Raw genomic sequence first — 72,089 nt, 5'->3', positions numbered from 1 at the left:
ATCCTGTTTACACACGACCATTACATAATGGTTTACAATACAAATATGTTACATCGAAATCAGTTTCTTGAATGCAGTTTTTACACAATATCATACAAACATGGACTCCAAATCTTGTCCTTATTTTAGTATGCAACAGCGGAAGCTCTTAGTATTCACCTGAGAATAAACATGCTTTAAACGTCAACAAAAATGTTGGTGAGTTATAGGTTTAACCTATATATATCAAATCGTAACAATAGATCACAAGATTTCATATTTCAATACACATCCCATACATAGAGATAAAAATCATTCATATGGTGAACACCTGGTAACCGACATTAACAAGATGCATATATAAGAATATCCCCATCATTCCGGGACACCCTTCGGACATGATATAAATTTCGAAGTACTAAAGTATCCGGTACTTTGGATGGGGTTTGTTAGGCCCAATAGATCTATCTTTAGGATTCGCGTCAATTAGGGTGTCTGTTCCCTAATTCTTAGATTACCAGACTTAATAAAAAGGGGCATATTCGATTTTGATAATTCAACCATAGAATGTAGTTTCACGTACTTGTGTCTATTTTGTAAATCATTTATAAAACCTGCATGTATTCTCATCCCAAAAATATTAGATTTTAAAAGTGGGACTATAACTCACTTTCACAGATTTTTACTTCGTCGGGAAGTAAGACTTGGCCACTGGTTGATTCACGAACCTATAACAATATATACATATATATCAAAGTATGTTCAAAATATATTTACAACACTTTTAATATATTTTGATGTTTTAAGTTTATTAAGTCAGCTGTCCTCGTTAGTAACCTACAACTAGTTGTCCACAGTTAGATGTACAGAAATAAATCGATAAATATTATCTTGAATCAATCCACGACCCAGTGTATACGTACCTCAGTATTGATCACAACTCAAACTATATATATTTTGGAATCAACCTCAACCCTGTATAGCTAACTCCAACATTCACATATAGAGTGTCTATGGTTGTTCCGAAATATATATAGATGTGTCGACATGATAGATCGAAACATTGTATACGTGTCTATGGTATCTCAAGATTACATAATATACAATACAAGTTGATTAAGTTATGGTTGGAATAGATTTGTTACCAATTTTCACGTAGCTAAAATGAGAAAAATTATCAAATCTTGTTTTACCCATAACTTCTTAATTTTAAATCTGTTTTGAGTGAATCAAATTGCTATAGTTTCATATTGAACTCTATTTTATGAATCTAAACAGAAAAAGTATAGGTTTATAGTCTGAAAAATAAGTTACAAGTCATTTTTGCAAAGGTAGTCATTTCAGTCGAAAGAACGACGTCTAGATGACCATTTTAGAAAACATACTTCCACTTTGAGTTTAACCATAATTTTTGAATATAGTTTCATGTTCATAATAAAAATCATTTTCTCAGAATAACAACTTTTAAATCAAAGTTTATCATAGTTTTTAATTAACTAACCCAAAACAGCCCGCGGTGTTACTACGACGGTACGGTGTTTTTCGTATTTCCAGGTTTTAAATCATTAAGTTAGCATATCATATAGATATAGAACATGTGTTTAGTTGATTTTAAAAGTCAAGTTTGAAGGATTCACTTTTATTTGCGAACAAGTTTAGAATTAACTAAACTATGTTCTAGTGATTACAATTTTAAACCTTCGAATAAGATAGCTTTATATGTATGAATCGAATGATGTTATGAACATCATTACTACCTCAAGTTCCTTGGATAAACCTACTGGAAATGAGAAAAATAGATCTAGCTTCAAAGGATCCTTGGATGGCTTGAAAGTTCTTGAAGCAGAATCATGACACGAAAACAATTTCAAGTAAGATTTCCACTCGAAATAAGATTGTTATAGTTATAGAAATTGAATTAAAGTTTAAATATGATTATTACCTTGTATTAGAAAGATAACCTACTGTAAGTAACAAAGGTTTCTTGATATTGGATGATTACTCGGAATGGATTTAGAAAACTTGGAAGTAAACTTGCAATCTTGGAAGTATTCTTGATTTTATGAAACTAGAACTTTTGGAATTTATGAAGAACACTTAGAACTTGAAGATAGAACTTGAGAGAGATCAATTAGATGAAGAAAATTGAAGAATGAAAGTGTTTGTAGGTGTTTTTGGTCGTTGGTGTATGGATTAGATATAAAGGATATGTAATTTTGTTTTCATGTAAATAAGTCATGAATGATTACTCATATTTTTGTAATTTTATGAGATATTTCATGCTAGTTGCCAAATGATGGTTCCCATATGTGTTAGGTGACTCACATGGGCTGCTAAGAGCTGATCATTGGAGTGTATATACCAATAGTACATACATCTAAAAGCTGTGTATTGTACGAGTACGAATACGGTGCATACGAGTAGAATTGTTGATGAAACTGAACGAGGATGTAATTGTAAGCATTTTTGTTAAGTAGAAGTATTTTGATAAGTTTCTTGAAGTCTTTCAAAAGTGTATGAATACATATTAAAACACTACATGTATATACATTTTAACTGAGTCATTAAGTCATCGTTAGTCGTTACATGTAAATGTTGTTTTGAAACCTTTAGGTTAACGATCTTGTTGAATGTTGTTAACCCATTATTTATTATAACAAATGAGATGTTAAATTGTTATATTATCATGATATTATGATATATAATATATCTTAGTATGATGTATATACAGTTAAATGTCGTTACAACGATAATCGTTACATATATGTCTCGTTTCGAAATCATTAAGTTAGTAGTCTTATTTTTACATATGTATTTCATTGTTAATACACTTAATAACATATTTACTTATCATTTAACATAATTAACCAAATGTTTCAATATCTTAATATGATTCATATGTACCTAGTAAGACGTTGTTATAACGATAATCGTTATATATATCGTTTTAGAGTTTCTTAAATTAATAGTCTCATTTTTATGTATATAACTCATTGTTAAAATACCTAATGAGATACATACTTATAATAAAATCATGTTAACTATATATATAACCATATATATGTCATCGTATAGTTTTTACAAGTTTTAACGTTCGTGAATCACCGGTCAACTTGGGTGGTCAATTGTCTATATGAAACCTATTTCAATTAATCAAGTCTTAAAAAGTTTGATTGCTTAACATGTTGGAAACACTTAATCATGTAAATAACAATTTCATTTAATATATATATAAACATGGAAAAGTTCGGGTCACTACAAAATGGCCTGTCCATACGGCCTGCCAGCCGTATGCAGGCAATTTTCAAGTCTATTTAAAGGGCTTTTGTCATCCATTTTTACACACACTTCAATTCACTTCTCTCTCTCTCTCTCTCTCTCTCTCTCTCTCTCTTTCTACAATATTAGTCGTACTTTCAAGGTCTTCGACTCCGTGCGAAAAACCTAGTACCCGGAGAAGAACGCCGAAGATTGTATTAGGAGTGCTCTTGAGTTTGAAGTTGTCACTTTTGTATTCAGAACTCGTTTAATCTACTGGTACTTCTATCATTTGTCTTTATATAATGTCTTTCATTATTATGCTTTGTGATATTGTTGCCATGATTAGCGAGTAGTTATCTTTAGTGTATGCTATGATGTAGTCAGTTATAATGCCAAAATAATATTATGGTTTGTGTATGTATTTGATGTGCTTTTCGATTATGCTTTAAACTTGATCGCTTTTCAACTAATAGAACGTAGTTAGCAACTCTGTTATTGGGAAGTCGCAAACCATGATTCGGAGTACACTATCTGTGTCACCCCTTGGTAAGAGAAATCTATTGGATACAACGTAAGTTTGACTGAGGCACACCGGTTGTAGTAAGTCCACCGAGCCTTGGATTCTGACTAGAGACTCTTTTGTAGTGAAACATCTAACTAGACCCATACTACATTGTTGGTCCTAGACCATGCTAGTGTAGTCACCAAGCATATAAAATTCGTACGTGCACGTTGAAGCACAACGGTTATTGTAAATTGTACCTATGCTAAGTAAGGCCATGGAACCCGGTCAGTGCTGATTAGTACACTTTACCATAATGCGGTCTCAAGCATTGCACCCCGCTTGAGGGATTCTTAGTTAATTAAGGAACTGTTTGTTTAAACGCATAAAGGATTGGATCGTTGGGATAACCGAACGTGTTCATGGAAGTCAAACCTGACTTGGCCATGGTGTTCTTTATGGTTGAACTCTTTTTAAGGGCCTAACTATCTTTTTAAACTCAACCATTAACGAATGCATCAAAACATATCACGTCTCTCGGATACGGCATACCCTGTATTCTATTATGCTTAAGAAAGTTTAGACCTTTGTGGTATGTTAATACGTCACCCAACTGAGTCGCTCAATTGGATGAGTTGTCTAAACGTGTATGAATGTAGTCAGACTGCACGGGCGTCTGGAGTAAGGGACGTTGCTGTCTATTCAGAATCTTCAAGCCTAACGTATTACCCAGTGACATGTCTTATGACAGGGGCGTTTAGGACTAGTGTAATGAATACAAGGTCACTACCTATTCATGAGCCAGCATACCATAATCTCGACAAAGTAATTGACGAAACCATAGTATGTACTTGTTTTAACCTTATCTGAATTACGAATTTTATCGCATTTACTGTACTTTATCTTATAAACTATAAAACCCAAAATTAGGTAATAAACCACTACTCCTTCACTTTAGGATTATCTTAAGCTTTAACTATAGGTTCGATTCTACTGACATCTTAAAAACACGACCCTAGGACATACTTCCCTTACTCACCATAATAAGGAGTAGTACGATTTATGCCGCTAAATATAAATTTAAAACTATTACCTCCTCTCCCGATAGCTGATTCAGATGCCTTGCGGCCTAACGACACCGTACAAAAAAACCATCTGTTTCGGTCATATCATTCACACAAATCCATGACCTCGATTTGACAAAAAGACTCAACATTTGACAAATTTGGTTTCTTATCAACTTCACGCACATAAAAATTAAGTCTTTCATCTTTCACCCCGATACTCAATTTATTTTGTTGCACGTAAACATTTGTATCGGTGGTATTTAGAAAAGACCATCCCAAAATTATTGGGACATGTTCATCTTCGTTCATTTCGAGGATCACGAAATCGGCCGAAAAAGTTAAATTACCAACTTTGACCACAAGGACTTCGGCTATGCCGATTGGTGTATCAAACGTTTGGTTCCCCATTTTTAATACCATCCGGATCGATTTTAGTTCCCCAAGGTTTAACTTTTTATAAATTGAATAGGGCATAAGATTTACACTAGCCCCCAAGTCGACAAGCGCATCATACACTTCTGACCCGCCCATGTTACATGGGATTACAAAATGACCTGGATCACCCAATTTGGGAGGCATCTTTTGCTTTTGAAAAATGGTTGAACATTCCTCGACGAGAAATGTGGTCAATACCTCCTCATATTTGCCCTTTAAAGATAAAATATTTTTAATAAACTTCCCATAATTAAGCATGCCCTTAAGGAGGTGGATGAGCGGCATGTTGACATGAACTTGTTTCATCATTTTCATGAAGTCCCTTCGTTGAGTTTCAACTTTTTCCTTCCTTAAAGCTTGCAGATATGGAATCGGTTCCTTGAACTTCCTCAAAGATGCCCATTCATTCTTTTTACCCTTATCCTTCGGTGGTTCACTCCTTTCAGCCCTTACTTCTTGTGTATCCCCATTGATACTTGATTCATTCTCAACGGTTTTTAAAGTAGGTGTTATAGGGTTTGGTGTTTGGGTTGTGGGTGTTGGATTTGTGGTTCTTCATAAGTTAAACCGCTTCTTGTTGAAATGGCATTGACAATCTCAATTTGGTTTACGTTTTCAATAGGGATGGTTCTTGTGCTATTGATGTTTTGATTATGGTTTTATTTGTTTTGGTTTTGTTGTAATTGTTGTTCAGGTTAACTTGTGTGTTTGAAGGTAAAGTGCCTTGAGGTCTTTCGGCAACTTGGCTTGAAAGTCTTCCAACAGTGCTCTCAAGGTTTTGGAATGAGGCTTGTTGGTGCTTTAATTGATGACTCAAAAACCCATTCTCCTTTAACAAAAATGCCTTGGTAGTTTCCGCCTTCTTTATGTGATTTTGCATGATTTCTTCTAGATTCTTTGAAGGTTGGGATTGTTGAGTGTTTTGTTGAGGTTGTTGATTGTAACCTTGGTTATTTTGTGGTTGACTATACCCTTGGTTTTGATAGCTTTGATTTCCTTGGTTGGTATAAGGTTGGTTATTGTATGGTTGTTGGTTTTGTGATTGGAAGTTGTTGTTTCGGTTTGGTTATAGTTTGGGCTATAACCTTGGTTTCGGTTTTGATTGGTAAATCCGAGTGGTGGATTGGTTTGAGTATTGAAGGAGACTTTTCTTTAGTTGGGATTGAAGTAGCCTTGGTTTGATGAATAAGAGTTGTTGCCTTGGTTTGATGATCCACCCTTTTGATAATTTTGATTACTCACATAGTTTACATGAGCATCCTAATTCATGGGAATATCGTTCAAATCAATATGGTTGCATTGGTTGATTTGAGGACAATTCTTTGTGAGATGTGGGCCATCACATCTTTCACAACCTACTTTCATAGCGACTACTGATTGTTGCAACTTCTTCAACTCCTCCCCGTATGATTGAAATTGATTGTTTATGCTTGCAAGAGTGATTTAACCGTTGTCACTCTCCACTTGAGCTACACTTTTTTCTTGGCAAATCTCGAGGTGAAGGGGCTCATTCGTAAGTATTAACCAATATGTCTTCTAACAAAGTTTCGGCCGCATTCGGTGATTTATACATAAACACTCCTCCCGTGGAGGAATCAAGATTTTGTCTCGTCAATAGATTAGTACCCCGGTAGAATGTGTTGATGTACTCTTTCTTTGTCAAACCGTGTGGTGGGCAAGCTCTTAGCATCTTCTTGAAACGTATCCATGCATCATACAAAGACTCATCACTCCGTAGAGTGAATGCATTAATCTCCATTCTAAGTCGTTCTGCCTTTGATGGTGGAAAGAAGTGATTGATAAAAGCATCGCTTAAATCTTGAAAAGTCCTAATAGAATCAGAAGGTAAATTCCTTAACAAACTTTTGCATTACCTTGAAGAGTAAAGGGGAATGCCCTTAACTTGTAAGCATCATCGGTAACATCTTTGTGTTTATAGAGATCACAAATATCATTAAATTATTGAAGGTGTTCGAAAGGATTCTCTTCTATTAACCCATGAAATATTACATCTTTGATCATTGTGAAGAACTTTCCCTCCATATTCCAAGATTAGGCCCCAATGTGCGGTTTTGTAATAGCCGGAGGCACCACCGTAGGTGCAACCAACCTAGCGTTCCACATCGGCATGTCATTTGGATCAACTTATTGTTCTTGATTAACCGGCGGTGGGTTGTTGGGAATACCATGACCGAATGGATTCTCCTCATTGTGAAGTGGTTGACTGTTACCATCCATCTTTTCTAAACAAAATGGCAAAACCTCGAAATTTCTCTCTAATACCCTTTCTTCTCTACACTTGTAAACTCTGTGAACGTGTTTCTCTGGATCAGAAAATGGATGTGAAAACTCTTGATCCTTTTGGGATCTCCTTTTCATACACCAAAGTACCTAACCTTCTATCACAACACAAACACAAACGATTTTTCAAACACAAATAATATATAAAAACAAGAAAATTAACTTTTGCAAGGATAAATCATTACAAAATGATCGAACAATTAAAAGCTTAAAACAAATATTCAACTAGCTAACCGCTCCCCGGCAGCGGCGCCAAGAAAGTGTGATGCGTGTTGCACAATACATCAATGACCCTCAAATTTATACAAGATTCCAACACTACAAATAAGCACACACAACTAACGAGCACTTAAAACCCAGGTATTATAGCACTTTTTATGTAAGTATTCGTTTCAAGATCGTCCCAAGAGAGTGGTGTAAGTCGAATAATTGAAACTATTAATTGTTCTAGGATTTGTTTGATTTGGGGGGGGGGGGGGGGGGGTGTTTGGTTGACTTTAACTATAAACTAAAACTTACACAAATAAACAAGACTTAAACTAACAATTATAACTACTAACAAGTAGCAAGTAACTAAATATTGAGATCTAAATCAGTTAACTAAGTAGTGTTCACTTACCTAATCCTCTCTATGTTTGGATTGCCCCGTTTACCCAATTTGCTATCGCGTTGTTGAACTATTAAACGTTTGGCATCACTACCAAATCTTAATCGAATCACACTTTGCAAACTCACATAAGCATTGTATTCTAAGATCAAGTTAATTATGAAAAGTCATTGAGATTATGCTTGGGTTGAAATCACTTAGAACCCTTCAACTATCAAAATCACTTAAGATAATCAAACACCACTATGTTGACTAAAGGCCAATTGAAAACCAACCTAAACTAAGAACACAATCACTTGAAATTCCTAATTTAGTTGTCTAAATCACTTAGAGTGTTGAAGCACAAATTGTTTCACTACTCAAATCACTTAGAGAGCTACGCAATCCATGTAATCAAAGTAAAGTCTAAAACAAATGCATAGCAATGGATCTATAGCTAACACAATAACACAATCAAATTAGCCAAACATGGCTAAGTTTACACTAATCAAAAGCATTGAATAATAAATAAACATCATATTAAGCTATTACAAGTTTTCAATTCAAAACTAGAGAAATAAATGTGGAGATTACAACCCAATTGATAAAACTAGATAGATCTAATGATAAGATTGCTTGAGCTTTTGCTTGATCTTCCAAATTAGCCTTAATCTTCACTTGGATGATGAAATTAGGGTTTTGGGATAAAAAATCTTTACAAAAACTGCAGCTCTCCGTTTGAAATCCTATCTTGTGCCTTTTATACTTTGAAAAATTCTGCACCTAAAAACAGCGAGGTGCGTCGCACCTTATAACGTGAAGGCTAGGTGCGCCGCACCATAAGGCGGGTGCGCCGCACCTTATAACTGCAAAATTATTCTTCAAGTTCTAAATTTGAAATTTGGCTTTTTCGTGTTAAGGTGCGCCGCCTTTTGGATCTGGTGCGCCGCACCACTTTACTGCACTTCCAAAATCTTCATTTTTCACTTGGAATTGCCCATTTTGCAAACTCTTTTCACTTTGGATCATGCCCTGCACTTTGGTTCACTAAATAGGCTAGATTTTAGTCAATTTTACACCAATTTGAGCTTTAAGCCTTGAACCGACACTTTTGCGCAAATATACAACTTTCGGGCTCAATGATCCTCAAAACCGAGTGTAATGAGGTAGATATTGCGAGGTAAAACGTGTATAATTCAAGCAATATCAAGAGGTCCCAATGGTTTCGTCTTAGTCCTCCAGGACTAGACGCCACATCAGTGCTACATCAGTACTTCTTTTCCAGGACTAAACTCATGACTAAATACTCCCAACAGTTACACCTTTCTTCCATATCTTTTAATTACTTTTTATTTTTTTCTAAACAATTAAATAATTAAAATTAAACATAAAAGCTATTAATATAAAACTAAAATTTCATTAAAAATAAAAAAATAAAGTTACAATAATTTAAATAAAATGCGACATAAATAAAAATAAAATACTAAAAATAAACTACTCTTCGTCGTCCTCCGACAAGCCAATTCCTTAGCATATTTTTTCTTAAGCCTCGCTCGATAATTCATCATCATTTCATATTCGTCGGGAGGCAAGTCTCGTGATAGCGGTTTGGAAAGAAGCTTCAAACTTTTCAACATTGTTCTCGTCTCGCTTTCTTCACAAAGCTTTTACATGGTTTTAGTCGCCACTAGTTGAGAAGCTTCAGCTGATTGAGCTATCTTTATCCGAACTTCGTCAGATGACATACGATTCACAGCATCGGATGAGTACAAATCCTTTTGACTTTTAGCTCGACTTGGAAGACGTCGGATTGGGTCGTGATCTTTAAATAAATTTTCAAATTGGGTTGGGTCGGGGTTCGTGCTTATTTTCGGGTTCGAACTAGCCTCGGTTGGAATTGGTATTTCATCGGCTTGTTTTCTTTTGTTGGTAGCCGATATACCTTTACTTTCCATTAACTTCGGGAAATCCTTTAAAACTCGCCACGCATCCTCAAAAGCGAATTTTCGCTTGGTGTGTTTGAATTGTTTTCGGTCCGCATTCATCACGTCCTCCCCCGAACAACTACTTTGCCATATTTTCTCAAGTTTCGAATATATAGCAATAAAAATCTTAACATCTCTTTAAATTTTAGCCCATTTACCACTTATTTGATTCGCACGCCTTTGCTCCGAAACTAATGAATTGTATTGTCTTCGAATTTCACCCCAAAATGAATTATAAGTTTGGTCGTTTTTCGCATCCGAATGTTCGGAAACATACACATAAAGCTCGGCTAAAATTTTTGTTTCCAAGTCGGTCCAAGGAACTTTCAGACGCCTCACTTTTTTCCCTCGAACATCGGCCACGAGTTCATCTTCGAGTTCGACATCGGCTTCGACATGACGTGGAGTTTCGGGAACTTCTTCATCATCCGATTCGTCACGAAGTCTTGGATAATATGGTGTTTGTTGGGAGTGTTGTTGAGATTGTTGGTTTGTGAAAATGGGAAATGGTTGAGATTATTGGTTCATATTGTAGGGATATTGTTGTTGATATTGTTGGTTAGTGTAGTATTGTTGTTGTTGAGTTTGTTGTGTGTGAACGTTTGGAAACATACCCACAAATGCATTAGAAGGATTAGCATTTGCAAAGCGAGAAAAATCGGTATTTTGTTGCGATTGTTCAAGCAACGTTTGCATCATGTCGCGACCCAACACGTTCGGATCTTGAACTTGAGGGCGTTTGGATTTGCCGTTGTTTGGGGTTTTTTTGGAACTCATTGTTTGGTATAAAAAATGAGATTGTATAAAATGTAGAAATGAATGAAATTGAGTAAAAAAGAGAGAAATGGAGTGTATTTGAGTTGTGTAAAATGATAAAATGGAGTGTAGTTTATGTAGAATTTAGAAAAGAAAAAAATAAAAAGAAAATAGCCGTTAGATGTAGCCGTTACCTTTTTTTATTTTTTTTCCCAACGGTCAATTTTTTCCTTCTTCATCCGTCCACAAAAATTTTATGAAAACACAATCAGAAGTACGGTATGCTGGGCGACCACCTGGGCGGCTCGCTGCCATCGGCGCCCAGGAGGGCTGATTGCTGGGCGGCACCCAGGGTGTAACCGATCAGAGCTCTAATATATGGAGTGTAATTTACAAAAATATGTAGGTAGTTAATACATATGTGAGTGGGGAGAAATTGGGGAATGGAAAAGTACTCAAACCTTTTTATAAATCAATCATTATCAATTACACTTCACATTTCCTAATACTTCCAATCAAGTAGACCCTTAATTTGTTTCAAATGTGAACACTACCTTAATTATTTTTAGTATTTATCTCTTTAATCTATTGAACCTTGTTCAAAATATACAATATCGCCCCAACAAATGCTGAATTTTTCAATATTATCTATTCTGTTATAAAATATCTAGATTGGATGTTAATTTTATTATTATTATATTTCTTGCATAGTAATATTTTATACTATAAATAGACATGTATGGTAACCATTTAAGGTGCACCATTTCTCTTGAAATATCAATATCAATATTTCTTCTCTCCTTCTTCTCTCTTTTTCTCTCTTTGTTCTTATAACCATTAAAGGTAGTTATAAGCCTACTGAATTATAACACGTTATCAGCACGAAAAGCTTAGTGTAATTAAAAGATATCTCAAACGATCACGAATCACTAATCAAGGTATGAAATTATTAATAATTTTCAGACTCGAATATATCAAATTTTGGACTACTAACATTTATATTTATGTTATTTAAGTTATATATGGTCGGTTATACCACCTGAATTATATTTCTGTAATCTAACTTTTACTAACTTCACTAACATTTATATTTATGTTATTTAAGTTCTATATGGTCGGTTATACCACCTGAATTATATTTCTGTAATCTAACTTTTACTAACTTCACTAACATTTATATTTATGTTATTTAAGTTATATATGGTCGGTTATACCACCTGAATTATATTTTCTGTAATCTAACTCTTATTAACTTCACTAACATTTATATTTATGTTAATAAGACCTCATGATTGTACGCAACACGTCATTTGACAACACGGTACTTTATGTACGCAACACGTCATTTGACAACACGGTACCATGGGTCGAGATTAATTCCGATCAATACGAATACGACGGGGTCTTTATATATTATCTAACATTTATGATTACTTATGCAATTAATCATTATTTATTTCATGCATACTAATGTTTATTCTTAAATTTATAATTTTAAAAGTTAAAATAAAAAAATAGTTTGTATTTTTATTAAAAGTAAATCTTAAAAGTTAAAATAAGAAAAAGTAGTTTGTACTTTTATTAAAAGTAAATCTTAAAAGTTAAAATACAAAAAGTAGTTTGTATTTTTATTAAAAGTAAATCTTAAAAGTTAAAATAAGAAAAAGTAGTTTGTATTTTTATTAAAAGTATATCTTAAAAGTTAAAGTAAGAAAAAAAAAGGGATGGTAAAATGGAATAGTTTTTGTCAAAAATGAAGTATTGAAAATGAAGTGGTCTCCTTCTATAACTAAAAAAATATATATATACTTTTATCAAATGAATTTTTTTGTGGCCGACAATTTCAAACACGAGTCCGTGTTTAGTTTATCAAGAATATCTCTTGCTTTGGTGAAAGGTCACGATCACGATATCAGGTGTTGTGAAAGAATTTAAAAATTGGTCAAGTGGCCTTTTAAAAACTAGAAAAAAAATTTAAACAAAAATTTTTTTTTATATATTTATAATTTACGGGTAACGTAAAAAAAGGAAGTTTTTTTTAAAAAAAAAAAACAAAGAAAGTGTTTAAATGAGTTTTACAGAAAGGGGGAAAGCAAAATAAAAAAAAAAAAACTTTTTTCCAAACAAAGGTAAATGAAAGTAGGACTTAATACAAGAAAAAAGTAAACATCTCCTAGACGTGATAAAATCTATCAATGATAAGTATTAGACTTGATGAGCTAAATGTGACAAAAATGTTTCAACATGTCTTATGTTAATTTTCTAAAATAAGTTATTATTATTCCGAGTTTAACACATATACATATGTTAATTAAAAACAACCTTTTTGTTCTTATGTAGTGTTGGGTTGCAATTTTGGTTGTATGTCATAATTCCATCCAGTAGAGTGACAATAGAAAACTTTTGATGATAATCAATAAAAAACTTTTTTCCAAACTTGTCAAATGTTTTGTTAAAAACGTGACCGTTGAAAAAAGGAGGTTGAATAATAAAACTTAAAAAACAAATTATTTTTTTAAGAGTGTGCATCAAAATGGCCCGTTTAATAATGAGGAGTAAAAATATAGTCAAATTGTTTCAACGAACAAGGGTTCAATTGGATGTCTCTTAAAAAAAATCCGCGGGTACGGGTGATGGATCCAATGGATCCGCATCCACGACCCGCGGGTGCTATCCCTAATTGTGACAAGTACAAATCAACTAAAAGTCTAAAAAATAAATGCTCTTATAGGGACCAAATGTTCACAATAATTGCCTAAGCTAGATATGAAACAAATAGTTCATAAAAAAAAAAAAAAAAAAGGTCGTTGTGCGTTTTCGGGATGATAGCCGAAATACACTTACAAAAGTAGGTCAGCCGTCAATTCTTTATGGCCATATCAACGTAGATCAATAAAATCATTTATGGTTTTGATAAAAGATTAATTAAAAATTAATTGTTTTTTTGGTCTTGGATTCTCGGTAACAAAAGCAAAGGTTATTTTTGGTTGCCACAACAAACAAGACAGAGGTTGTTGACTTTTGTTGTTAAACATGGCACAAGTGAACAATAACAATAGATTATTGTTTTTGAAAAGAATAATGATGCGTTAATTTTATTGTATAAAATAAAATTAAAGAAAATGGTTTTCATTGATGACTATGAACAAACGCAAACAAAGTGTTTGTGGTATTTGGTGATTAAAAAAAAGTGCATCTAAAGCTTCTACTGAAAATAATATGCATCTAAAGCTTCTACTGAAAATTAATGTGCAAGGTACAACGTATAACTATATGGTCAAATTCATTTGAGCCTTCGGAGTCACAAGTATATGATGTATATATATATTACTCAATTAACAAAATAGTAAATCTAAATTAATTCATATGAATAGTAAAACGAAATTAATTAATTTACTATTCACATAAAAAAGCGCATATGATAAAAAGCGCGTCGCATATGATTAAAAGCGCATATGGTGAAAAACACAGCGCATATGATTAAAAGCGTATATGGTGAAAAGGATATATGATAAAAAAAAAAACACATATGGTGATTTATAAAAAAAAAAAAAAAAAAACACATATGGTGATTAATGGAAAGCACATATGGTGATTAATGAAAAGTATATTGTGAAAAAGAATCACAAATGTTTCTTGAAAGAATTCAAGGTAAGATATATGAACCAATTCATCCATCATGTGAACCATTCTGATATTTCATGGTTCTAATAGACGCATCTAGCGGATGGTCTCATATTTGTATGTTATCAAGCCGTAATATGGCATTTGCAAAGTTTCTTGCACAAATTATTAAATTGAGAACACATTATTCTGATTACACCATTAAAAGGATGAGACTTGATAATGCTGGTGAGTTAACATCTCAAGCATTTAATGATCATTATATATCTACAGGGATTTTTGTTGAACATCCAGTTGCTCATGTGCATACACAAAATTGGTTTAGCTGAATCAATAGATAAACGCTTACAGCTAATAACTAGACAATTGATAATGAGTACAAATCTCTCAATATTTATATGTGGACATGTAAATTTACATGCTGCGACATTAATTCGCATTATACCATGTGGAAGTCGTAAATATTTTCACTTAATACTTGATTTTGGCCAAGAGCCAAATATTTTCTACCTTAAAACATTGGTTGTGCAGTGTATGTTCCAATTGTATCACCACAACACAATAAAATGGTTCTTCAAAGAAAGATGATAATATATTTTGGATATAAAACATCTTCAATCATAAGATATATTGAACCCATGATGGGTGATGTTTTTACAGCACGTTTTGCTGATTGTCATTTTAATAAAACATTGTTCCCTAGATTAGGGGGAGAAATAAAAATAAAAAATAAAATGATGCTTCATGATGTGAACATCAATTAAGGTATATTGAACTCGCACAAAAGAATGTGAAACGAAAGTTCAAAAATAATGCATATGCAAGAACTTGCAAATTAATTACTTTATGCATTTACAGATATAAAAAAGTGACTAAATCATATATACCAGCGATAAATGCTCCAGCTCGAACTGAAATTCCAAAAGCTGGCAATAATGTCACTGTTGAGTCTTTGCCACGCATCAAACGTGGAAGATCAATTGGTTCCGAAGATAAAAATCCTCGAAAAAGAAAATCAGCTGATAATGAGGTAAGAGAAAGTGTTCAAGAAGAACCACAAATCAATATTCCTTCTGCAGAGGATATTGATAAATGTAAATACTAAAATTGCGATAAATTATGCAATATTATGGAACCGAAATGAAACTAAAATCTCTATGAGATATTTTCATATAATGTTACAATGACATCATGAATAAAGATGATGATCTGGAACTAAAATTTGTCATTGAATATACAAAATGGACATGATTGAGCTCAATGGAAAGGAGCAATAAGAGCTGAATTAGAATCGCTCGATAAAAGAAAAGTTTTCGGATCAATCGTTATCACTTTTAAAGATGTGAAACGTATGGGATACAAATGAATTTTTATCCGAAAAGAAATGTGCAAATGAAGTTACAAGGCAAAACTAGACTTGTAACTCAATATTTCCCACAAAGACCAGAAATGAATTAGGAGGAAAAATTATCCTCCTGTAATGGATACAATTACTTATTAGATACTTAATCAACCTGGTAGTTATTTAAATGCATCTCATGAATGTTGTTACTACTTATCTGTATGGATCACTTAATAGTGATATATATGAATATACCTAAAGGGTTAAGGAATCATAAGCATCTAATGTAAAACCCAAGGGAATATATTCCATTAAATCACAAAGATTTCTAAGTGGGTTTATACAAACGGGACGTATGTGGTATAACCGATTAAATGACTACTTGATAAAAAAAAGGGTATAAATATAAACTTATTTTGCACGTATGTTTTATAAAAACAATGTTCGAATATGAGATCGTAGTTGTTTATGTCAATGTTCTTAACATCATATGAACAAATAAAGAGATCTATGAAATCATTCAACTTCTAAAGAATTATTTTGAAATGAAAGATCTTGAAAAAACCAAGTATTACCTTGGATTGCAAATTGAGCATATGCCTAATGGTTTACTTGTACATCAAACAACTTATGCCGAAAAGATTTTAAAACATTTTTTTTTAAAGACAAACTCATTGTTGTTAGATCACTCAATATTGACACTGATCTATTTCATCCCTGCGAAGATCATGAAAATTTTAACAGATCGGAAGTTCTATATTTTAGTGCAATTGAGGTTCTTATGTATCTTATAGATTATACAAGATCTGACATTTCTTTTGCAGTTAATTTGTTGACAAGGTTCAGCTCAGCCCCTACCAAAAGACATTGGAATGGGATCAAACAAATAGTTTGATACCTTCGGGGAACTACTGATTTATAATTATTTTATTCTAACAACTCGAAACAAGATTTGTTTGGTTATACAGATGCAGATTATTTATCCGATCTACATAAAGCTAAATCTCAAACTGGATATGTATTCCTAAATGGAGGCACCGCAATATCATGACGTTCTCAAAACAAACACTTGTTGCAACATCATCAAATCATGCCGAAGTGATTGCATTACATGAAGCTACTCGGGAATGATTTTAGTTAAGATCAATGATACAAATCATTATTGATTCTTGTGGACTAGAACGCTATAAAAGCGTAACAACTATCTATGAAGATAATACAGCTTACATAATACAAATGAAAGAAGAGTATCAAAAATGACAGAACAAAACATAAATGCTGACGAGGCGCTAAAGCTATAAACGGTCTTAACGGTCATAAGTTTGATGGAAAAGAATGGTATATTGGTAAGGCTCAGAAAAAGACTGAAAGGGAATAGGAACTGAAACAACGGTTTGAACAAACCATGAAGGAGACTGTAGACAAATCACGAGGGCCAAACTTGTACATAAAAGATTTAGATGATACAGTTTCAGATGAAAACCTCAGATTTTTCTCATATACTCAAGATATCGTAAAAGACAACCAGATTAAAATGAGATACGTTCAATCAACAACTCTGCTGATCTTTATACCAAAGCACTGCTAACTGCTATTTTCAGAACACACGTTCATAATATTGGCATGAGGCATGTTCAGAAGATGTAACAACTCAGGCGTTGCCTACTTGAGGGGGAGTCAACTTTATGCTGCACTCTTTTTCCCTTAGCTAAAGTTTTATCCCAATGAGTTTTCTTTAGCAAGGTTTTTAACGAGGCAGTACTAGTTATTCTCTAATAAAATTGTCATCCAAGGGGGAGTGTTATAAAATATCTAGATTGTGTTATAAAATATCTAGATTGGATGTTAATTTTATTATTATTATATTTCTTGCATAGTAATATTTTATACTATAAATAGACATGTATGGTAACCATTTAAGGTGCACCATTTCTCTTGAAATATCAATATCAATATTTCTTCTCTCCTTCTTCTCTCTTTTTCTCTCTTTGTTCTTATAACCATTAAAGGTAGTTATAAGCCTACTGAATTATAACATATTCAAATTTTTTGAAATAAACGATAGTTTATGTTTTGCGGTTATAAACTCGTTTCCATAAGGCCTCCATATTATTTATTATCTCATTGAAAGTAGTAAAAGGTGAATTCAATACAAGGATAGGATCCTTCGTACACGACTCCTCAAGCAAAAGTTTCTTACCGAGAGACTTTTCATATTTTGAAGCAATGGAAACAAACTTGTCTGGGGTTTGATATCGTCAAAATTATACGTATTTTATTACCCTTTTTAGACGATATCATTCACTTTCATCCAAAAAAGTGACATTTCTCCTTTCTTAATGGGGAAATAAGCAAGGCTAATAATCGTATGAAAAAGTATTTTTTGATCTAATCTAAACATGTATTAAATTAAGAGAATTAACAGCCAAAAGTTAAAAGTTATCAAAAGATAAAGAAATCCATAAACGAAGTTCCAGCCACCGGTACAGTTACTCTAGCCGCCAGGTGGCCATGGTCTAAACTAGTTCAAATAAACGTCAATACGTAGCAATAATCCCGTCCGAATTACGCTCCTGCCTTTGGCAAAAGATCATTCAGACACCCGTTAGACATTTGAAAACGGACTGGAGTTTTAAAGCTTTTTTTTTTTTTTTTTTGAAAGGCGGAGTTTTAAAGCTTTAATGAAGATCCCGGATTTCCCGCCTCTATCCAGCGGCCTAAAATTCACAGCCGCTGGCTGATATGCTGCATTAAACGAGTCAAATTTCAAGGGACATAATCAACCGCCGACCATCCATGTTCCGCTGCAGGCTAGCATGGTAACTGAAGACCCCAACCATCGACTGAGAAACGATTATAAAAAGAGAGCTCTGGTTTCATTTGGAGTGTACAATGTTTAATGCATTTTTACTTGGTTACTATGCAATTTTACTTTTTGTAATTGATCATTTCAAGTTTCGTTTAAGTTGTAATTTCAAATTCAATCATTCAAAGTTTTGCAAATTGTAGCCTTGATTTTAAAGATTAGTAAAGTTATTATTTCATTTTCAATTACATCCTTTTCATTTGCAAGGCATAAATAATATCTTTTCTTCTTTATTGTTTAAATTTAATAGCGTATGTGTTATTTGTCTAATTATAGTTTCACTTCTACTATGGGCTAAAACACCAGTGTTGGTTTGAGTACAAAGCGATTAAAATTTGAATTCGAATAAAATGTGTACAAGTCCATCCGGTGGTTGGGTTACCCTAATCGGCGACTGAAAGCCCTAAAAACCTGAATTTGTTCGAATATTGTCTATGATTTTTTAGATAATTCTCTCTGTTTTAACTCGCAAGTCGGCGGCTGTCTATGGCCAGGTGGAGCTTGTATATGGACAGTTGGCGGCTGAGCCAGAAACAGAAGAGTTTAATAAATAGTATGGAAAAAAGCATTGTCAGTCGGCGGCTGTACATGAACCAAATACTGAAACTTGATTTTCGAATGTTTTTCGTGAAATATGCTTTCTGGCTTGATTAAATTGACCCACGGTTCTCTGTTCTAACTCATGTTTATAGGCTTAGTTGATTGTATTGTGTTATTACATTGATTACCGATACAATTAATTTCACTAGTTGTAATATGTAGTTCTAGATGGATTAACTAGATGTCGTTGCCTATGAGGACTTAGTTAAGCTTGTATGTCAATCATGAATTGAAAAGAACTTAACTTGTGATATTATTTTGTGCATCCACTTTGTAATATGATCTGATTAATCACATCAGATCACAATTAGGCCCCGTTAATTCGTTTATGTAATTGAACCCTAGTTTTGAATTGTTTGCTTTAATGATCAGTTGTTAAACATTATTGATTACTTGACCTTACTTTGGTGTAATGATTAATCACATCATTATACATGTATGATCACTAAAATTCAAACGAAAATTTTTCTTAATCCAAACGTCCGAATGTAGGAATAATTCATGACTAAATCAACATTCTTCCTTTAGTATAGTTTATCTCATAAACATCACTCCTTATTGCTCCTGCAATATAAAAACTCTCAACCAATAAAACCGTTATTTCTTTCATAAGAAATAAGTTTCTAAAGTTCACCAACCTTTGACTCTCAAACCTCTCTTGAGACGATCCTATACTTACCAATACTCTACTATACTAATTGGGAATGTTGCCCATAAGTGTGTGAAGTGGTAGTGTAGGTTTATATATTTTAAGATTGTAGTGGTAGCCATCTCCTACCATGATGATGTCATTTTTGAGAGAAAAATATTTGGTGTGATTGAGCTTAGTTTGTTTGAACGGAGGGAAATATTTGGTCAGGAACTTGGTAGCCATCTCCTGCTATAATGTGATTGATTCGTTCTCCAATCCTTCAAACTACGTCTGTGCATGATAGTGAGAGAGTAGGGAAATAGATATAGTCGGACTATATCTTGTCCTACTCCGTACTGCTTATAGGAGTTTAGAGATAAAATTATCGATGTGAGAGTTGAGGTCGTCATTCGGTAATCGATAAAATTTACAGCCATTTTGGATAAGCTGAACAATATGATGTTTTAGCTCGAATGACTGTCCTGGTATCTCGGGAAATCGAATCGGTCCTCCTCGACCTTCAAACGAGGGTTTAGTATTTTCAGCGAGAGTAACTCGTAGTGCTATCGGGTTATTGAGAGCTTTGAGCTTGGCTTCCTTTCATTCTTTTGATAATATTGACTCCGGATCAGGAACAAATAAGAGAGCTCCTATACTGGATCGGGTTTGGGTCATACACTAGGTATGCCTATTTTTTTTTTTTTTAGTTTTTCGGATAAGGGAAACCTAGGGGTTTCTAAAGTGTACTAAGGATAAACTAAGGCGAATATTTTAGTTCTTACTGCTGATTCCCTGGTACTTCGGTAACAAAGTTTGTCACAAAACTGTCTTACAAACCCAAGTGGCTAGATCGACTACGGAGAGGTAGGATCCTTTTGGTTCCAATAAATTGGAGACCGTTCGAAAAATCCAACAACCAAGCCCGTGTATAATTGTCTTTCTTAGACACCACTGTAAGTATGTTCAACAAGCTTGATTAAAACATTATGCCTAATACCAGTCCCCTGTAAGCGGCACCAAAAAGTCCCTTCTCCTACTGATGTGCACAAAACGGAGATTTAATTTATGCGGTGTCGTTAGGTCGCTAAACGTCTATTAAGTGATCAACAGAGGTGAGTGGTTTTAAATTTATAATTGCAGGGCCTAAATCTACTACTCCTTCTTATGGGTGAGAAAGGGAAGTATGACCTAGGTTCGTTCGTTTAAGAAGTCAACATAATCGAACCTTTCGTTATAGTGTAATCCTAGTATTATTCAAATGCATAGTTGGAATATGTTTTGGGTTTTTCTAAATCCAAATAAGTACATAGATAGATAAATAAATAAACAAAGCAATAAAGGATAAAATTTGTATTTCAGATATTCTTTTGTTAGTACGATGCTGGATATGTGTAATGTTGGCTCATAGGTACGTTATAACCAATTACCTGCTATACTATGCTAAACGGCCCTGTCAAATACATGTCACTGGGTAATACTGATAGGCTTGAAGATTCTGAAATAGACAACAACACCACATACCCCCGACGCCAGAGCAACACGACTACGTGAATAAACTAGACGACTCATCAATAGGAGCGACCCGGTAAGGTGGCGTATTAACGATCCTTAAGGTCCAAACTTTCTTAAGCAAAGCTAGAATAAAAGGCATATCGTAACCGAGAGACGTGATATGTTCTGATACTTTCGCTAATGATTGGTAAACGATCAGTTAGGTTCTTATTTAAAAGAAAGTCAACCATGACGAACACTGTCATAACCCGACCTTAACCATAAGGACGAATACAATAACATATGATTTCATCGCGAGGTATTGACCTCTATGTGCGACATTTTCAAAAACTGCATTCGTTTTTACAATACAAACCATAGCTTTTATTACAAATACAAGGTTTAAACAACTTAATAATGATTATCGTTTAGCGATAATCTTAGACTTACAAACTTTACATGTGATAATAAAATACGACTTCCAACATATTTTACATTACAAATCCTCCGATATGCAGTTTTATTTTTGACACAAATATGCATACTCAAGATCTTGCTTAAATTCAACATGTTGCAGCGGAAGCTTTTAGTTATCACCTGAGAATAAACATGCTTAAAACGTCAACATAAAGTTGGTGAGATATAGGTTTAATGCCGGCAGCATTATAAATATAGACCACAAGATTTCATATATAAACGTTTTAATAAAAATATTCTAAGTTGTTGAGCACTTGATAACCATACTTAACATTTAATCAACGTCGCATATTCCCTTTATTATGAAATCTTACTACACCGTACCAAGTGTAGTCACTGAAACGAAGTACTGTGCAACCGTTGAATACTGATCGTCGAGTCCGGTTGGGGTTGTCAGGCCCGATAGATCTATCAACAGGATTCGCGTTTACAATACCTCATGTAAATAATAGTTACCAAGTTACAGGGAAGTATGCCAGTGGTACAACTCAACGTAGAATATATATTTTTAATCACTTGTGTCCATAACGTAAATCATAAAATGCATGTATTCTCATCCCGAAATATTTAGAGTTTAAAAGTGGGACTATATACTCAATTTTGCCTTGAAGGTATTTATCACGACTTGGTCTCCGATAGAAATCACGAACCTAACCATATATATAATATATCAACATATTTACTTTTTAAGTAATCGTTATATATATATATATATATATATATATATATATATATATATATATATATACTTTTAATACTTTTAATATTTTCTTAGTCCGTAGTTAGCAGTCCGATGTTAGTGGTCCACAATTAGTTGCTTAAATAAAATAAATAAAGACCACATCGTATTCGTATTGATCAGAATTAATCTTGACCCATGGTACCATGTTGTCAAATGACGTGTTGCGTACATAAAGTACCGTGTTGTCAAATGACGTGTTGCGTACAATCATGAGGTCTTATGATTAATCTTCTCGTGTTGTTTACGGGTGGTCCTGAAATATATAAAATCAAATCATAAGTAAATATATATGAAATATCATATTAATTAGAAATATATGATTAATTTAATTTTTCTCCAAATATTTTCGTAGCTAAACTAGCTTCGCATACCCGATCTTGTTTTAGTCGTAGTTTCTTCATTACAACTCCGTTTTTGTTGGTTCAACTTGCCACTTCCTTGGATCGAGTCAAATTTTAAGAATGTGAACTGAAAATACCTTAGGTTGGATTCAAAATCACAGGTTATAGGTCAAACTTTGGTGAAACTTATGAAAGTGATCATTTTCCATCATAAAAACAACATTTAATGATCATTTTTCTAAAAATACTTACACTTTGAGTTAAACCATGAAATTTTTATGTGTTAACATATTCTTAAGAAATATCATTTTTCCAGAATATGAACTTCCAATTCAAATCTTAAGATGGTTTTTAATTATCCAACCCAAAACAGCCCCCGGTTGCACTCCGACGACGTAGATTCAGTTTTTAAGGTGTTCTTTGTAAAACCAAGTTATATCTTGTTAAGTTAGCATATCATTATGATATATTACAGGTCTTGAAGTGTTTTAAAAGTCAAGTTAGAAGGATCTATTTAGTTTGCAAACAAGTTTGAAATCATTCAAACTATGTTCTTGTTGTTAAAATTTTATACCACAAAATAAGATAGCTATATGAATATGAATTGAATAAGATTATGAATAAGGTTACTACCTCAAGTTACTTGGACAAAGTTACTGTAAGAGATGAGAAAAATCCTATAATCAAAAGAGTGGTGGAGTTGGATTGAAAGGTTGGAAGTAAACTTGTTTACTTGGAAGGATTTTTGAAGTGTTCTTGAATGGATTTTCTTATGATGATTAAGGGTTGTTTTTGAAGCTAGATCTTCATGGGTTTTAGCTGAGATTGTAAAGAACACTTAAGGTTCCTAAGAGTGTGCTTTTGGTTAGAGAAAATGTGTAGTAAAAATAAAATTGGAATGGAGTATAAATGGTGGTGAAAAGATGTATAAATTTGTAATATTGTGCAAAAGTCTTGTAATATGCCAAATTGATTAATCATGCATGCTAAGATCCAAAATTGGCTGACTCATGGCTGCTAATAAAGTGATTGTGATGTATATATACTAATAGTAAATACGTATAGGAGCTGGGTATGATACGAGTACATATACTCTAGGTATACGTGTAGAAATTTTGAGGAAACGGAACGAGAATTCAAATATAGCTATCTTTTGTAAATATACTTATATTGTTTTATGTATATAAGCCCTTTAAAAGTGATTAAATACATATTTATACGATACTTGTATAAGTATTATAGGTTAAAGGTATATATGTCAAATAACGTTACGTATAGTTATCATTTTGAAAACTTAAGTTAGTAGTCTCAAAGTATACTTATAACTTATTGTTATTAGTACACAATGAGATGTTAAACCATTCTTAGATCATGTTAAATATATATAAATACATATATATACACAAACGTATAATTATCGTTTGTTATATAGTTCGTGATATCATCGGTCAAATTGGACAGTCAAGCGTTGTGTAAAACTCTTTTTAAAAACATAAATCTCAACAATTTAGATTACTTATCATGTTGGTAAGGTTTAATTTATGTAAATATTAATCTCATAGGTATAAAATGATCGGAAAAATCCGGGTCGTTACAAACACCATGGCTAGATTTACAAATGTAAACTCCATGAACACGTTCGGTTATCCTAACAGTCCAATCCTTTATGAGTTAAACAAACAGTTTCTGAATTAACTAAAGAATCCCTCAAGCGGAGTACAATGCCTGAGACCGTGTTATGGTGTAAATATACATTATCCACACTGAAACTATTTCCATGGTCATACATAGCAGAGGCATAGGGTACTACAACCGGTGTACCTCCTCATATACATGCGGTGTTTACATGCTACTGAATACAGTGGCATAGCCCAAGGCCAACCGTGTACTCCAAGATTCAATCAGAGTTTCCATTTACAAAAGATCACCTACCGAAATACGTAGTTTCGGTTGACGTACTACAACCGATGTGCCGCCGTCAAGCGCACTATGTATCCAGCAGAGTTTTCTTACCAAGGGGGTGAAAAACAGATAGTGTACTCTGAATCGGGGATCACTGTAACGACCCGACCAAAACCGTTATTGACGGCGCCGTTAACTTAGGTCCCGTTGCGTGGTCGTAGTCCCTATATGAGACTCGTTTGACCAAAATTATGTCGCATTCATTTGAAAGGTGCAAGACTTGCAAGTTTAGTTTACAAAAGTCATAAAGTATAAATGAAATAACTTGCGACATAATTTGTTTAAAAACACAGTTGCTATAAATAGAGTAAGTATGTAAACAAAAGTTTGAATCCAAAAGTGCTATCCCTAGCGTATGTATGTATGTATCTTGACTCCAAGCAAATGATCAGAGTGTATGCATGTATGCTTGACCCTAAGCAAGTATGAGTGAACGCGGAAGCATATATCAAATAGCCAAGTATGAACCTGAGAAACATATAGAAAACTGTCAACGAAAAACGTTGGTGAAATCATAGGTGTTTGTAAACGTTGTTTTTGAACCACAAGATTTAGTATTTCCATAACGTTGATTATCATAATCGTTTGCATTCCAAAAGTATTGTTCGCGAGCACCCAATTATCAAGACTTAACGTTTCCTTCCATAGAACCCCATCACAATAGTGTTAGAACATACACTGTTTCTCGAAAATATATTTCATCCGTAGACGGTAGCGAACCGTCCGTAATGAGGGTTTGTCAAACCCGTATGGCCACACAATATAAGTTCTCGCTTACACCCTGCAAGTGTAACTAATGATAATCGAATTGAGGATTTTTGTTCTAACTCGCTGTGGAATGTTTGTTTCCTTGTACTTGTGTTCAAAGTATAAAAGTATGTAGTATAAAACTGTATATGTTTCTCATCCCATAATTTAAAAGTATAAAAGTTGTTGAAAGATGGGACTATGATCTCACCTCGAGTGCACGAGTATAAAAGTACTTCACAAAGTAACGTATGCATGAAAGTTGCTTAGCCTTGACCTAAACAAGTAAGTTGTGTCAATTAACCGGTTACGACACAAGGTCGGGTGAAATGTGTTCAATTAGTCCTATGGCTCGTTACGACTCGATTAGTATAGCATGTGAATCATGTTGTCAAGTTTCATGCAAGAATCACGTATAAAAGCATGTTAGAATATTTGCATAAAAGTTTGGTTAAGTTTGACTAAAAGTCAAACTTGGTCAAAGTCAAAGTCAACGGGGTCGGGTCGGGTATCCGACAATTTTCCCCTGATGAGAAATCATATATGAACACAATAGCCGATTTTCATGTTAATCGGGGTTACGGTTAAGCGAGAAACATTTTGAGAACATTTAAAAACACAAGAGCCTGGCCTGGGGGTTTTGCGCGGCGCGCAATGGGTTGCGCGGCGCGCACCCAAGTGTAAAACCAGGTCAGAACTTGACTAAAAGGGCCATTCATCCGGGTTTTTGGATTCGCGCGGCGCGCGGTGGTATGCGCGGCGCGCATACCTGGGAAAAATGCTGTTTGCAGAAAATAGACTAAGTCTCGAACCAAAACACAATTTAACACATTTCATCCACCGAAAACATTTAAAATGCATACCATATATCGTTGGAAAGGTAATTTGACAAGGAAAACAACTAAGCACATTTCATCAAGCAATTCATCACTAACAACAACCAAAAACCGCATTAAACGTTCATAATCAAGGTTTCAAGTTCATCAAATGCATTTTGAGTTCCGGGAATCCAATTTACACATATGATATGCCGTTTTGAAGGTAATGAAGCATACATTACCACTAAACACTAACAATTACCATTTCATGGCATTTAAGCATCAAAAAGTTCATGTCAAGAACTATCAAACCCTAGTCAAACATCACAAAATCATTAATCGGGTTTTTGAAGTTTTCTAAATCAACCTATACATCAAAACGAAGCTAGTGATACTAGTAACACAATTAAAACATGAACTTTAACAATCTAACAACATTAACTCATCCAAAATCAAGGATTAAGCAAACCCATTTCAAAAACTCAAACTAGTTACTCAAAACAACAAATCGAGCAAGTAAATCATATATTCATACTAGACACGAGCCATAGACACTAACTAACACCATTTCAAATCAAAAACACGAATTTAGAGAAATCTAGAGTTTTAGAAATGTTACCCTAACGAGATGAAGTTGGTATCAAATTGTAGAGGATGAAGAGAGGATCACGAATATGTAATTTGTTTTGAAGTTTGCTTCCCGATCCGGATTTAGATGATGATTTATGTTTGTGTTCTTGAGAGAAAAAAAAAGAAAGAAAGAAAAGAAAAAAAAAAGAAATGGATGAATGAGTGGGTGGAGGTGGTGAGTGGTTGACTAGTCAACTACTAGCCACCTCTTTGGTCAAGTGGCGGAACTAGTCCCTCAAGTTTCAGAGCGGGTGCGGGAATAAGCCAAACGAATATTTTTAAAACGCTCGAGTAAACGGGTGATGTCAAAATTAAATAGCGGGAATATAATGAACGTTACTCACGGAAACTATTAATTTAAATACGAAAGATTATGTTTTAAAAAAAAAAACGGTGTTAAAATTAAATTTAACGGAAAAACGCGGGATGTTACATTATCCACGCCTCAAAAGAAATTTCGTCCCGAAATTTAGTTGGAAGTAGTAGTCGTTGAATCTTCCTCGAGATCTTGTGTTGCCAATTCTACGAATGAGGGAGAAGTACGTCCTAGGGTAATTCAACGAAGTTGACGGTCGGGATCATATGTTGTTTACGGTTTGGTTTCATGATTCATGGTTTCAACCGGTCCTCCCAGGAAGTGAAGTGTACCATCGATAGTAAGCTCATCGAAAGGAATAACAAGTTCTTGTTTCGCAATACACGTCCTTAAGTTGACACATCGAATGTAGGATAAACGGAGACTCAAAATGAGCCGGAAAATCCAAACGGCTAGCAACGGGTCCAAAACGCCCCAAGATTTCAAAAGGGTTAAAATATCACGGATTTAGCTTCCTACGTTTCCCGATACGGATTGCACCTTTCCAAGGTGCGACTCTTAACGTGACGCGGTTTCCCACGTGGAATTTGAAACGTTTACGTCTAACATCGGCGTAGCTCTTGGTGATTACGAGTCGCGTAGGGTTTTACCTGAATATGAATAATTTTTTTTTTTTTTCGGTTGCTCATGAATAAACTCGGCCCCGGTGAATTGATCATCGTTTACTTGGTTCGTCAAAGGAGAATGACGTTTCCGGTCACATGTGGTTTCAAAAGGTGTGACGTTAAAACTCGAATGAAGATCATTGTAGTACGAGGATTAAGCTAAAGGAAAATACTTTCCTCAAGTAAATTTGAAGTTAGTAATACAAATTCGTATTACGGTTTCCAAGGTTTGAATCATATGTTTGCTTGGTCCGTCGGTTTGTGGATGATACGCGGTACCCATGTCTAAACGCGGTCCCGAGGCTTTTTGTGAGGCACTCCGAAGTCTAGAAATGAAACGAGGATCTCGATCCGAAACAAAGTACATTCCGTAAGGTATATTTGAACAAGTTTGTTAGGACAAGTTTCTCAAGAAAATTCGCGTCGCGGAAGATTTATCAGTTTCCAAAAACGTTCGTCGGGGCAAGTTCTCATCGGTTTCTGAAAAAAAACGTTCGTCGGGACTATTCACCCTCGAGGTGAATACTAGTATAACGTGGAGAGTCTCTCCCTCCATTGAGAGTTTAGAGTAAAGATTTCCTGAACCGGAAGTACGAGTGTGATGAGAGAGAAGTTTCCGCCTCGGTGCGAGCATAACGAGTAAATCGTAATTAGTCAATAAGACTGTGCGAGGACGAGATAGTATACACGTGTAACATACGGTTGAAGTCGAGAGGAATCGGTAATTCATTCGGAAGCATAAGTATAGTTCGACCAAAGTCGAAGGGGTGTCCCCGGTATGGTTGTTATCAATATTCTCGGAGTTTTCGGATGTCCAAACATGAAAAGATGAAGTCATGTACATGGCACATGGTGGTGTTTAGGTTGATCGAGTCTAACCACCATCACGTGTCACTAGAACTTTGGTATGTCTTACCGTAATATAACCACGTTGATCGAGTGTCGTTATATTACGCTAACTCATACCTCCATCCCCACATCACTATATAGATTCAAGTTCGTGTCATCGCGAAAATCTAAAATGAACAAAATGTAACGACGTCTCAAACGTGACTCGTATTAAATCGAAAGAATTAGTGCAACTATAAAGAAGCGTTCCCCGAGGGAAGTGTATAAATGATTGTTCACGTCAATGTGTTTCGAGTCAGACAATAAGGTATTCAGGTATGAAAAGAGTAACGAGTCATGATAACGAGTAGCACGCAACCGTAGTGGTAAATGTTGATGACGATACTCACCTAGAGTAGTGATGGTAGTAACACCAAAAGTAGATAGTAAGAAACACCAGTGGGAAACCGATAGTAAGTTGAAACGGTGGCAAATAACAATCCGGGAGACAGAGTTCCCGAACAAGTGTGACTAATGAAGTCGTCGTCATCCATACGTGTATGAATCATGAATTTACGTGTGTTACCAAAAAGTGGCGGAATACGAGTTCGTATGATGAAGGTTGGGTACCATTAAAAAGTTTGCCTAAGAATGATTCAAGTATAATGCACAAGTAGTCAAGTAAGTGCTATCTATAGCAAATGTATGTCAGAATGCAAATGCTAACTATCCGGTTGTAGTCTAGACTCACTAATGCGTCCTAACGACTCTGTTAGACACACTAATGCACGTCCTAGTTCCCTACAACCAACGCTCTATTACCACTTGTAACGACCCGACCAAAACCGTTATTGACGGCGCCGTTAACTTAGGTCCCGTTGCGTGGTCGTAGTCCCTATATGAGACTCGTTTGACCAAAATTATGTCGCATTCATTTGAAAGGTGCAAGACTTGCAAGTTTAGTTTACAAAAGTCATAAAGTATAAATGAAATAACTTGCGACATAATTTGTTTAAAAACACAGTTGCTATAAATAGAGTAAGTATGTAAACAAAAGTTTGAATCCAAAAGTGCTATCCCTAGCGTATGTATGTATGTATCTTGACTCCAAGCAAATGATCAGAGTGTATGCATGTATGCTTGACCCTAAGCAAGTATGAGTGAACGCGGAAGCATATATCAAATAGCCAAGTATGAACCTGAGAAACATATAGAAAACTGTCAATGAAAAACGTTGGTGAAATCATAGGTGTTTGTAAACGTTGTTTTTGAACCACGAGATTTAGTATTTCCATAACATTGATTATCATAATCGTTTGCATTCCAAAAGTATTGTTCGCGAGCACCCAATTATCAAGACTTAACGTTTCCTTCCATAGAACCCCATCACAATAGTGTTAGAACATACACTATTTCTCGAAAATATATTTCATCCGTAGACGGTAGCGAACCGTCCGTAATGAGGGTTTGTCAAACCCGTATGGCCACACAATATAAGTTCTCGCTTACACCCTGCAAGTGTAACTAATGATAATCGAATTGAGGATTTTTGTTCTAACTCGCTGTGGAATGTTTGTTTCCTTGTACTTGTGTTCAAAGTATAAAAGTATGTAGTATAAAACTGTATATGTTTCTCATCCCATAATTTAAAAGTATAAAAGTTGTTGAAAGATGGGACTATGATCTCACCTCGAGTGCACGAGTATAAAAGTACTTCACAAAGTAACGTATGCATGAAAGTTGCTTAGCCTTGACCTAAACAAGTAAGTTGTGTCAATTAACCGGTTACGACACAAGGTCGGGTGAAATGTGTTCAATTAGTCCTATGGCTCGTTACGACTCGATTAGTATAGCATGTGAATCATGTTGTCAAGTTTCATGCAAGAATCACGTATAAAAGCATGTTAGAATATTTGCATAAAAGTTTGGTTAAGTTTGACTAAAAGTCAAACTTGGTCAAAGTCAAAGTCAACGGGGTCGGGTCGGGTATCCGACAATTTTCCCCTGATGAGAAATCATATATGAACACAATAGCCGATTTTCATGTTAATCGGGGTTACGGTTAAGCGAGAAACATTTTGAGAACATTTAAAAACACAAGAGCCTGGCCTGGGGGTTTTGCGCGGCGCGCAATGGGTTGCGCGGCGCGCACCCAAGTGTAAAACCAGGTCAGAACTTGACTAAAAGGGCCATTCATCCGGGTTTTTGGATTCGCGCGGCGCGCGGTGGTATGCGCGGCGCGCATACCTGGGAAAAATGCTGTTTGCAGAAAATAGACTAAGTCTCGAACCAAAACACAATTTAACACATTTCATCCACCGAAAACATTTAAAATGCATACCATATATCGTTGGAAAGGTAATTTGACAAGGAAAACAACTAAGCACATTTCATCAAGCAATTCATCACTAACAACAACCAAAAACCGCATTAAACGTTCATAATCAAGGTTTCAAGTTCATCAAATGCATTTTGAGTTCCGGGAATCCAATTTACACATATGATATGCCGTTTTGAAGGTAATGAAGCATACATTACCACTAAACACTAACAATTACCATTTCATGGCATTTAAGCATCAAAAAGTTCATGTCAAGAACTATCAAACCCTAGTCAAACATCACAAAATCATTAATCGGGTTTTTGAAGTTTTCTAAATCAACCTATACATCAAAACGAAGCTAGTGATACTAGTAACACAATTAAAACATGAACTTTAACAATCTAACAACATTAACTCATCCAAAATCAAGGATTAAGCAAACCCATTTCAAAAACTCAAACTAGTTACTCAAAACAACAAATCGAGCAAGTAAATCATATATTCATGCTAGACACGAGCCATAGACACTAACTAACACCATTTCAAATCAAAAACACGAATTTAGAGAAATCTAGAGTTTTAGAAATGTTACCCTAACGAGATGAAGTTGGTATCAAATTGTAGAGGATGAAGAGAGGATCACGAATATGTAATTTGTTTTGAAGTTTGCTTCCCGATCCAGATTTAGATGATGATTTATGTTTGTGTTCTTGAGAGAAAAAAAAAGAAAGAAAGAAAAGAAAAAAAAAAGAAATGGATGAATGAGTGGGTGGAGGTGGTGAGTGGTTGACTAGTCAACTACTAGCCACCTCTTTGGTCAAGTGGCGGAACTAGTCCCTCAAGTTTCAGAGCGGGTGCGGGAATAAGCCAAACGAATATTTTTAAAACGCTCGAGTAAACGGGTGATGTCAAAATTAAATAGCGGGAATATAATGAACGTTACTCACGGAAACTATTAATTTAAATACGAAAGATTATGTTTTAAAAAAAAAAACGGTGTTAAAATTAAATTTAACGGAAAAACGCGGGATGTTACAATCACGACCTCCCAATAACAGAGCCTATAACCACGTTCTATTAGTTGAAAAAACTATTGAGTTTAGTCATAATCGGAGAGCATCATAACAGCATCGCATTAGACATTCATTATTTCAACATCGTAACTAACTACGGCATAACATACACTAAAAGATAACTACTCGCTAATCATGGCAACAATATCATATATCAATAGAATAATGAAAGACATTAAAGAAGATAGTATAAAAAGATAAGAGTACCGTAGATTAAACGAGCTCTGAAAATACAAAAGTGACAACTTCAGATTCCAGACCGCTTCCTAATACAATCTTCGACATTCACCTCTGGCTACTAAATTTCTTGCTCGGAGAAGAACGCCTCGAAAATATGACTTTTATAATGAGAGAAATGAAAGTGAAGTGTATTTGAAGTTTTGAAGTGTGTGTTGAAATGAGAAGCAAATGAGCCTATAAATGCTAAAATCTGGCCTGGGCAGGCCCGTGTACATTGCCCGTGTAAATGTGGGCAGGGCGTAGAAAGTGCCCATGGATTGAGCTAGGTTGCCCGTGTAGAGTGCTGGTGCTTGATCTTGGTCGTGGGAGATGCCTGTGTTTCTGGTCTTCATGGCAGCCCATTCTGGGTGTCTGGCAACCCGTGCTGGTTGTCTGGCAGCCCGTGCGACTGGTCTTGGGCGGCCCGTGCTTGCTGTTTCCGAGGTCGTAACTTGATTTCACCGTTTTCGCTCTAGATTCTTCGTTTTAAGTCCGTTTTTGCTGATTCTTTTTGCAATGCCCTTGTAATTACTTGATCTACCAAATAAAGTGAATAAACGCCATATTATTCAATAAATTCGATTAATTTATTGTATTTAGGGCTTGTTTTCGGTATAAAAACATGTCGGTTTTGCCGATATCAACATACATCATGTTCTTTCAGTTTAATTTTCTATCCTATGTGAGACACACAAATCATTTAGCTCCAACAATCACTTCCTTAATCAATTTGTCGGTGATAGAGGGAGGTTTTCTTAAGCTTATATACATACAATATGTTCTTTCAGTTTTCTATGTGAACACACAAATCGATTAGCTCCAACAAGTACTGCTTGAACTGCTTCTCCACATCTTTAATCCAGCTACAGCAACAATCGTGCTCATCCAATTATAAGCAAAGAATATAATACATAACTAGTTAAATGACCCGTGAATTCACAGGTATGTTCAAGAAATTTATTTAAAAAGATACATGCATAGTTACAATTATTGTTAAAGAGATGTGTGATATAATTATGTTGATATCGTTAGTCTTAGCAAATTTTTAATTTAAATTCAAAAGATAGATTGAAGATAAAATATATTATCATAGATGATCAAAGCTAAAACTCTGAATATAAATCTCTTTTTAATTTAATAAAACATTTACAGATGTAATGAATTCATTGTTCTTATATTATATCCGATTTTATTTTAATTAAAATTGAATAATAATTTAATTTAACTTTAATAAATGGAATGTATTAATGCTTTTAACATATATGAACATAGGTATGAATACTTCATTGTTCTGAAAGATTAATTTCTTTTTTGAATCATCTACCTAAGGAATAAACCATACTTCACAAAATTTTTGATAAAAATTTGAAAATATAACAATCGAAATGTCACGATTTAAAAAACCCCGTGTGAAGGTACAAACCATTATTTTAAGCTGAATATCAAACGAAGCAGATCAAATGACCAGAATATCTGAGCTGCGAAAATATGGAAAAATATGTGATACATAATGAATATGAAATATATAATGACAAATAAGATTTAAGGAATGAATTTAATTCTCGAGTTTATTTAACCGTATTTAGTTATTGCACCAATTTTTTGTTTATATTTCGTGAATTAGTTAAAAAAAAATTATGTTGATTATATTGACTTATTTAAATGGAAGATTAAAAAGAGAATAATTAAACTTTTAAATTAGGTAGAAGTTAGTTCTCTATTTTCTTTAAAAATTTAAAATTAATAGGTAATATATGACATCATCATAAGCCCTTATATCGCGACACATGTCAAGTCTCTTGTTTAAGATGACATCATCAAGTTAGTATTTTAATATATACTACTAGTGAAATGACCCGTGGAACCACGGATTTGTTTAAACGAAACAGTTTAATGATATGTTTTAGGTATTAAGTGAACGTAAATGCTAAAGTTATTTAGTTTAATGAACCGTGGAACTACAGAGTCCGACTAAGAAACTCGTCAGCTAAACATTTCATCAAACACCTAAAATGATATTAAACAATCCACATCCAATCATAAGAGATAATATTGATTGTCATTTTATTTTAAAAGTGTAAATTAAAATATAAATTTAGAATTTGTTTCCTTCTGCCTAGCTTTTATACCTTCTCGTACTCAATTCAAAATAATTAATTAAAACAATTCAAAATTATTTAATTTTAACAATTAAAGTAATTATTAATAAGATTTAATAATAATAATTAATTAATAAGATTTAATAATAATAATTAATTAATAATATTTAATTTTAATTCAAAATTATTTAAATTAATGACATCACCCACCGTACTTAGATTAAGATTTAATTTTAATTCAAAATTATTTAAATTAATGACATCACCCACCATACTTAGATTTTTTCTTTTTATTTTTGATTTTTACTTAACAAAGGAATTAATCTAATCATGACATCATCATTTTAGGATTTTAATAGAAACTATAGATTAGATTGTTATTTTTAACAAAACATAGTTACTTAAAATATACAATGATAAGAATACAAATACAAATACAACAACAACAACAACAACAACAACAACAACAACAACAACAAAACCCAATACCACATGTGTGGTGTTTGGGGGAAGTGAGATGTAGACAATCCTTCCCCTATCTTTGAATAAAGAGAAGTCATTTCTCCACCCAGAGTGATACACTCCAAGAAGTAGAGAAAGTCCTCCCTCTCTCTCTTCGACGGATAAATAGATTGCTTCCGAATAGACATTCGGTCAATAAGTAAGAAATTTTTTTTTAAAAAAATAGAATATAAAAAATAAAACATGACACGCCATGAAAATGGTAGAATCAAATTTTCATAAATTTTAAATCATGCACATTCAATTTAGACTCCAAGTGACAGTCAAATTGACGCTTGCTATAAACAGTTACTAAAAGTCTTTCTCCAAAAGTCTAGTAATGTATTGTTTCTTCGAAAAGTCTTTCTCCAGAAAGTCAACACTTCATACAAGTAATAGATCAATGACCGATTCAACACTTGCCATCTTGTAGTTTATAAATGTGCACCTTATCTCTAGCAAAACTCACAAAGAAGAATATCCCAAACCTTTCCTTTCACTCACACACACACACACACACACACACACACACAAAAAGAATATTCCATGAAAGAGCTTACCAAGATAGCCGAGGGTTACTACCGTGCAACTACAAACGAAGTTCGAAAATCGGCACTCGAATTCTTTAATGCAATGGACGACGACGGCGATGGGAAGATAGACAAAATGGAGTTCATAAAGTTCATGAGGGATCAAGGATATTATCAAATGAAAAATTCTTCATTTTTTAACCAGTTGGATCTTGATGGTAATGGTACTCTTGATTTTAATGAGGTAAGGACGCTTTACTACATAGTTAAAAGCGGAAGGCCGTTTTGTGATTTTTGTGACAAGTTCATCACCTCTACATACTTCAAATGTGTTGGGTGCTTGGAAGAAGATAAAGTTGGTCAATCATTTTATCAATGCCTTGATTGCTATCTCAACCCAAAATGTATTCATACTCACAAAGGTTTATGTCGCTTTCTAGACAATTATACGTTGCTTGAAGCCATGGGCAAGTCAAAATTAAGTGAGGTACATGAAAATATATATATGGTCATTTTGTGGTTTGTAAGATGTAACAGTTTTTTAATGCTACAAAGGTTTGTAAGATGTATTCATACTAAAAACTGGTGGTTTTTTGCAGGTGGAATCCTCCGCAACAAGGTCTAAACCATCTTCAGCGATTGATAAACTTCTCAATCCACGTGCATCGAGCCAGGTGGAATCCTCGACAACAAAGTCTAGACCATCTTCAGCCATTGATCAACTTTTGAATCAGCACCCGTCGAGTCCAGGTGCATCGAGCCGTCCTCCTCAAAATGTAGCTCCTACTGTAAACAACTATACAACTGTCCGTAACAATACAACTGTGTGTACCAATTATTATTCTTCACCTGCTGCATCAACTGCTATCGTCCCATATGGAGTGAGTACTAATTAATAGCAACTCCTATTCTATTGATATGTATAGCCTTTCCATGTTTCATTATTCTTAAGTATTACCTTTAAAATATGGTTGAAAACGAGGATAAAAAAAACTTGCGTTTTACTGCGTGGTGGTTTTAGTCGGTTAACTGAACGTTTAAAAAAAAGTCAACGGTCGGTTGTGGGGTGGTTTTGATCGGTTAATAGTCGGTTAGTTGAACGTTTAAAAAAACGGTTAACGGTCGGTCAATTAAATGTTTGAAAAATAAAAGAATGAAAAAGGAAAAAAAGAAATGGGAAAAACTTGGGAAAAAAATAAAAAATAATTTTTTTAAAAAAATCAAATAACCGATTTACCCTTGGGGATGTGCATAATTAAATTAAAATCACGATACTATGAATAGTAGAATGGGTCAATAGCCAATCAATTGTGAACAGTAGCATGGCTATGGCTGTTAGTGATATAAATAATAATAATATAAATATAAATGTTTAACTAGGCAATTATTTTTTTTTTTTTTTTTTTTTGCAGCAACAACGCCGGGTGTCAACCTTTGAATTGTTGAACAAAGCAGTCGCGGCTATCAACATTGGTACTGCTTTGTCTTCATGTTCCATCTTATGACAAGTTTTAGGAGTTTATGCACATTTAAGGTTTTTATACCTTCTTGTTAATTTCTCCACTGTACATTTTGATGTAAGTTTCCATTGATGAAGCCAGAAATGAATTTATCTAAAACATACATCAATACTCAATTATCCATTTCTGTATCTGTTATATATTTGAATAAACATCTATATCTTCAAATGTTAAGCAACAAAATGTTCTTACAATAATATTAGTATTGATCCAGCTTGATTGTATAGACGGGCTCGATTGGGTGGTTTAGTATTTAGGGAGATTTGGCATTAGCTAAACCCTAATGCCAACACTTATTTTCAAAATTAATAACAGTTATTTTCAAATTTCAAGTGACAATCTCTTCAAATGAAAGTAAACACTCAAGATTAAACATAAATCTTATCATCACTTGAACCCTGACTCGATCCTTTCGATAATGTCTGTACTAGTATTAAACGACTCAACCAAAATACCCTTGAAAATCGTACTATTAAAGACACTATTACCAATAGACTGCGTCCCTGCATTAGCGCTCCCAAAAGCCGAAATCGCCAAAGCTGGTTCAGTACTATTAGAGTTATACTGAAAATGAACAAGTCCTTTAGGGAACACAAACATATCTCCGGTTTCAAGTTTCTGAGTAAAAAGCTTGTTGGTGGTGTCAACGAATCCAACTTGTAACGAGCCCGAGGTCACAAACAAAAGCTCGGAAGCGCGTGGGTGGATGTGAAGTGGGTTAAGTGAACCTGCGGGGAACTCAAGAACCGCACACGAAACGCTTTGGCCGAGTAGACCCGGGAACTCGTTTAGGGTGGCTTTTATAATTGTGAAGTTTGTTGGGTAGGTTGCGTTAACAATTGAGCGCAGCCCTGTGTATGTGAAATAGTTCGCGTCGGTTACAGTTGAGTTTGGTGGTGGAACAAAGTCAGTTAGGATATCGGGGTCGCTCGACACTGCTAGTTTGATCAAAGTAAATGAAACCAATGCAATAAACATAAAGATTTTAATGGATGCCATTGCTAGTTTTTGAGGTGTGAGAAGTTTGATAAAGGAGTTTTTTATTTATAGTTATCAGAATATAAGGGCTTCTTAGCTGGTGTTCCTAAGAAACATCGATAAGGCTCGTTGTTGTAGTGATCGTTTTATGAGCATATACTTGTGTACGCGATTTGGATGCTGTATATTGATCTGAGATTACTAGGAGATCGACAACTGTGATTCTCGTCTCATTGTGTTTGTCACCTCGCTGATTTTGTCATGTTTTTTGTGTCCTTATAGTTTTTACAGCAAATACTTGGATAGACCGCATACATCTGAGCAAAACATACTTTTCAATTCATAGCCTGAACAGTAAAACCTTATATGAAATAAACGATCGAGCGGTTGTTTTGTAGAAAAATAAACCCTGTAAAAAATCACAGCCTTCATTGCTATATGCCTATATGTGATAATTAATCACATCCTGCCTTTTTTTTTTTTTTCACTAAATGAGGAATTAAACTTCAATATCTTTTTAAGTCATGAATTTAAATTTAACCCAACACCCATATTCTTGAGCAAGTTCATGGTTTCATTGGTTGTATATTGATCCCATCAACAATGTAAGCGGATGATGTTTTTTTTGTTCAAGTTGCCCTGGGAGGGGGATTAATGTACCTTTTATGTACGTGAGCAAACCAGGTTATCGAGTGACCGTTTTCTACCCTTTCTGATGTAGAATCGTATTTTGTCACCAACGGCCCAACAATGTTAAATGCTTATTGACTTTGGCCCCAAAATAATATCACATGAATTTGTGAAGAATAATATGAATCATGTTTATGGGTTTGGAAATTTCTTATCCATCAAGGAAAGACACGAGAATATATGTAGAAGAGGTGTTGGATGAATACTAAAATTCTAGTTGGTATCTTTTTATTTTTTATGTTTATCTCGTATTTATTTCTTTCCATATTTATTTTATATTATCATCTAGTCATAAATAATATATATGTGGACGATGGATTTAGTTTTCTTAGAGTTGATTATTATTTTGAAGTTAAATAAAATTAAACCGTATAGGTTTGTTTTTCTCAACCGAGAAGGTTGTTTACAGTAGAACCGAGAAGGTTTTGCTATTTATCCTTTCTATTGTTTAGCGACGATCCTTAAACTACATTATGTGGTATCAGATTTCAGGCATGGCTAAACAAGAACAGGGTGGTCAGTATTACATGGGAACGAGTCATAGATTCGCCGAGAGAGGCAGTGATTGTGAACCTCTTGATGCTGAAATTAAGCATTTGCAACGAAGGATAGCGGAATTAGAGTTGGGCCGACATCATAAATATGATGAAAGCTATGCTTCGGATCAAACAAGGAACCAATGGGAAAGTATGAATTCATTCGCTGATGCGCCGAGTAGATTCAAACGGGACCATCATGATGATCCCTTACGGACCATTGGTATAAAGGTTGAACAAATTTTTAATCTAGAATACGTTCCTGAACCTAATGCAGATGAATATTCCGAACCCATCTATGATACGGATGGTGAGGATGAAGAAATCTATGATACAAATAGTGAAAAGGATATTGAAGTGGAAGTGGAGACAAAAAACATGGGTGTCTTGGTTGGGCCATATGTTCGTAGCGAGATGACAACTAAAAAGAAAACAAATTTTCTGAACTTTATTAATGTTGATGATGTAATTGAGATGGTGATTGTTCATGCTAAACAGTCGCTAATTTCTGTCATTGATGTCGTAGGCTCGAGGACGAGCCTTTTCGAAGAAGGAAAGAATGATGTAGAATCGTATTTTGTCACCAACGGCCCAACAATGTTGAATGCTTATTTACTGGTTGCTGACTTGGGCCCCAAAATAATATCACATGAATTTATAAAGAATAATATGGATCATGTTTATGGGTTTGGAAATTTCTTATCCATCAAGGAAAGACACGAGAATATATGTAGAAGAGGTGTTGGATGAATACTAAAATTCTAGTTGCTATCTTTTTATTTTTTATGTTTATCTCGTATTTATTTCTTTCCATATATATTTTATATTATCATCTAGTCATAAATAATATATATAGGGACGATGGATTTAGTTTTCTTAGAGTTGATTATTATTTTGAAGTTAAATAAAATTAAACCGTATAGGTTGTTTTTCTCAAACGAGAAGGTTATTTACGGTAGAACCGAGAAGGTTTTGCTATTTATCCTTTCTATTGTTTAGCCACGATCCTTAAACTACCTGATCACCCAAAAATATTTCGAGCCCGTCAAGAGTGTCTTTTGTTGAAAAATGTTAAATGTCAATCTAGTGCAGTGAAAGGAGCACTTTTACTACTCTGCCCTTTAAAGTGCTATTTTGCTGTATTTTGTTCATTAAACATTCATGTTCATGCTAGAGTTAAAACTTAAAAAGTGAAAGTATGTATACTGTATAGTATCATCGACAATAAAGCTCGTTAACAATCAAGCTCGTAACCATCGCCATTAACCGCCACCAGGACCATCGTAACCTGATAACGTGATAAGTTTTCGTTAATGAGTCTATGGCAGCAACCATATATGGTGATGTTTATGCCTAAAGTATTTGCAAGAAACAGTAATATGAAGAAACCAAATATAAAAAATAAAATACAACCAAAACAAGTCTATAAAAATTCAAAGCGAAATTTATTTGTCAATTCATGAATTACATTATGGTTTATTCAGAAACATAAGCACAAAGTGCACAAATTCTCGAACAATCAGACCTAAAACTAGCTAGAAAAACCAGCTTTGATCTTCTGAATGGTAGCAACATCAGTTTTAAACGATAACGCTAAGATCTGATCATCAATCGTAGTGTTAAAAACTGTAGCAGGAACCGAAACCGTCCCAGCACTTGCACTACCAAATGCCGAAAGAGCCACAACCGGGTTCTTAGCATCATTATTAAACTGGAAGTGAACTAGTCCTTTTGGGAATACAAAAACATCACCTTGTAGCAATGTTTGTGTAAACAGTTTATTAGTAGTATCAACGAACCCGACCTCTAAAGAGCCCGAAAGAACAAACAAAAGTTCTGAAGCCCGCGGATGGGTGTGGGGCGGGTTGACGGTTCCGTTAGGGAACTGAAGGACCGCGTATGAAACACTTTGCCCGTTAAGAGCTGGGAATTCAGCCATTGATGCTTTTGTTACCTTAAAAGTTGTCGGAAATGGTGCCCCCACAAGAGATCTCATTCCGGTGAACGTGAAAAAGTTTCCGTCGATAGGGCCTTGAAAGTTAGGTGGCTCGATAAAGTCGGTTAGAATATCGGGGTCTCCAGCCATTGATAGGTTTGCCATGGCACATATAAGTGCTAGTATGATGAACATTTTAGAGTTTAATGCCATCTTAGAAAATTTTGAGATTTTTTCTTCTTCTGAGGAACAGCAAATACACACTTTATTTCTGTTAGGCCAGAAGCCTTTGATTGAAAAGTTTGAGACTTGTGTGCTTGTTGTTGAAATTCAAACAAATTTGTGTGTTATATATAGAGTGATCAGACCTTGTTAGAAGTAAACAAAAAAGGATAATTTATTAATTATTTAAATTTACATTTGTCTGGTAATATCATAAGAATGAACGAATAAATTGTGGACTGTTGAATATATATACATGTTAACAAAATACCGTTAAGAACAACACTTTTTCAGTTTGTTATTACCACTTGCTTTTGTAAACCTTAAGGGGGTAACATTTTGTGCAGACTAATGATTAGTTTGTGACAAAATACTTAAAACAATTTTTATAAAAACCAATCACCCCTTTTTTTTTACCCACCTATAATACTAGCACGGATATTTACACCACGAAATGTCCTAAGCAAGACTCAAATCCTCAACCTCAAGGTTGTAAGGGTGATCTCGATACCGCTAAGCCATTGGCTCTTTGGTATCAATCACCCTTTATTAACAATTTTGTGTGCCATTTTGCATATCCCTGCTAAATAAGAACAAAAACAAAAGGTCTTTGTTTAGTTAACAATAACTAAGGTCTTTAAATTCAGGATCTGAAATAAAGATAGCAATATTGACCCAATTGATTCAGAGCAAGTCAATTTGGTTTTCCAAATTCTCTGACTGGTGTGACTGTAGAGGTTTCGAATCCTGAGTGAGTGGTTGTCCTGAGATTAGTCGTTTGGTAAAATGGATCAGGTACCCATGTTAGTCCATCAAAAATGTGTTCCACAAAATCTATTTTTTGTAATCTTATTTAAATTATATTACTTAGCCAACCAGCCCGCCCCACCCGTTTTGCTACCTATAATAATTTTGGACACTCTTGAGTAAGTTCTAACAACAAAAATCTAAAAAGTATCTGAGATGATATATAAATAGTCCAAATGACAAACAAACAAACAAACACTGTATTGTATTGATCAAACCGAATAACAATTGGGTGTAGCATGAACACTAAATGCCATTAGCAATGAACTATGTATATTCAAGTATGAGCTATGTAGCAGACTGTAACCATTCAATACTTTCAACTCAATTTATTCTACTTGAGTTAAGAGCTTCTGCAGTCGGTTAGAGCATATCCATCTCGGTCTACAGATGTCCCCTTATTCATTATGGTTTTTTGATGAACAAATTAAAACGGTTAATAGTACAAGAACCAACGTATCACGCTCTAAGTTTAAAAAGGGTGATAATCCATACACAACTATTATTTAGCCATGCAACACCAAATGTATTCTAAAGCACTGTATTGTACAACATTTTAAACCGCATTTGGTGGTGTGTGACTGAAAATAGTAGTGTGTAACAAAAGCACCATTGGAGTAGGAACGAAGGTTATTGCACAGCCAATTGATTCTGGTAGTAAGGAAGGTGAATTGAAGGTGAATTCGGCGAATGTCGAAGGTATCAAATCTCCTGGTACTGTAAGTCCGAATAATTCTGTGAATGATGTGTTTATGCATAGTGTTTGTGACGAACCGGAAATTTTCGACTAAATTTAAACTTGATCTTCACATGAATTCGACACGATAAGCAAAGTCTTTAAAGTTGAGTCTCAAAAATGTTGAACAGTTTACATAGATTCATTTATACCTTTGACTATTCCCGACGATTCGCGAACCATTGTTGTAAATAAAAATAAATGTAAATATATATATATATATATATATATATATATATATATATATATATATATAATTGAAAGTAATAAAATATAATTTAAACAATAAAATCAAATATGTAAAATAAGGTACAAAATAATTATGTGCAATTTAAGTGTAATCTATATACATATGACTTCTATAATTAATATTGTAAGTATGTTATAATACGTATAAATATATAAATATTAAAATATGTTATATAAATATTAAAAAGGACTTATGTACTTTTAATAAATTAACTATAATACAAATTTAAATAAAGTGTTATATAAATGTTACTATTATTATCTATATTTTTATTATTAATATTATTAATTGTATTAGTAATAATAATAATATTATAATATATATATATATATATATATATATATATATATATATATATATATATATATATATATATATATATATACAAAAATTGAAACATTTAACTTGTTATTATTAGTATTATCATTAAGAATCATTTTTTTTATATATTATCATTATAAAAATAATACAATTTAATAATATCATTATTTATAATATCATTATAAACATTATTATAACTAATAGTACTATATTATTATCTTAAATATTATTATTAAGATAATTATTAAAATTTTGTATTAATATAATATTATTAATAATATTTCAGTAGTATTATTATTTAAAATTATTATTAATATTATTTATTTATAAAAACCATATATACAAAGACTAGGAATCAAAATCTGTTTCATGTAATTGTCGCACTATTTTTGCTTTTTAGAATTCGTACCAATCACTAATTCAATCAACAGAACACTCCAAGATTCGGTTAGCATTCACGATCAAACTTTATATTTTTATTATTTTTTTATTCTGCTTCCTGTATAATTCTTGTCGACTACAATGTGTATAGTAATCGACTAAATTTAGTTGATAAGTAACCCATTCGACCTAACACTGCCTATATCAATTACACAATACAATTAACAGCTTTTAATTATTGAATTTAAGCAGAAAAATACCAAGAACACGTCGACTACCTCTGTTCTTGAAACTTTTTTCCCAAATCTCGAATTCAACTGAATTTTAAAAATCTAATAATGTGGATTTGTTAGAAATCCATCATTTAAACTATCTGGAAGGTTTCAATCGCCAATTTTTAGTATCGAGTCCTAATTCTCAAGTCAAATTAAATTTTTCAAAAAGTCAAAGTATTGTTCTTCGCGAAATTCATTCTTGTTTCAATGTTTCAGATGAAATTGACAATTGAGAATGTTTTTGGGAGTGATTTGAAACACAATTCGTGTTGTGAACTTTGTCTAAAACACTCTTAATTTCAAAAATCAAATATGAGATTATAAACGTATTTACAGGTCTTTTTTTTTTTTTTTTTTTGTTATCTGTTAATACCAACTATAATTACAGGTCATTTAGGTATCTAATTTACAACATAATTCAAGCCTGGTATTAATCACTATGATTAGTATTTAAACCTTGGTCGTCTGATTTCTGGAAGAAGAAGAAGATAATTAAATATGGGTTAAATGAAATAATAAAGGAATAAAAACAGATAATTAGATTAGCTCAGTTGGTTTGGGGTGGTGACGGGTATGCAATGGATTCAGGTTTGAGTCTGGTAGCTGCCTTTTTTTTTTTTGAAGAAGCTTTATGAGGTAGTTTAATATCTTTATTATTATTATTATTATTATTATTATTATTATTATTATTATTATTATTATTATTATTATTATTATTATCATCATCATTATTATTATTATTATTAAGTAGTAGTTATCATTTATCATTATTATTATGATTATGAATATTGTTAATATAATTATTATTATTAAAATCTTAGTAATTATACTTATTACTAATATTGTTATTGTTAGCATTATTATCAAAATTAGGTATTATTTAGTATTATTGTTATTATTATTATTATTATTATTATTATTATTAATGATTAGTATTACGGTATTATTAATTATTATCAATATCATTATTTATAATATGATTATTAAAAAATTAGTATCATTTAATAAATATTAGAATTATTATGAGTAACATAGGTATTATTATTAATATTATCATTAATAGGATCATTAATACTATTTTCATTATTATTAATACTAGTATTATAATTATTACTATTTTAATCACTATTAATATTATTCTAGTATTATTATAATTACTATTTTAACAAACAAATGAAATATATATATATATATATATATATATATATATATATATATATATATATATATATATATATATATATATATATATATATATATATATATATATATAATATTTAATACATATAACATAACAAAAATTATATTTTTATTTATAAAATGAATATATCGTAATAATGAAATATATAAGTTATTAATATAAAAGTTATATCACTAATAATAATAATTGTTCGACTACAAGTATATGTATTAATATATATATATATATATATATATATATATATATATATATATATATATATATATATATATATAGGTTCGTGAATCCGAGGCCAACCCTGCATTGTTCAATGTCATCGTATGTATTTTTACTACAAAATAAATTATAGTGAGTTTTTTAAATGTTTTTACAATATATTTTTGGGACTGAGAATACATGCGCAACTTTTATAAATGTTTGACGAAATAGACACAAGTACTTAAAAATATTCTACGAATGAGTTATGAGTACACCGGATATCACTCCTTATAGCCTGGTAATCTGAGAATTTGGGAACCGAGCCCCAAATTGACGCGAATCCTAAAGATAGATCTATGGGCACTAACAAGCCCCAGTCAGAGAATTTGAACTGCTTTAGTACTTCGAAATAGATATACAACCGCCAGCTTCAAAATATATGATCTGTTTGTGAGGTGTACACAACCATCATATTTAAAAGAGTGTCCTGTTTGTATGCTTTTTGCATGACCGTGCGGAATGCCGGTATGCGGGGGATATTCTAGATGCATTTTGTTAAGGTCGATTACCAGGTGTTTGTAGTTTGTATGAATGACTTTTATACACAGATTATGTGTATTAGTTTTTGTGCACGAGATATGTGTACAATTATTAAAAATCGCGAGGCAACCTACGGGGGGAGAAAAGGATACGAACCTACTCTGCTAAGCATTATGAAATATGGTTTCGTACACGAGATAGGTGTACTGTATTTAAATCTTGTGGTCTATCAAAATGATGAATTTTATTGTTTACGATAAACCTTTGAACTCACTAACTTTTTGATTGACACTTGAAAGCATGTTTATTCTCAGGTATGAAAGAAATCTTCTGCTGTGCATTTGCTCATTTTAGAGATATTACTTGGAGTCATTCATGCCATATTTCAAAAGACATTGCATTCGAGTCGTTGAGTTCATCAAGATTATTATTAAGTCAATTATAGTTGGATATATTATGAAATGGTATGCATGCCGTCAACTTTCGATGTGAAGAAAGTTTTTTCAAAAACGAATGCAATGTTTGTAAAATGTATCATATAGAGGTCAGGTACCTCGCGATGTAACCAAATGTAATGTATTCGTCCAGATGGATTAGGACGGGTCATGAAAGTTGGTATCAGAGCGGTGGTCGTAGCGAACCAGGTCTTGCATTAGTGTATCTAACTAGTAGTTGTTAGGATACATTAATGAGTCTGGACTTCGGCCTAGTAGTTATTAGGATACATTAAAAAGTCTGGACTTGAACCTGGTTTGCATGTCAAAAAGTTTTGCTTATCATTTTCTTGTCGAAAATTACATGCTTATCATTCTTAGTCTAGACACATCTTACAGCATTGATTGCATAAATAGTGTATAGAAAAAATTCATATCTTAGCGTATCTGTTACTGTAAACCTTGCCTGACATATTCTGTAAATCCCTCCATAATCTACGGGATCTCCTGTACCATATATAAGATATTCTATATAATCAGAATATCATTCGATATCTGAAAATTATTTCATATCAAAAACCCTTTATCTAACCTTACAATATGGAACTCGCAACCAGCTCAAGCTCCTCGGCTTCCGACAGTTATTCCAATATGGATTTCCACTCGAGCTCCGAAAACAGTGTAACCGGAATGGATCAACCAATTAGTCATCAACTATTCTGGATGAATTAGGGATGTGTTCGTAGTCGACTTAATCAATGGAGGAAAGAAGAAGGTGATCCTTTCCACCAACCGAATTCACCCCTTAGCGAGGAACCTGAAGCACTTACCGGCGAACCTGTTCGTAATACCATTTTCTCTCTCATTTCCAGAGTATCTCGTCACGATCACATAGTATCTCGAATTCTAGATCTTATTCATCCGCTCATCCGAACCGATAATCATACCGGTGTAATAGAAGAAGTCAACGAGCTTCGCGCTCGAATAATGACTCTGGAGAATATGGTGCAATATCTACGAGCATCAGCAGCATAACCAGTACCACCATCCATAACAACCACATACGCACCGCAAACCTCAATTTCATAATCAGTCCCACGAACATCAACATCATACGCACCATAGATACCAAGGAGTAACAACAACAATGAACGATGAAGTATTGATCCATACCTTCATTGAAGAAATATTCTGCGAAGAATATGTGGTTTCTAAAAGTTTTAGAGATTATTTATTCTAGCTCAAATCGAAAAGCAAATGAGATTAATATCATATTGACTCATTAAATCCATGATTACATCTGAAGAAAAAATATATGTATATATGTTTTCATAAAGATTGTAATTAAAAATTCTTTTGTACAAAATGTTAATGATGAAAATATTTTAACGGGTAGGTAATACCCGAGGAATATTTAGATTTCACATTAATAAGTTACACTATATATTCTTCGAATCTGATTCAACAGTCATTTACTATCCTACTTACATCCACATATATACGTATTCGTTCACCACAGAATAACCATTTTTATTCAATTTCATATTTGGATTTTTACTTATCAGAATCCAACAAGTGGCATAATGAAGAAAACATTGGACAAAATAAAACTTGTTAGAAACAAACAAATTAACTATGAGAAATTTTGTTAAGAATCCACGCTAACAAAATCCTAGCTAACTGTTCCTAGCTAACTGTTAATTCCTTATTACATTTTATTTATCGCAATTTTAATTCTCGCAATTTTATTTATCGTCCTTTAATTTCTGTTATTTATTTTACGCACCTTATTTATCGTCATTTAAATACTGTTATTTACGCATTTTAAATATCGGGACACGTATACAAGGTTTTGACATATCATATCGACGCATCTACATATATTATTTGGAATAACCATAGACACTCTATATGCAGTAATGCTTGAGTTAGCTATACAGGGTTGAGGTTGATTCTAAAATAATATATATACCTTGAGTTGTGATCGAGTCTGAGACATGTATACAATAGGTCACGATACGTATTAATTAATTCGAATATTATATATGAATTATTAAATTACTAACTGTGGACTACCAACATTGGACAATTAAAGATGAATTAAAATATTGATTATAACATATGAAACTAAACAATTCTTCAAGTTCGCCACTTGATTTCATCTTAAACCTCATTTGTATCTTGACGATTACAATCTGCTTTCAAATCTTGCATGATTCTTGAAAACATCTCAATCGGGAGAATGAACCAACCGCACTTCATCTACGGAAGAAAAGATTGATGCATATAGTTATGCACCTGAAAATAATTGGAAACTGAGTAAACATTAACACGTATATGTGCTAACTCCTTTGGCATTGTTATTACCGAAAGTAACATTGCAATTCTTTTTCAAATTAGCCAATTTTATCACAGCTCCAGCAAGTCAACTTCGACCTTTCGTTCAAAACAACCCTATTATAACCTTGATATATACGTTGTCTTTTCGCCTTCGTTACCGGGGAATCTTTTATATTCCACCACATCAGCAGTAAACTTTTAAATAACTTTTTCGATCTTTGACTTTCCGAAAAATCATTACATTTATCGGAAACCTATTCATATACTCATCCACATCTTATAACGTCAATTTCCACATCAATTACTGGGAATCAGCAATCAGTATTTCGAATCTCACAGCATGTCTACATCAACAGTTATATGTATACATATAACCTTTATCTCTTAGAATTATGACCTTCCATTTTGAAATTCTGAAAAGCACCCAGTCTGTGAATCAATACTCTGAATTTTGAAAGAAAAAAAAAGCTGAATGAAGCAACAAAAACTGTAAACGACTTTAACAGTCAGAAGTTTGATGATAAAGAATAATGTGTTGGCAAAGCTCAGAAAAAGAGAAGGTTTGGAATTGGAAAACGAATTGAGCAAACCATGAAGGAGGCTGTGGACAAATCACAAAGACTAAACCTGCCTTCAAAGAATCCAAATGATTCAGTATCTGCTGAAGTCATTAACGAATACCTTGCTCCTGACTCTTCACCTTTACGGACAAAACTTCCTCCTCATTCTTGAAATCAGAAATTCTAAGATATCATCGTATCTTTCATTATAAATATCCTCGATATTTCTGAAGATATTTTCATAACTATTCTTATCTGAAATCATTTATCCCTTATCTGTATACATCATAGAGAAAACTGTTAGTTTCTATATTCTATAAAACTTCGAGTTTAAATTATGAATGTTTTTGAAGTAATGTTGGTAACTGAAGCATGAGTTAGTATAATATAATGACACTTGATCAACGTGATTATATTATAGTAAGTCATGTTGAGTTTCTAATGAAATATGATGATTCACAGACTATAACATCATCACGTGCCATGTTATACGACTCTTACATTCTATTTAATCTATAAACACATCAAGAACATATTTTCTTAATAGTTCTATCTTTTCTCTTGAATTCTGGTAATTTAACCAATCAAGATCGTGCTATTACAATTTATATCTCAGAACATTAACCATGATCATTCGAAACTCCATACCTATGAATTCTGGACTATAACTTGCTGTACTTAAAATCAAGGAAAGAAAAATATAGAAGTGATGAAGATAATGCAATGGTAGAGGTAAATTTAAATGGATGTATCCAACAGAGCAATCGAGGCAGATGACCGCATTTAATTAAAGAGGATTCTAATCTCCTTAATTACCAGAGAACCAAATCTTATTACAAAGATTTCCTCTAAATCCCTTTAAATCCGGAAATCAACCGTGACTACGTCACCGGTTAAGTCAAACCTGCATTTAATTAACGCACTCTTTTGCGATAGCTTCACTCATAATCTTCACATAAATGAATTGTTTTATCCATACTACTCACTGATGATAAAAACTCTAAATCCTAGCTCGTATGCGTCATGAAAACATATTTATTGTCATCCATGACCATCCCAATCAAATTTCGGGACGAAATTTCTTTAACGGGTAGGTACTGTGACGACCCGGAAATTTTCAACCAAATTTAAACTTGATCTTCACATGAATTCGACACAATAAGCAAAGTCTGTAAAGTTGAGTCTCAAAAATGTTGAACAGTTTACATAGATTCATTTATACCTTTGACTATTCCCGACGATTCGCGAACCATTGTTGTAAATAAAAATAAATGTAAATATATATATAGATAATAATTGAAAGTAATAAAATATAATTTAAACAATAAAATCAAATATGTAAAATAAGGTACAAAATAATTATGTGCAATTTAAATGTAATCTATATACATATGACTTCTATAATTAATATTGTAAGTATGTTATAATATGTATAAATATATAAATATTAAAATATGTTATATAAATATTAAAAAGGACTTATGTACTTTTAATAAATTAACTATAATACAAATTTAAATAAAGTGTTATATAAATGTTACTATTATTATCTCTATTTTTATTATTAATATTATTAATTGTATTAGTAATATTATTATAATATATATATATATATATATATATATATATATATATATATATATATATATATATATATATATATATATATATATATATATATACAAAAATTGAAACATTGAACTTGTTATTATTATTATTATCATTAAGAATCATTTTTTTATATATATTATCATTATAAAAATAATACAATTTAATAATATCATTATTTATAATATCATTATAAACATTATTATAACTATTAGTACTATATTATTATCCTAAATATTATTATTAAGATAATTATTAAAATTCTGTATTAATATAATATTATTAATAATATTTCAGTAGTATTATTATTTAAAATTATTATTAATATTATTTATTTATAAAAACCATATATACAAAGACTAGGAATCAAAATTTGTTTCCTGTAATTGTCGCACTATTTTTGCTTTTTAGAATTCGTACCAATCACTAATTCAATCAACTGAACACTCCAAGATTCAGTTAGTATTCACGATCAAACTTTATATTTTTATTAATTTTTTTATTCTGCTTCCTGTATAATTCTTGTCGATTACAATGTGTATAGTAATCGACTAAATTCAGTTGATAAGTAACCCATTCGACCTAACACTACCTATATCAATTACACAATACAATTAACAGCTTTTGATTATTGAATTTAGGCAGAAAAATACCAAGAACACGTCGACTACCTCTGTTCTTGAAACTTTTTTCCCAAATCTCAAATTCAACTGAATTTTAAAAATCTAATAATGTGGATTTGTTAGAAATCCATCATTTAAACTATCTGGAAGGTTTCATTCGCCAATTTTTAGTATCGAGTCCTAATTCTCAAGTCAAATTAAATTTTTCAAAAAGTCAAAGTTTGTTCTTCGTGAAATTCGTTCTTGTTTCAATGTTTCAGATGAAATTGACAATTGAGAAAGTTTTTGGGAGTGATTTGAAACACAATTCGTGTTGTGAACTTTGTCTAAAACACTCTTAATTTTGAAAATCAAATATGAGATTATAAACGTATTTACAGGTCTGTTTTTTTTTTTTTTTTTGTTATCTGTTAATACCAACTATAATTACAGGTCATTTAGGTATCTAATTTACAACATAATTCAAGCCTGGTATTAATCACTATGATTAGTATTTAAACCTTGGTCGTCTGGTTTCTGGAAGAAGAAGAAGAAGAGAATTAAATATGGGTTAAATGAATTAATAAAGGAATAAAAACAGATAATTAGATTAGCTCAGTTGGTTTGGGGTGGTGACGGGTATGCAATGGATTCAGGTTCGAGTCTGGTAGCTGCCATTTTTTTTTAAGAAGCTTTATGAGGTAGTTTAATATCTTTATTATTATTATTATTATTATTATTATTATTATTATTATTATTATTATTATTATTATTATTATTATTATTATTATTATTATTATTATTATCATCATCATCATCATCATCATCATCATCATCATCATCATCATCATTATTATTATTATTATTATTATTATTATTATTATTATTATTATTATTATTATTAAGTAGTAGTAATCATTTATCATTATTATTATGATTATGAATATTGTTAATATAATTATTATTATTAAAATCTTAGTAATTATACTTATTACTAATATTGTTATTGTTAGCATTATTATCAAAATCAAGTATTATTTAGTATTATTGTTATTATTATTATTATTATTAATGATTAGTATTACGGTATTATTAATTATTATCCATATCATTATTTATAATATGATTATTAAAAATTAGTATCATTTAATAAATATTAGAATTATTATGAGTAACATAGGTATTATTATTAATATTATCATTAATAGGATCATTAATACTATTATCATTATTATTAATACTCGTATTATAATTATTACTATTTTAATCACTATTAATATTATTCTAGTATTGTTGTAATTACTATTTTAACAAACAAATGATATATATATATATATATATATATATATATATATATATATATATATATAAAAGATATTTAATACATATAAAATAACAAAAATTATATTTTTATTTATAAAATGAATATATAGTAATAATGAAATATATAAGTTATTAATATAAAAGTTATATCACTAATAATAATAATTGTTCGACTACAAGTATATGTATTAATATATATATGAATGATATAGGTTCGTAAATTCGAGGCCAATCCTGCATTGTTCAATGTCTTCGTATGTATTTTTACTACAAAATACAATATAGTGAGTTTCATTACTCCCTTTTTAAATGTTTTTACAATATATTTTTGGGACTGAGAATACATGCGCAACTTTTATAAATGTTTGACGAAATAGACACAAGTACTTAAAAATATTCTACGAATGAGTTATGAGTACACCGGATATCACTCCTTATAGCCTGGTAATCTGAGAATTTGGGAACCGAGCCCCAAATTGACGCGAATCCTAAAGATAGATCTATGGGCACTAACAAGCCCCAGTCAGAGAATTTGAACTGCTTTAGTACTTCGAAATAGATATACAACCGCCAGCTTCAAAATATATGATCTGTTTGTGAGGTGTACACAACCATCATATTTAAAAGAGTGTCCTGTTTGTATGCTTTTTGCATGACCGTGCGGAATGCCGGTATGCGGGGGATATTCTAGATGCATTTTGTTAAGGTCGATTACCAGGTGTTTGTAGTTTGTATGAATGACTTTTATACACAGATTATGTGTATTAGTTTTTGTGCACGAGATATGTGTACAATTATTAAAAATCACGAGGCAACCTACGGGGGGAGAAAAGGATACGAACCTACTCTGCTAAGCATTATGAAATATGGTTTCGTACACGAGATAGGTGTACTGTATTTAAATCTTGTGGTCTATCAAAATGATGAATTTTATTGTTTACGATAAACCTATGAATTCACCAACCTTTTGGTTGACACTTGAAAGCATGTTTATTCTCAGGTATGAAAGAAATCTTCCGATGTGCATTTGCTCATTTTAGAGATATTACTTGGAGTCATTCATGCCACATTTCAAAATACGTTGCATTCGAGTCTTTGAGTTCATCAAGATTATTATTAAGTCAATTATAGTTGGATATATTATGAAATGGTATGCATGCCATCAACTTTCGATGTAAAGAAAGTTTGTCTTTCAAAAATGAATGCAATGTTTGTAAAATGTATCATATAGAGGTCAAGTACCTCGCGATGTAACCAAATGTAATGTATTCGTCCAGATGGATTAGGATGGATCATGAAAGTGTTGATAGTGTTAATAAGGATACAGTGAATGATAATTTTGTACATAAGGAGAATGTAACTGTGAATGTTAAACATGCTTCTTATGCTGCTGCTGTTAAGGATAATAAGGATGGTAATAGGAAACTTGAATATATTCCAACCACTTTAGATGAGGATGGAAATGAATTTGTGATATTTGAGGAGGATTTAGTGATTGAAGGTTGTAAAAAATGGAGTACAACGACTTGTAGTTACTTTGTGGGGGTCAATATGACCTATGGTGTGATGAATTATCACTTAAGGAGAATGTAGAACAGATTTGGCCTAAAAGATGTTATTATGGACAGTAATCAGATTTGTTACTTCAAATTTGATGATGAAGATGGGATGAACAAAGTGATTGACCAAAGCCCTTGGATGGTCAATAAGAAACCGCTCATTGTAAGCAAATGGAATCCTGAAATGGTAGTGGAAAAAGTGGATCCAAGTAAGCTTCCAGTTTGAGTAAAAATGACAAATGTTCCTTTAGAAGCTTGGAGTAGTAAAGGAATAAGTACTCTTGCTAGCAGACTTGGGAAGCCTATTGTCATGGATAACACAACAGCAACAATATGCCATGAAGGTAAGGGAAGAGCAGGTTATGCAAGAGTACTTGTGGAAATAGAAGCTGCAAAAGGATTTGTTGATATGATTGATGTGCAATATAAGAATAATGTGCATGCTGTGACTATGACTAAAAAGGTTAATGTGGATTATTCCTGGAAACCAAAGATGTGCACTCACTGTGCAGTGTTTAGACATAGTCATGAAGAATGCAAAGTGAGGCCAAGGACAACACAGGAGCTTGAAAAGAAGAATACTAAGATTAGGGTGGATGGAGATGGTTTTGAGGAAGTCAAGCACAAAAAGAATGGTAGTAAAAAGGTAGGGCAGCAGAATAACATTGTTGTTGGGAATAAAGAAAAAGAAAGTATTTCAGGGAAGCAATGGAAGTTGAATGATCAAAATGCCAAAGAGTTCACTAGAAGTGCTAACAAATATGCAGTCTTATCTGATGAAGATGAGCAATTGAATGACCTGATGGTTGATAACAGATTGATTGTTGATAAATATCTGGAGAAAAGGGTCAAACCAACAGAGGAGGTGCTCAAAAAATGGGATTATGACATGGTGAAATACTTTGAAATTCAGTGGAATATTATTAAAGGTAAGCAAAGGAATGCAAGTGTTGATATGGTGGATGAGGAAGATGTATATATTGAGGTGAATTCCTGTCATGTAGGGGATAATGAATTGGGTACAGGGGACCCAAATGTGTTACTTTGAGGTGTTGGTCTGCTCAATTTAATGGAGTATAAAATAACAGGATGGAATATAAGAGGTTTGTGTACAGAGAATAAGCAAGATGAATTAAGAAAGTTTATTATGGAGGAAAAATTAAGGTTGTGTGCTGTTATAGAGACACATCTTAAAGTTAAGTCCATTGATAAAGCATGTAAGAATGTATTTAGTAATTGAGAGTGGATTTCCAACATTAAATACAGCTCTAATAGTTGTAGAATTGTAATTGGATGGGATAACAATTTTGTTAGAGTGATTCCTATTCATGAAGATAAACAGGTCTTATTCTGTTTGATTGAATTAAGAGATTTGCAAACTAGTTTCTATGGCAGCTTTGTGTATGGGAGCAATAATGGAAGAGAAAGGAGAAAATTATGGAGAGAGCTATAGAAGCAAGGTTTTATTACTAAAGATAAGCCTTGGGTTATTATTGGTGATTTTAATGTAACTGGAAGGTTGGATGAGCATAGTGCAGGTGGTTCATTTCTAACTGAAGAGATGAATGAATTTAATGATTGTGTTGATAAATTGGAAGTTGATGATATTGGTAGTACCGCGTTCCATTATACATGGACTATATCACTTAGAAATCCAAAGTGTGGTGTGCTTAAGAAATTGGATAGAATTCTAGTCAGTGAAAAGTTTTTGAGTACATTTCCACAAGCTTATGGTAGATTTCTTCCATATCTTATTTCTGATCACAGTCCTGCTGTGATGGGAGTTATGAATGGTGTCAATAGCCCTAAAAAAGCATTTAGATTCATGAATTATGTTGCATACAAAGATGGCTTTTTGGATACAGTTAAGGAGGAATGGCAAAAGGAGATTGATGGATATGCTATGTTTAGAGTTGTTAAAAAACTGAAAAATTTGAAAAGAGGGTTGAAAAGGCTGATTTGGAAGAATGGCAATTTGCATACAAAAGTGGAAATGTTAAAAGGTGAGCTGCAACAGGTGCAGGCATTGATTGATAAAAATCCTTATGATGGTACTTTAAGGAGTAAAGCTGCAAAAGTATTGGAAGAATATGAAGAGGCAGAGATAGATGAACTCAGGTTGCTTCAACAGAAAGTTAAAATGGATTAGCTTAAGGATGGTGACAAGAATACTAAGTTTTTCCACAGTGTTCTTAAGAGCAGGAAGCAAAAGAGTAGAGTTGATAGCATCTGTGATGAAAGTGGCCAGAGATACTATGATGAACATGTAGCTGAGCAATGTGTAAGGCACTTTCAACAGTTCTTAGGGGTTAGTGTTCCTGTTAGACCTATTGAAGAATTGGAAAACATATTCACAAAGTCATAACCTGCTGATTTGGCTAACAAAATGGTAGAGGATGTCACAGATGAGGAAATAAAGAGTGTTTTATTTGATATTGATATCAATAAAGCAGCTGGCCCAGATGGATTTTCATCTTGTTTTTTTAAAAAAGCCTGGAATATAGTGGTTAATGAAGTGTGTGCTGCAGTAAGGGAATTTTTTTTCTTCTGGTAAACTATTGGGAGAGCTAAATGCCACTTTAATTGCTTCGATCCCTAAAATCCCTACACCAAATAAAGTGTCAGATTTTAGACCCATTGCATGCTGCAATGTGCTTTATAAGTGCATTAGCAAAATCCTTACAAATAGAATCAAAGTTGGGCTTGATGTGGTGGTGAGTAGTAATCAGAGTGCATTTATTCCTGGGAGAAATATTCAGGACAACATTATGATTACACATGAATTGCTTAAGGGTTATAATAGGGCTAATGGAGCAAAAAGATGTGCAATGAAAATTGACATCCAAAAAGCATATGATACAGTGAATTGGCAGTTTCTTGAGGATATTTTGGTGAAGTTTGGATTCCATAGGAAAATGATTAAGTGGATTATGACGTGTGTGTCTACTACTGCATTCTCTGTATGTGTTAATGGTGGCATAAATGGTTACTTTAAAGGTGGTAGGGGATTGAGGCAAGGAGACCCCTTTTCTCCTTATTTGTTCACATTAGTTATGGAGGTGTTCAATCTCATTATGGCCAAGCAAATAAAAGATAATCCAAAATTCCAGTTTCATTTTGGGTGTAAAAAGATGATGCTTTCTCATGTTAGTTTTGCAGATGATCTCTTGGTTCTGTGTAATGGAAATGACAAGTCAGTGAAAGTGGTTAAAGATGCTCTAGATAAATTCAGTCAAGTGTCAGGCCTTTACCCAAATTTGAACAAGAGCACAATATTTTTTGGGAGCATTCACCCTGTAATGAGACAAAAGATACTGGATATATTGCCTTTCACAGTTGGCAAACTCCCAATGAGGTATTTAGGCATTCCTTTATTAGCTAAAAAGCTAAGTGTTGCAGACTGTAAAAGTCTAATTGATAAAGTAAAAGAAAAACTTTATAATTGGAGAAATAGGAAACTTTCTTATGCTGGTAGACTTTTACTGATTAACTCTGTTCTAAGCTCAATGCATGTATATTGGGCTTCAGTTTTCAAGTTACCTGACACTGTTCTTAAGGATATTGATAAAGTGTTGAAAAGTTTTCTATGGTGTCAAGGGGATAAGGTTAATGGCAAGGCTAAAATTGCATGGTCTGTGGTGTGTACTCCTAAAGATCAAGGAGGTTTAGGCTTAAGACCAATTAAAGAGTGGAATGAGGTGCTGCTTATGAAGCAATTGTGGAAGATTGTGGCCAGGAAAGATTCATTATGGTATAAATGGGTTAATCTTGTGAAATTAAAAAAACAGAAGCATATGGGATATTCATGAAGAATATAATGATAGTTGGAATTGGAAACAATTATTGAGCTTAAGAGATAGAATAAAAAGTCATGTGCTACATGCGGTTGGTAATGGATTGAATACTTCATTCTGGTTTGATAAATGGAACAAAGTTGGGCCACTAGATCAATTGATTTCTAGAAGGGACAGATATGAAGCTAGGATGAAAGATGACTTGACTGTTGCTCAATATCAGGATATTCATGGTAATGGATGGCCTGATGGTTGGTTGAATAAGTTTCCTGCTCTTGGCCAAATTAGTATTCCATATCTAAATGATAAAGATGACACAGTGGTATGGGTCAATAATAAGTAAGAAAAACTGGATCACACAACAAAACAAGCTTGGGTGGATTTGAGAACTAATTATCCTGTTAAGAGATGGTTTCATGTAGTGTGGTTTAATCAAATTACTCCCAAGCATGCATTTATTCTATGGCTTGCAGTATGGGACAGATTATCTACTCAAATGAGGATTCAGAAATGGATGCCTAATGTTTGTGATAAATGTCCTTTATGTAATCAGGTTGCTGACTCTGTGGACCATTTGTTCTTTAAATGTTCCTATTCTAAGGTTGTATGGGAGAGCATGAAGCAGAAGATTTTATTTAGAGGGTTGTCTAATGATCTGCAGAATATTGTTGGGACAATGTCCAATTATCCTTATAAGAATCAAATATGGAGTATTACTACTAGATGGGTGATTGCTGCATCTGTATACTATTTGTGGCAAGAAAGGAATACCAGGATTTTCCAAGGAAAAAAAAGGAATGCTCAAGAGTTGGTTGAAGTTATTCAAAGCTTCATCAGAATCAAAATGCTGACTTTAAAAGTCAAAAGTTCAGAAGCTGTCTTACAAGTTGAGAAAATGTGGGATGTGAAGTTGTTAAAGTGTTCTTGAATTGTTGTGAGGTGTTTTAGTGTTTTGTATTGGTTGGGAATTTTGTTTTGTATTGTGGTTAGGTGTATATCCCGCCTTTTGTATGGTTTTGTTGACTAATAAAATTAAGTTTTTACCAAAAAAAAAAAAAAAAAAAAAAAAAAAAAAATTACAGAACTATAATTCTTGGAGGTTGAAAAGTAATTTTCTAACAACAACAACAACAACAAAACCCAATCCCGCGCCTGCGGGGTATGGAGGAGGTAAGATGTAGACAATCCTTCCTCTACCCTAAACTAGAAGAGAAGTCGTTTCCTTTACCACGAGTCGAGAAAAGGAATTCTCCACCCATAGGAAAGGGAAATTCATCCCCCTCTCTACTCCAGGGTAGAGAGATTGCTTCCGTGAGGACCTCCGGCTAAAAAGAAATTTTTTTTTTTTTTTTAAAAGATAAGTTAAAAAAATAAATAAATAAATAAATAAATAGAAAAATAAAAATAAATAAATAAAAATATAGATACATAAAAAAAAAAAAAAAAAAAAAAAAAAAAAAAAAAAAAAGTAATTTTCTAAGTCGCCTTAAAAATACTTCCTTCACAAGTATCTTCCGTTTACTTGTCGACTTGTTGGTTACTGGTGCCACGAATTAAAATCAAAACCAATTCCCCACGATAACATCAAATCCCCAACTCCCATTCCCAGGTTATCCTTTTATCGATCATTCGATCTCTTTATTAATCCTTTTTAACAATATTTTTTTATTCTTTTATCTATTCTTTTAATTTGTTTTCCAGAAGCTATTAGATCGTGTAATTGATTGCTTCGAGTATGTCGATTATTACAGTTCATCACATAATTAGGGTTAAATTACAGTCATATATCTACTTAATCTATATCCTGTAAATCATGTTGAACTGATTACTGAAATTTCTAATATGATGTATGATTTGATTCGATATCTGTTTGTCTTATATTTTTTTTACTTGTTTGTAAAATTGATTGAGAAACTTAGGGTTTGTGCATTCTAATTTTCAGAAATTATTCCGAGTTTAATGAGAAACGATTAAAAAATGAGTCAGAAAGGATTGATTTATAGCTTTGTTGCCAAAGGAACCGTTGTATTGGCAGAACACACAGCGTACTCCGGAAACGTTAGTACGGTTGCCGTTCAGTGTTTACAGAAGTTACCTTCTGGTAGCACTAGATACACGTATTCTTGTGATGGATACACCTTCAACTTCTTGCTTGATACTGGCTTTGGTAATTGAGAATTTGTTCATATATGATCATTTTAATTAGTGTAATTTAGGATTAGTAACATGAGTGATGTTGTCATGTATTCAATGTAGTTTTTCTAGTTGTTGCGGATGAATCGGCTGGAAGGAGTGTGCCATTTGTGTTTCTGGAGAGAGTGAAGGATGACTTTAAGAAGCGATATGGAGCGAGTATCGGAGATGATCACCCGCTTGCGGATGACAGTGATGATGATTTATTTGAAGATCGGTTTAGTATTGCTTATAATCTTGATAGGGAGTTCGGGTGCGTTGATCTCATTTTAGATTGGTTATTATAGCTTTGGTTATATTATCCTGAATTTGAAGTTTTTATTGTATTTCTCTCTTTGTTTAATAGACCGAAGATAAAGGAGCACATGGAGTATTGTTTAAACCATCCAGACGAAATGAGCAAGCTATCTAAACTGAAGGCTCAAATAACCGAGGTGAAAGGGATTATGATGGACAACATTGACAAGGTAACTTTTTATTATTATTTTGGAATGACTTGTATAAGTAACCAAATTATTAATGATTGCATTTAGTGTAAGTGAATCAACATTACTGAGAAAAGAAGACAACCCATACATGCATTGTTAAATATTTATAGTCAAATTTAATTGTTTTCTTGTCCTTTTTCATGATGGTGTTATTGTACGCCTTTATAAATTAGGCATTGTACTCACATTGAAAAGCTATCTTCACTCACTCACTTTCATTGAATATTGAATAAGAGAACCATTTGTAGCCAATAAAAGTAATAATGTAACTCTTATTCTAAGCCAAATTCAAAACTGTAAGGTTGGTCACTTTACTAGACATTGAAAATAGTGAATCCTTAAACTGAAGTTACTCAACATCACTTGTGCAGAATAGTACCTCTAAGCTCTAGCTTTCCATTTTTCTGCTGTTATATTTTGTTTTGTAGGATTTGACACTTAATAATAATATGTGAATCATTTTTGGAACTTCATTATACAAACCTTCAGGGTTCCAACCAAACTTATGAAGTGATACTTTTCACCTTTTGGTGACTTCAACCATGCCAACCAAAACTTTAGAGACTACTATTTTGGAGATTTGATAAAGACACCACGTCAACTTTTAGTTGTCCTGTATCCAGCAATTGAGAATTCGTTCTTATTGTGTGAACAAAGAAAGATTTGCATCCCTAAGTGAATCATACTGAAATCCATATCTCAAAGTTTTTTGTGTGCAAAGCTGAGCTTCTCCAGTTTGTAACTAGCACCTCACCTAACTTTGTCTTTTGAAAGTATTCTATATTTTTTGCCGTTTCACATATATAGAGATGTATACCCAGTTGACTTGTTTCTTGATGGACAATTTAAAATCTAGTGTACTCTTGAGGATACTATGATCAGACTTGTTTTTTTGTGATGATTGCATTAATAAGTGTGATTTAAAGACTGGTGACCTAAATGTTGTAGACCTTAGATATGTAGCTATAGTAATAAATAATTTCACGTTCTTGGCTTATCCAACAGAGTGATTTCCTCTTTAAGCATCTGTATGACCCTTTCTCAATCTACGATTATCATAGAATAACTATTTATTTCCAACGCAGGTTTTGGATCGCGGTGAGAAGATTGAATTACTAGTTGATAAAACCGAAAACCTTCAGTTTCAGGTACAAAAAGACTATTTTTCTAGTTGTGGTTTTTAGTGATGACAACCGATCCACAGGTCTCCTTGCATGTTTAATTATATGAAACGTGTTGAATGCAGGCTGATAGTTTCCAAAGGCAAGGAAGGCAATTAAGAAGGAAGATGTGGTTGCAGAATCTTCAGATGAAGCTGATGGTAGGAGGAGCCATTGCAATTTTTATCATCATTGTGTGGCTGATGGCTTGTCGAGGATTCAAATGTTGAAAAGTTTATATAAATCTAGAGTTTGTTGTTCTCTCTTTTGGATTTAAGAAAGAACTCATAGACCTTTACATCTTGTTACTTTGGTGTATAAATCGCGTATCAGGCTTTCACATTGCTGTTCTTGTATATGCATTATTATCGATGTTTTCTGCATAATGAAAGATGATGAGTGAGCTTAAACATGAAATTCACAGTAAGAACTTCATCCTTCTGTTTGTTATGTTTGTGCGTCTTATTTTTTTATTATCATTCTATAAATTAGCAGTGGGGTCCTTTTTGGATATGCTTTTCTTGTCTGCATTTCTTTTTCTTGCATTTTAGAAACAAATATCGATTTAGTGGGATATTAAGTATTTTACTTGAAACGTCATTGTTTGAAGACAGAGAACTTAACCAATAATTAATCTTTCTTTAATAAAGAAAGCACGGCAATGCGCAATCTCTAAACAAGCCACTAAAGCTACCCACTGTTTTGCTTCTGAGTATGCGGGTTCTAGCATAAGAGATTGTATCGAATTTGGTTTTAGATGGAATCACGCACTGATCATCCTACGACAGTTCTGGTTTGGGCCAAGGTCCAAAAAATAATGTGAAAGCATACCAAATTCTTATTCTTTTTAATACGAGTACCTTTGTTGATATGTAGCTATTTCTTCTTTCATCTGTTTGACACTTGAGTAATGATATGTAGTAAAACTAAAGTCCACAATTTTCGTACTTAAAATGGAATTGACAACTCCACTCTATCTAGTGATATTACCATTTACCACTACAACTTTGATATGATCGTGACATTTAGATAGTATGAAATGATTTAGTATTATAATTTTTTTTATTTCTAGGCCAACCCACCTTTCATAAAGCTAGGGAACCTTTGTGTAACAAGTCTTCTTCACTTTGAGTACTGTATATCAATCTTTATCAACCTAGTGATCTGGCCACTAACAAGTACCAGCAAGAAAGTAAATTTACGCATATGGTACAGAGCTACAGATGCTACATTTAACAAATGGAAAGACATATTACCTGAATCACTCAAATAGTTTGTCAAAATAAATACCAGAAAGTGAATATCGTAGTCCCCTTCCTAGTAGTTCCTACTCATAATAATACAGCTAAAAAGCAAATGCAATTTTACATAAGAGTAGTATTTAACTAGTTAATATTAGTATTGAAGCACTTCATTGCATAAGTGTCCTCGCCTTTTTGCATTTATTCTTTAAGCAAGCTAAGAATGGACTAATGGTCATGAAAGGTATCATGGCAGAAAGAAAGGAATGGGCAGAGGAATTTGGAAGCCAATATAATTCTCAAATGAAGAACAACTTACTGAGCTGCGAGCACCAAGTTAAAGATCTGGATTACTATAGAACCAATAAATTGGCTGCAATCATTTGACACACCAAACTTTAATACCAAAAAGTGTCAGAAAGTCCCAAATTGTTTTTTAAAGGCAAGTCAGATTGATTAATAGGATGGGCTAATAGGATGGGCAGAGCGAGACTCGAACCCAATTTGTACCAAAAGTTACCCAATTAGACATGAACCCATATTGACCACTACACAACTTGACACGGACTCTTTTTAACCAATACCCAACGGCCCAGTGTGCCGCCTCTAGGAGTCTAGAGGGAGAGCTTCTGTGGGTTAGCCTCATGACATCATACACTTTCCAAAAGATATGGAAGGATGTACAAAAAAAAAAATGGATTGATATGAATCGCATATTCAAACTTGTCAATATTACCCTTGCAATATCTTGGCCAATATCATTTAACCCAAAATATCAACATACTACTATCACCCAGATGCAAAAAAGATCAAGTAACAGATTGCTAACAGACACATAAATACACATGTGCTAATTAGATAAGCTTGTAATTACAAAACATTACATTCTCAAACTTAAAATAGGATACAAGAAAGTTCTATTTCAAACTCCTATACAAAAAAATAACTTGCAACATTTATTTCACATAGCAATAATGAACCAGATAGTTGTAAGGATGGTGTTCATGGGGACAAAAGAACATATCCCTTCTAGAGACATGAATGTAACATATTCCTGCTACTGCTGAAATAATGTAGCTTCATATATACATTCTTTGAATTTAAACGCAATACATTAACGTCTTTATCCACTTTTCCCTGACAATCTACCTCTCAAATCCAAGTGGATTAATCCATTGTTGTAGCTTTTATTCAAAAAAATATCACAAATAACCATAAACCCCAATAAATTAACTGCAACAAATCACATTAATTTGTGATATCAAGCAAGCCCCTTTCAAAGGCACCAAAGCTTTGAATTTGGATTTAAAACAATAAATTACACATACTTTATTATGCAATAGATGTAACAGAAAACAAATGAGACATGCTACACTTGTATTTATAAAATTCATCCATCACAATACTCATATAGGTCAAACATCCATAAAAAAATATAATTCAAAACCCTAATCAAACACAGAAAAACAAACAATATAAATCAGGGCAAAATACAGTCACTTGATCGGAGCAGCAGGTGGAGTACCGAGCAAACTAGCCTGTTGTAGCTCGAGCTCATTAAATTGAGCCTCTCGGTCCATCTCAATGATGAGCGGAACAACGAGGATTAAAAAGGTGGTTCCGGCTATCCACGCCGCCTTGCCGGTGCTTTTGAGAAGCTTTTTGGCGACGAAACCTGCATCGGAAGCAGCAAGTTTGCCTCTGTAGACGATTGGAGATTCAGATATTGATGATGAAAATCGAGATAGTACACCTTCGTTGCTGGATTTCTTTGCCGCCATTGTGATCGTGTTCTTCGCAGTTCTAGGGTTCTCTGAATTCAAAATTTAGGGTTCGGAGTTAATTTATCCGAGCACAGATATATACTACTAGTATTTATTTTGTCCCTAATCTATTTTTTTTTTTTTTTTTTTTTTTTTAACGAGGAACCCCACTATGGGCCAGAGCACATTGGCCCCCCACCGCAGGTAAACCCCGGGTAAACGGCAAGCCAGCCCTCCACCGCTACCAGGTAAGGCATTCTCCAGTTTGGTCATTAAATGCGGGCACCCCTTAGGATTGAACTCAAGACCTTCCCTTCACTGAAAGTGCTGGTGGCCACCCAGGCTAGGCCTGGATGGTTTCCCTAATCTATTGTTGGTTATTCTTTTTGAACATTTAAAATTAAATTTTTATTTAGTCCCTAATCTATTGTTGATTAAAAAGGTTATTTATTATCTTGGTAGATTAAGGTTCGGTTTTCCACGCTTTATAATTTAGAGCCTCTTTGCTATCGTTTTGAAACGTTTTCTTTTGGAAAAACATTTTCCGTTATGTTGGTTAAGATTCAACTCATAATATTCAAAAGTTAATCACCTTGTTTTGATGATGACACACAAGAACCTAGTAGTTAATCATATGTATGATGTGACGACCCGGAAATTTTCGACCAAATTTAAACTTAATCTTATATGATTCCGACACGATTAAGCAAAGTATGTAATGTTGAGTCTCAAAAATTTTTGAACTATTTACATGAATTCAGTTAACCTTTGACGATTCCCGACAATTCACGAACAATTGATTTATATATATATATATATATATATATATATATATATATATATATATATATATATATATATATATATATATATATATATATATATATATATATATATATGGGGTCAGGTTCAAACGAGAACCACTAAAAATGTGAGAACTGCGAGAACTATTTAATTTACTATTTTTTATGCGTTTAAATGCAACAAATTACATGCAAATGTTAATTAATGCACATATCATTAACAAACATATGTTCATTTGCTCAAATTGCAAGTTAAATTGTTAATTATATGAAACTGTTCACATGTTAAGAAACAAATATGCACATGTGAACGAGAAACTAAATATTTAATTATATAGGTATAATATAAGCGTTTTTCAACTATTTTATGTTCATTCATACTCTTCATCAAGGTTTATGTGTGATTCAATCTAGTTACATGTGAAAATCTTTATAAACCAAAAGTTCTCGCAGTTCTCGCCTTTTTATGGTTCTCGTTTGAACTATTTATATGGATTCAGTTAACCTTTGACGATTCACGAACAATTGATTTATAAATAAATATGTATGTATATGTATATATATATATATATATATATATATATATATATATATATATATATATATATATATATATATATATATATATATATATATATATATATATATATATATATATATAAATGTAAGTATATATAGTAATTTGAAATTATAAAATATAAGTTAAACATTAAAATGAAATATGTAAAATAAGATACAAACTAATTAAGTGTATTTTAAAACAAATCATATATAAATATATATGAATTCTATAGATAATTATTATTATATGTATATTGTAAAATATATAGAAATTATAAATAATAAATTATTATATGATTATTAAATATTACGTAATTAATATATGATACAAGTTAAAACATAATTGTTATATTAATAGTATTACTCTCAAAAATATTATTAACATCAGTATTAATAATATATATATATATATATATATATATATATATATATATATATATATATATATATATATATATATATATATATATATATATATATATATAATCTGATGCAATTAATTTGTTATATTATTATTATTATTATTAATATTATTATTATTGTTAATATCATTAAAACTAGTAGTAAAATTATAATTTTAATTATTAATATTAGTATTATTTGATATTATTATTATTATTATCATTTTTATTATTATCTATAAATCTTATAAATATTATAAATATAATTAATATTAGTATTATTACTAATGATAATAGAATTAGTATTAATATTTATTAACTATAAATTAAACACACACATATACAAAAAAAAATTCAGTTACATATATATAGATAAATACATGTATACTGGTATATAAATATATAATACGGTGTATGCATATAAAATACAAATTATTATATAAACAGGTATAGATATATAAAAATACATATACGAATTTATATAAAAATAAAAGGAATACGTATTCTGTTGCACATCTCAATCAGAAACTATAGTCGATTCTTGTCTCTGCCTATAATCTGGATTACAGATCGAATATAATCACAGGAATAATCCAAATATCTGTCAACCATCGATTCTGCTTTTATTTTTTTAATATATTTCTGTACTAAGCGAATAATTACATGTCGACATTTAATTAAAATAAAACGTGATTACAATCAGTGTTAAAGGATACCATTCGACCAAAACTATCAATTATCAATCACAATTACCCTTTTACAGCTTTTAAATTGTTGAATTAAATCAAAATTGAAGAACACCCAGTAAAACTGCTCTGTTCTTGAACTTGATTTACATTGGCTTGATTTCAAAAGAAATTTCAAAATGTGTTAATGCTATATTGTTAGGAATCATCTATGTAAACTTTCTGTAAAATATCAAGGTTCAATTCTTCCTAACAAAGTTTAATTTTCGAGTCAAAGTTCAGTTTCAAAAAGTCAATGAAATTGTTCATCGCTAAATTCAAATTTATTTCGATGTTTTAGGATCAATTGAAGGTCCAGATAGTTTCTAGGAATCGTTTACAACTTCTTTCATGTTATAACTTTTAACTAAAACGAACTAGAAATCAAGATTTGGATTTGAGTTCATGGTCGATTTATTTTTGCTGTTACAGGTTTATTTTAATTTTTTTTGTTGTCTGGTTACGACAATTCAAATATCCTCCAGCCCTATTTTTGTTTCGTTACAATTTCTAAAAACCCAATCAGATTTAATACTGCTGGTATGAGTTTAAAGTTGCCTTTGGTCGATTTTCTATGTTATGAAGAAGAAAAGAAATGGAAACAGTTGTAATACGGTTCATAATTATTTAAGAGGGTATTAATACAGAAAAATAAGTATGGAGTGATGGTTGAGGGTGTTAGTGTGCGAGCGCGAGGTCTCGGGTTCGAGCCTGGTCTTGAGCAATTCTTTTTAGGACTGATTTTAAAAGGGTATACCTTATTATTTCTTTTACTTCTATTATTATTATTATTATTATTATTATTATTATTATTATTATTATTATTATTATTATTATTATTATTATTATTATTATTATTATCATTATCATTATTATCATTATTATTATTATTATTATTATTATTATTATTATTATTATTATTATTATTATTATTATTATTATTATTAATGTTATTATTATTATGATAATATTATGATAATTATTGTTGTTACCATTATTGATTATTGATATTATTATTATGCTTATGAATATAATTATAATTAGGATATAAAAGATGATAATAGAAAGATAACAAAAAAAGATAATTACGAAATTATTAGTATTATGATTTAAAGAATAATGATAAAAATTATAAGTATAAGATAATATATAACTATAATTAAAATTGTTATTTTGATTATTATCGTTAACCTTATTATTAGGATTATTATCAAAATAGTTATTAGTTAAGGTTATATACATATACAGATTATAAATACAAACATGATTATAAAGATGATTATACTTGTAATTGAATAATGAGTTAAAATAAAATATTATTATTATTAATATCATTATATAATAATTATTATCATTATTATTGTTAGTGTTATTATTGACATTAAAAATTATGGATGATATTATGAACATGAGTACGATAAGTATGATATAAATAGAGATAAAATCGTTAGTAATGACAATAAATAATATTATGAATGCGTAAGAACTCTAAATAAATTTATGGATTGTATAAGTATGTATAACACATCTTTTATTATTAAAACTTTATTATAAATAATACCAAATTTATGATTTTTATCATTACCATAATTATGTTAATATTATTACTATTATTAATATTATAATTATTATCATTTTTACCACTATTAATATTATATTGGTATTATTATAACTACTATTATTAATATTAATATACAAATAATATATATATATATATATTAAAAATATATTTAATACATATAACATAACGAAAATTAATATTTTTATATAACAAAATGAATAAATGACACACACACACATACACACACACACACACACATACACACACACACACATACATACATATATATATATATATATATATATATATATATATATATATATATATATATACATATATATATATACATATATATATATATATACATATATATATATATACATATATATATATATACATACACTCAATATAAAAATAATATAAATAATAAAGTTATATATATATATATATATATATATATATATATATATATATATATATAAATTTGATCGATTACGAATATGTATATTAATAAATATACAAATGATATAGTTTCGTGAATCCAAGGCCAACCCTGCATTGTTCAGTGTCGTCATATGTATTTTTACTACAAAATACAGTATTGTGAGTTTCATTTGCTCCCTTTTTAAATGCTTTTGCAATATATATTTTTGGGACTGAGAATACATGCACTACTTTTATAACTGTTTTACGAAATAGACACAAGTAATCGAAACTACATTCTATGGTTGAATTATCGAAATCGAATATACCCTTTTTATCATGTCCGAAGTAGTCCCGGAATGATGGCGAATTTATCATGTCCGAAGTTGTCCTGGAATGATGGCGAATTTATCATGTCCGAAGTTGTCCCGGAATGATGGCGAATTTATCATGTTCGAAGTTATCCCGGAATGATGGCGAATTTATCATGTCCGAAGTTGTCCCGGAATGATGGCGAATTTATTATGTCCGAAGTTGTCCCGGAATGATGGCGAATTTATCATGTCCGAAGTTGTCCCGGAATGATGAGGATATTATATATGCATCTTGTTAAGGTCGATTGCCAGGTATTCAATCCATATGAATGATTTTTGTCTCTATGCATGGGACGTATATTTATGAAAAAATGAAATCTTGTGGTCTATTAAAATGATGAATTTTATTGCTTACGATAAACCTATAAACTCACCAACCTTTTGGTTGACACTTGAAAGCATATTTATTCTCGGGTATGAAAGAAATCTCCTGCTGTGCATTTGCTCATTTTAGAGATATTACTTGGAGTCATTCATGGCATATTTCAAAAGACGTTGCATTCGAGTCGTTGAGTTCATCAAGAATATTATTAAGTCGTTTATAGTGGGATATGTTATGAAATGGTATGCATGCCGTCAATTTTCGATGTAAAAAAAATTTGTCTTTTAAAAACGAATGCAATGTTTGTAAAATGTATCATATAGAGGTCAAATACCTCGCGATGTAATCAACTATTGTGAATCGTTTATAATGTATATGAACGGGTCATTTCAGTTGGTATCAGAGCGGTGGTCTTAGCGAACCAGGTCTTGCATTAGTGTGTCTAACTGATAGTTGTTTAGATGCATTAGTGGGTCTGGACTTCGACCGTGTCTGCATGTCAAAAGTTTTGCTTATCATTTCGTGTCGAAACTTACTTGGTTATCATCCTTAAAGTCTAGACACGTCTTACTGCCTCTATTGCATAGACAGTGTATAGATAAATTCATATCTTAGCGTATCTATTATTGTTACCTTTGCCTGACAGCTTTCGTAGATTCCTCCGTAACTTATGGGATTCTAGTATTATATATGCATCTGTAAATTATGTATTACAGGGTACTAATCTACATCCTATAATCTATTTCTTATCGAAAATCCATCATCTGATCGTACGAGATGAATCCCTCAACCAGTTCGAGCCCCTCAGATTCTGATAGCTATTTCGATAGTTATTCTGACCGCTATTCCGACATGGATGTTCACCTAAGCTCCGGAAGCAGCGTCACCAGAATGAATCAACCAATCAGCCAGCCCTAATTCATCTGATGGGTTCGTAGTCTACTTAATCACTGGAGACAAAAAGAAGGTGATCCTTTCCACCCACATTATTGCCATCTCAACGAGGAACCTGAAGCACTTACCGGCGAACCTATCCGAAACACCATTTTCAGCCTCATTTCCAGAGTATATCGTCACGATGATATACTATACCAAATTCTAGATCTTATTTATCCGCTCGTCCGAACCGACAATCACCCAGGTGTAATAGAAGAAGTCAACGAGCTTCGCGCCCGGGTAGCAGTTTTGGAGAATATGGTGCAAAGGTTACAAGCACCAGAAACAGCACCGACAGCAACAGTACCACCAGTAACAACACCAACAGTACCATCACCACCACCAACAGTAACATCCGCATCCTACACCTCGACATCACAATCTGTACCTCGAGCATCAACATCGTACTTACCATAGATACCAAGGAGTACTAATAAGAATCAACAATGAAGTATTGATTCATAACTTCATTGGGGAACTATTAGGTGGCGATTATGTAATCTCTAAAGTCTTAGAGATTATTTATTTTAGCTCAAACCAAAAAGCAAATAAGATTAATATCATATTAACTCATAAATCCATGATTACATCTGAAGAAAATATACATGTATATATGTTTTCATAAGGATT

At 32.5% G+C, this 72,089-nt stretch overlaps 6 protein-coding genes and 1 non-coding gene across 7 annotated transcripts; 4 read left to right on the top strand and 3 right to left on the bottom strand.

Annotated features, from left to right (window-relative positions):
* Nucleotides 1-6,905: 6,905 nt before the first annotated feature.
* On the top strand, nucleotides 6,906-7,012 carry LOC139865317 (small nucleolar RNA R71). The gene has a single exon (XR_011764844.1). It is a non-coding gene; the product is annotated as a small nucleolar RNA R71 (small nucleolar RNA).
* Nucleotides 7,013-35,705: 28,693 nt separating this feature from the next.
* On the top strand, nucleotides 35,706-38,224 carry LOC139861324 (uncharacterized). The gene is made up of 3 exons (XM_071849699.1): nucleotides 35,706-36,184; nucleotides 36,297-36,578; nucleotides 37,110-38,224. The coding sequence occupies exons 1-3, from the start codon at nucleotides 35,714-35,716 to the stop codon at nucleotides 37,200-37,202; spliced, it is 846 nt and encodes a 281-aa protein (XP_071705800.1). The 5' UTR covers nucleotides 35,706-35,713; the 3' UTR covers nucleotides 37,203-38,224.
* On the bottom strand, nucleotides 37,462-38,481 carry LOC139861325 (germin-like protein 9-3). The gene has a single exon (XM_071849700.1). The coding sequence runs from the start codon at nucleotides 38,214-38,216 to the stop codon at nucleotides 37,605-37,607; it is 612 nt and encodes a 203-aa protein (XP_071705801.1). The 5' UTR covers nucleotides 38,217-38,481; the 3' UTR covers nucleotides 37,462-37,604.
* Nucleotides 38,482-40,952: 2,471 nt separating this feature from the next.
* On the bottom strand, nucleotides 40,953-41,570 carry LOC139862960 (germin-like protein 9-3). Its single transcript, XM_071851590.1, has one exon. The coding sequence runs from the start codon at nucleotides 41,568-41,570 to the stop codon at nucleotides 40,953-40,955; it is 618 nt and encodes a 205-aa protein (XP_071707691.1).
* A 14,213-nt stretch (nucleotides 41,571-55,783) lies between these two features.
* Nucleotides 55,784-57,079, top strand: LOC139863377 (uncharacterized). The gene is made up of 4 exons (XM_071852015.1): nucleotides 55,784-55,878; nucleotides 55,981-56,115; nucleotides 56,233-56,832; nucleotides 56,917-57,079. Exons 1-4 carry the CDS (start codon nucleotides 55,784-55,786, stop codon nucleotides 57,077-57,079), a joined length of 993 nt encoding a protein of 330 aa, XP_071708116.1.
* Nucleotides 57,080-60,483: 3,404 nt separating this feature from the next.
* On the top strand, nucleotides 60,484-62,791 carry LOC139861265 (vesicle-associated membrane protein 727-like). The gene is made up of 5 exons (XM_071849599.1): nucleotides 60,484-60,675; nucleotides 60,765-60,954; nucleotides 61,048-61,168; nucleotides 62,275-62,337; nucleotides 62,436-62,791. The coding sequence occupies exons 1-5, from the start codon at nucleotides 60,486-60,488 to the stop codon at nucleotides 62,577-62,579; spliced, it is 708 nt and encodes a 235-aa protein (XP_071705700.1). The 5' UTR covers nucleotides 60,484-60,485; the 3' UTR covers nucleotides 62,580-62,791.
* Nucleotides 62,792-64,615: 1,824 nt separating this feature from the next.
* Nucleotides 64,616-65,425, bottom strand: LOC139863196 (mitochondrial import receptor subunit TOM9-2-like). The gene has a single exon (XM_071851844.1). It carries the CDS (start codon nucleotides 65,369-65,371, stop codon nucleotides 65,087-65,089), a length of 285 nt encoding a protein of 94 aa, XP_071707945.1. The 5' UTR covers nucleotides 65,372-65,425; the 3' UTR covers nucleotides 64,616-65,086.
* Between the last annotated feature and the right edge of the window lie 6,664 nt (nucleotides 65,426-72,089).

The sequence above is a fragment of the Rutidosis leptorrhynchoides genome, chromosome 8 (assembly GCF_046630445.1).
Source record: "Rutidosis leptorrhynchoides isolate AG116_Rl617_1_P2 chromosome 8, CSIRO_AGI_Rlap_v1, whole genome shotgun sequence".
NCBI lineage: Eukaryota > Viridiplantae > Streptophyta > Magnoliopsida > Asterales > Asteraceae > Rutidosis > Rutidosis leptorrhynchoides.
This window is presented reverse-complemented; position numbering and strand designations above follow the sequence as displayed.

Coding starts and splice junctions, on each gene's coding strand:
- LOC139861324 (XM_071849699.1), top strand. CDS start 35,714: ATGAAAGAGCTTACCAAGATAGCCGAGGGTTACTACCGTGCAACTACA. Junction 36,185..36,296: donor GCAAGTCAAAATTAAGTGAG/GTACATGAAAAT, acceptor GGTTTTTTGCAG/GTGGAATCCTCCGCAACAAG. Junction 36,579..37,109: donor CTGCTATCGTCCCATATGGA/GTGAGTACTAAT, acceptor TTTTTTTTGCAG/CAACAACGCCGGGTGTCAAC.
- LOC139861325 (XM_071849700.1), bottom strand. CDS start 38,216: ATGGCATCCATTAAAATCTTTATGTTTATTGCATTGGTTTCATTTACT.
- LOC139862960 (XM_071851590.1), bottom strand. CDS start 41,570: ATGGCATTAAACTCTAAAATGTTCATCATACTAGCACTTATATGTGCC.
- LOC139863377 (XM_071852015.1), top strand. CDS start 55,784: ATGGAGTATAAAATAACAGGATGGAATATAAGAGGTTTGTGTACAGAG. Junction 55,879..55,980: donor ATTATGGAGGAAAAATTAAG/GTTGTGTGCTGT, acceptor CATTAAATACAG/CTCTAATAGTTGTAGAATTG. Junction 56,833..56,916: donor GCAGAGATAGATGAACTCAG/GTTGCTTCAACA, acceptor TCTTAAGAGCAG/GAAGCAAAAGAGTAGAGTTG.
- LOC139861265 (XM_071849599.1), top strand. CDS start 60,486: ATGAGTCAGAAAGGATTGATTTATAGCTTTGTTGCCAAAGGAACCGTT. Junction 60,676..60,764: donor CTTGCTTGATACTGGCTTTG/GTAATTGAGAAT, acceptor TATTCAATGTAG/TTTTTCTAGTTGTTGCGGAT. Junction 60,955..61,047: donor AATCTTGATAGGGAGTTCGG/GTGCGTTGATCT, acceptor TTTGTTTAATAG/ACCGAAGATAAAGGAGCACA.
- LOC139863196 (XM_071851844.1), bottom strand. CDS start 65,371: ATGGCGGCAAAGAAATCCAGCAACGAAGGTGTACTATCTCGATTTTCA.